The sequence below is a fragment of the Magnolia sinica genome, chromosome 5 (genome assembly GCF_029962835.1).
Source record: "Magnolia sinica isolate HGM2019 chromosome 5, MsV1, whole genome shotgun sequence".
Lineage (NCBI taxonomy): Eukaryota > Viridiplantae > Streptophyta > Magnoliopsida > Magnoliales > Magnoliaceae > Magnolia > Magnolia sinica.
Window position 1 is genome coordinate 48,076,489 of NC_080577.1, and position 72,089 is coordinate 48,148,577.

The following is a 72,089-nucleotide window of genomic DNA, read 5'->3' on the forward strand; positions in this document are numbered from 1 at the left end:
AATAGTTTATATATCTAGTCGGTAAGAGAAAGGGGTTTTACTTATGCAACCAGGGTTCAAATCTCCTCAAGGATGGTACCCACGCGTGGCGTGGGTTGTAGGGCTGCATGGGCACTTTTCGGCACTTTATTAGGCGCACTTTGTTGCAAGGAGCAAAAGGAGCCTTAGTCTTTTTGTTACACGGTTCAAACTTTTTGAGCCATAGTACCTTGATGTTTTATTACCTTTTTTGTTTATTGATAATAATTGTGACATGATTGTACATGTGGCACCTTTGCCATGTGTCGCTTGATACAGTTTTTCCTGTTGGATAACTACGTCTGTCTAAATGGGTACAGAAACAACTGCCATAGGACAGAGTCATGTCCTTTCATGGAAGGCAATTATTTGTTGTGAATGGGTATGGATTTCTTGAAGAGGCACTTTAGTACCTCTTCAAGAAGAAATCCATAACCTTTCAATTAATATAAGTCCTGGATACTATTATCTAGAAGAAGATACTCTTATCATTAAGATTATATCATCTTCTAAATGGGTACAGAAAAAACAACTGCCATAGGATAGAGTCATGTCCTTTCATGGAAGGTAATTATTTATTGTGAATGGGTATGGATTTCTTGAAGAGGCACTTTAGTACCTCTTCAAGAAGAAATCCATAACCTTTCAATTAATATAAGTCCTGGATACTATTATCTAGAAGAAGATACTCTTATCATTAAGATTATATCATCTTCTGTGCAATTACTCTCGATTTGATCTCCTGCTGAGTTTTTTCTGAACGTCTTAAGGCATATCGTGTCAAAACTAGAGATCTGTTCAACACTTAAATGTGCAAATTTTTGTGTTGAAAATTGGATTGAGAGTTCATTGTATCCTGAAGACAATTTGTAGATTTCCTTCGTTTGCACTTGCAGGAACTTCCAGAAAAAGGGCAGCAAATCTTTCTTTAGAAATTGACTATTCAAGTCGATCCTTGAACCCGATAGATCTGAACATTTTGTTATCGTTTTCTTCTATCCTTCGTTGTGTCTTACATTTCTAACATTCAAGACAGATTATATTATCTTTTCACAATTGAGGCAATTCATTCCATTCAAGTTATGAACCAAGACTTTGTACAACTGGATCGTTTCGACGGTCAATTCTTCTCAAGATGGCAACAGAAGATGCTTTTCTTTTTGACTACTCTTAAGTTATCCTACATTCTAGATGATGATCTGTCTTCTCTGCCAGAGCTAAAAGAAGACGACTTAGATTAACTGAAGGCAGAACGGAAGAAAAGGAAGGAGGACGATTTTCTATGCAAAGGTCATATCCTAAATGCCCTCTCTAATTCTATCTATAATTCGTACTGTAAAATATCCTCTGCTAAAGATCTGTGGACGAAATTAAATCAAAAATATAGAATTGAAGTGATCAGTACTAAGAAATTTCTGATCGACAAATATGTCCACTTCAAGTTTAAAAATGATCAGTCAATTCTCTCCCAAGTAACCAAACTACAGAACTTGGTTGATAAATTGAAAATTGGTGGTATAGATCTTCCTAAAGAATTCCCGGTCGGTGTAGTAACTGTAAAATTACCCTCATCATGGTTTGACTATAAAAGGAAACTGAAATATGATGAGAGAAAATACACTCTTGAAGTGCTTCAACGACATTTTCGTATAAAAGAAGAGTCCAGAAACTGAGACAAGAAAGAAAATGCTTCGGAAAATCATTCCAAAGCAAATATAGTAGAAGATGACAAGCCAAAATTTTAGAACTCTAAATTTATTCCCTGAAAGAAAGATACAAAGTTCAAGAAAAATGAAAAGAAAAGGGGCAAGTGTCACTTTTGCAATAAGCTAGGACACTACATAAAGGAATGTCGACACAGGAAGAAGCAACTGAAAGCTCAGGCTAACATGACAGAAGACCAACTTGTAGCAATGGTTATTGAAGCTAATACAGTAATATTTGATGGTGGGTGGTGGCTAGATACTGGTGCAACCATTCACATATCGAAGGACTGAAATATCTTCAAGACCTATGAAGCTATTTCAAATGAACAAGAAGTGATGGGTAATAATGTTCGAGCGAATGTTATTGTGAAAGGAACAGTAGAGCTTCAGTTTACATCAGGTAAAAGACTGATACTAACAAATGTATTGCATGCCTGACATGTCTAAAAATTTAGTGTCAGCCGATCTTCTCAATAAGAGAGGATTCAAAATAGTGATTAAGTCTGATAAGTTGGTTGTCATCAAGAACGATATGTTTATAGCCAAAAGATATTCATATAATGGTATGATTAAATTGAATATTAATAAAAATAATGATGTTTACATTTATATAGTGGATTCTGTATCTTTATGACATGCTAGACTGGATCATGTTAATTATCATTCAACGAAAAGAATGATGATCATAGGACTTATACCAAAATAAGAAATACAACAAGAAGGGATATGTGATGTGTGTGCCCATTTTAAAATAACCAGAAAACCATTTGGGACTGGCATAAGAAAATCACAACCATTGGAGCTAATTCATTCTGATATCTGTGATTTAAATAATACCTTAACTCGTGGAGGAAAAAGGTATTTTGTCACATTTATCGATGGCTTCACTAGATTTTTCTATGTATACTTGATAAAATCTAGAGATGAACCCTTTGAAAAGTTTAAGCTTTATAAGGCCGAAGTGAAAAATCAGTTGAATGTAAAGATTGAAGCCCTCAGAAGTGATAGAGGAGGTGAGTACTCTTTTAATGAATTTAATGAGTTCAGTGAATCAAATGGTATAATCCATGAATTTACGACACCTTAGAAACCTTAACAAAATGTCCTAGCGGAACGCAAAAATAGGACATTAGTTGAGATGATCAACTGTATGATATCAAATTCTAGATTACCACTGAATTTGTGGTGAGAAGCATTATTAATAGCAAACCGTATTTTAAATGTTATCCCACATAAAAAATTTGATATCTCCCCATATGAATTGTGGAAAAAGAAGAAAGCATATCTTCGTTACTACAAAGTATGAGGAAGTATAGCAAAAGTCAGGATTATTGATTCTTAGAGAGTAAAATTAGGTCATAGAGGAATCAGGTGTGCCTTTGTAGGTTATGGGATTAATAGTTCCGTATATAGATTTTTGGTTTTAGAACAATCTACTTTTGTTGACAAAAACATGATTATAGAGTCTAGGGATGCTATATTTTTTGAAAATTCATTATACAATGACCATATGAATAGTCATTCAAAAAGGTAAGTTGATGAAAATATAATAGAACCAATAAATGAAGAACCTATCAACTTTCATAATAAATCTAACACTCATCCAGAAGGAAATAAACCAAGGAGATCGAAAAGGGCAAGAAAAGAAACATCTTTTGACCCAGATTTGTATATGTTCCTTATAGAATGGGATAGAAATGAAATAAAAAAAGAGATTACTCTACCACTAAGTATTGAAAGTTATCCATAAATACTTAGTGAAACTCTCTCATCTCTTAATGTACAGTTTTAGAAGGAAGCTATCGATAATGAAATGGATTCCATAATCTCAAATAATACTTGGTGTTTGGTCGATCTTCCACCAGGTTCAAAGCCTATAAGATGTAAGTAGATTTTTAAAAGAAAGTTTAATCCTGATGGAACCATAAATAAGTTTAAAGCTCGATTGGTAGCCAAAGGATTTAGACAAAAGGAAGGTATTGATTTTTTCGATACATATACTCCTGTTGCTCGTATATCTACCATTAGGACTTTAATTGCTCTTGCAGCAATTCATCACCTAGTAATCCATTAAATGGATGTTAAAATGACATTCTTAAATAGTGATCAAGATGAGGAAGTCTATATGGAACAACCTGAAGGGTTTGTTCAACCTGGGCAAGAGAAGAAAGTGTGTAAACTCGTCAAATCCCTCTGTGGGCTCAAGCAAGCTCTTAAGTAATGGCATGAGAAGTTTGATCAACTAGTACAATTTAATGATTTTAAAGTAAAATAATTAGATAAGTGCATATATATTAAAAGTTAAATCATTATCTGCCTATATGTAGATGATATGCTAATATTTGGACCAAATGAGGACTGTGTGAAAGAAATTAAAAAGTTTCTAAGTACCAACTTTGACATGAAGGATATGGGTAAAGCCGATGTAATATTAGGTATTAAAATTTATAATCTTAATGATGGAATATCTTTAAAACAATCTCATTACCTAGAGAAAGTGTTAAAGAAGTTCAATCACTATGATAATAAACCGGTTTCAACCCCATTTGATCAAAGTATTAAATTGGTTAAAAATACTGGTAGATATAAAGAACAACAAGAAGATGTGAGTGTTATTGAGAGTCTAATGTATACAATGAATTGCACTAGACCATATAGAATTCACAGTAGGAATGCTAAGGTATACTAGTAATCCAGGACAAGTACACTGGAATGCGATTTCTAAAGTTTTAAAGTATCTAAGAGGAACCATAGACTATGGACTGCATAATAAATCATTTTCCGCTATACTTGAAGGGTACAGCGATGCAAGTTGGAATGCAGATAGCATAGAATCTAAATTTACAAGTGGCTGGATATTCGCTCTTGGAGGAGGAGCAATATCATAGGAATCTAAGAAACAAACGTGCTTATCTCACTCTATAATGAAAAGTGAGTTTATTGCACTTGGCACTGCTTGTAAAGAAGGTGAATGGCTACGATACCTACTGATGGAAATCCCGTATTGGCTAAAACCTACTTCCATATTTATCTTTTGTGATAGTCAGGCTACTATTTGTCGTGCTATGAGTAAGACTTATAATGGTAAGTCTAGAAATGAAGGTCTAAGGCATAACTTTGTAAAAGGATTGCTCAGATATGAAGTGATCATAGTGGAATATGTTAAATCCATCATGAACTTAGCAGATCTCTTGACAAAAGTTTTATCAAGAGATCACATAAGGAGAACCACCAAAGGAATGAGACTAATATCAATAAAGATATAACTTCACTCTTGATGGCAACCCTACCTATAGTTTGAAATATAAGCTAGGTTCAAAAGGACAAACAAGTCAAGTATATGACTGAAACATACACTAGAAAAAGAAAATTTGAGTCTTATTCCTAAAAGTCTAGTGTTTGGTTTCTACATATATAAGAGGCTGAGTACTAAATCTTAATAGATGTATAAGCAGACTTTACTGAGATGAAGCAGAATCATCTTTGATAGATCTACCTATATGAGTAGAGAAGTGAGGCCGCTTTTGAAGAGATTGGGATCGTCTCTAGAATACTCATGAAATAAGGACACGCACAAGGCCAGAAATGTGCGAACTTTTAGATCTCCAGTTATATATGAATGGATGTCTATTATGTGTCTAGTGAGTCATATAAGGTCCTTAGTTCAAGACTAATGGGTCACTAAGTACCTGGCATAACTTTGATACGTATACACTAAAGTAAAGGTTTAAATCCAAAAGATACATTTACTTATGCACCTATTTATAGTGATATGCCATTCATTCTAGAATCTGATTTTATTTTTGAAATTATGGGGGATTGTTGTATTTTTTAAAATAAAAATAAATTTTAAAAATAAAAGTTATTTTAAAAAAGTAAATAAATATATTAATTATTTAAACTTTTCATAAATAGTGTGTATAGCCAGTCGGTAAGAGAAAGGGTTTTTGCTTATGCAACAAGGGTTCAAATCTCCTCGAGGATGGTGCGCACGCATGCACGGTTTGGGCTATAGGGCTGCTTGGGAGCTTTTTGGCACTTTATTAAGTGTACTTAGCATTTCATCGTAAGAAGCAAAAAGAGCCTTAATCTTTTTGGTACATGGTTCAAACTTTTTGGGCCATAGTACCCTAATGTTCCATTACCTTTTTTATTGATTGGGAGTAATTGTGACATGATTGTACATGTGGCACCTATGCCATGTGTCGCTTATGTGGATACAGTTTTTTCCTGTTGGATAACTACTTCTGTCTAAATGGGTACATAAATAACTGTCATAGGACAAAGAGTCATGTCCTTTCATGGAAGGCAATTATTTGTTGTGAATGGGTATAGATTTTTTGAAGAGACACTCTAACACCTCTTCAAGAAGAAATCCATAACCTTTCAATTGATATAAATCCTGGATACGATAATCCATAAGTAGATACTCTTATCCTTAAGATTATATCATCCTCTATACAATTACTCTCGATTTAATCTCTTACTGAGTTTTTTCTGAACGTCTTAAGGCATATCGTTGTCAAAACTAGAGATCTATTCAACACTTAAATGTGCAAATTTTTGTGTTAAAAACTGGATTGAGAGTTCATTGCATCCTAAAGACAATTTGCAGATTTCCTTCATTTGCACTTGCTGGAACTTCCAGAAAAAGGGCAGCAAATCTGTCTTGAGAAATTGACTATTCAAGTCGAGCCTTGAACTCGATAGATCTGATCGTTTCATTATCGTTTTCTTTTAGCCTCCATTGTGTCTTACATTTCTAACATTCAAGATAGATTATATTATCTTTTCACAATGGAGGCAATTCATTCCATTCAAGTTATGAATCAAGACTTTGTACGACTGGATCGTTTCGATGGTCAATTCTTCTTAAGATGGTAGAAGAAGATATTTTTCTTTCTCACTACTCTCAAGTTATCCTACATTCTAGATGATGATCTGTCTTCTCTACCGGGGTCAAAAGAAGGCGACTCAGATCAAGTGAAAGCAGAACGGAAATAAAGGAAGGAGGAAGATTTTCTATGCAAAGGTCATATCCTTAACGCCCTCTCGAACAAGGCCCAGTCCTCCTCATAAACCAAGGCCCGATGCACGACATCATTAAATGTCATCAACAGATGTCCCGTGACGCAACTGCGAAGGGCGGGACGCAAGCTGCTCATAAAACGGCAAGCCTTCCGCTTCTCATCGTCAATAAGGTAGGAGGTAAAACAAGACAGTGCAACATATCGGGCCTAATATTGAGATACCGTCATCTCACCCTGCACCAGGGTCTTGAACTCTAGGGCCCTTTACTCACGGGTATGTTCTGGGAAGAACTTATGGTCGAAATGAACCACGAAGTCCTTCCAAGTCCAAACAAAATCTGGCCCGGCCATCCGAGAAACTGAAGTCCACCAATGCCGCGCCTCACCCTGAAGAAGGAAGACGGCCAAAGGAACTCTCTGCTCACTGGTGCACTACATGGTGTCGAATATCTTCTCCACCTTGGTGCGCCATAACTCTGGTGCAGACGGGTTTGGCTCACCCCGAAACCATGGGGGATCATGCTGCATAAAGTCATGGAGCAGTGCGCTCGCTCGCAACTGTTGAGACTGCTCAGGGGCCTCAGGAACGGGCTGATGGGTCTGAAGAACAGCAGTGATGGCTTGCATCATCAGCTGGAAATGCTCGGCCCCAACCAAAACCATCAGATGAATGGGGGCGGCACTAGCCTTAGGTGGAGGCGCTGGAGCCTTAGAAACTGGAATAGTAGGCTCACGTGGGGGAATAGGTGCCACTGGGGGTGGAATCACAACCTCAGGTATAGGATTGGGACTAGGGTCCACAACGGGTGGAGCAGGATGTGCTCGGGTCGATCGGGTCGCTCGGGTATCACAGGTGCCTCTACCTCTCGTGCCTTGACCACAGGTGCCTCGTTTAGGCGGCATCGTCTATAAAATAATAAGGATGATGGATGCATTGAGATCAGAACCTTACACTTGGGACATGACTTGTCCTAAGCTCGCAGCAGATATGTGATATTGTCCTAAGTTATTCCATAAGTTACTTATTATAATCTGATACCAACAACTGTCATGCCCTAGATTCAGTGACCGGAACTCACAAGAATCCCGATAGCCGATTCCGGTACCGACAGCCTCCGTAGTACCCCATTCTCGACTCCTGGCACCCATTCACCAAATTCCAATCCTGGGATCCTATAAGGAGGATTTCTATAACATAAGTTCAATCCATAAGAGCATACCCAAGATCATAACATAATAACCACTGGAAATAACCACAGGAATACATGACAAGATCCATTATGAATTAAAACTTTGATACAAAGTACAGGCTTAGAAAGGAAATACAAGAACTGAAAAAGAGAAATCTCCAAAAGATCCTCGACATGCTCCAACGCTCCTCCTCAGCTACGGCTACTGCCTTTAATCTCCTGCACACATCAATTGTGCATAAGCTTATAAAAAGCTTAGAGGGCGGTGTAAGTGTGTGTAATACCAGTGCTGGAAAAGTAATATCAGAGAATGTGAAATATGGCATGAACCATGAATATCATCAATGCCACCAGCCATATCGAGGTTATGCTATACTAAGCATGAATGCAGTAAGCCATCACAAGGTTATGCGATGCAACATATGAGTACTGGGCGCCATACTAAGGCGATACACAAGAGGCCTACGTAGCCAATGTTGTATGCAAGGTACAATGCAATCATGTCAGTCCTCAGATCAAGTCCACATATCAGTATAGTTCCACTGTAGGGAATCCACCGGGGTCAAATACACTACCAACTGATTACCACTCTCCTAGCCGCATAGTCTAACGAGCGTAAGAGACCTCACTACTATCCTGTGGACAGCCAATCACCAGGAAGGCTCGACAGTAGCGAACCCATTCACGAGCGGGTCAGACTCAGCATAGCTATTGCCCCCTAACTTGGGCGAGTAAGGTCACACCCCATCTCAACCGACCACGCTACAGTGGGAGTCACGGCCTAATGGTATAAGGCACTCGGGCGCTCATGTTTTCCACTCGGTCTCGGCGTTGAGGCGTCTTCTAGTACCATGAAGGTTTAGGGGCTTTCACTCAATGACATCCTAAGTGCCCTAAATGCTCAAGTGATATTTTCTGTGTCCAAACATGGTCATCCATGATAAACTTGTGGAGGTTACGGTCCTGATGAAGCAAGGATGAATATGACAGTGCAATGCAATGTCAGATGCATGAATCACACAAACCAGTCATACATCAGCCCCAAGTATCCAACGTGCTCAAGAGGGGAACTCCATCCCTTGGGGAAGCCATAATATCCTGCTCAATGACACAACCATGACCAACACATTGCCATCCAAGTACACAATGATGCATATGGGTCATGAAGATGAGCAAGATATTTCATATGGCGATGTACGGTGTTGTACTCTCCTCCTATCCAAGAAGAGTCTAGGTCTAAGTACTTAGACAAATCCTACGAGGGGCACAACCTCTAATGGGGGCCCAATAGTTTGGGGTAGCCCACATGGCTAAGGTAGACAATGGCACGGGCCTAAATAATAAAAATGAGCCTAGCAAGGGGGTCTATGGTGGACCTTTAACCACCCATAAAAGTAAGTGGGCCTACCTTGGGGCCACCAATGTGGACATTCAACCACTATTGTCCCAAGATGGTAGCCCATCACTAATCGATCATGGATCAAGGCCCAAGGCCCAAACATCACCATGAATAAGAAATGGACAGCCATAACATTCCAGATACATTCATATTGGGCCTCAAATAAATGGCCCAAGGCCTATTCAATACATAGGTACAAAGGGCAACATACATAGCCCAACCCATATGCAATACTACGGGCCCATAAGGGAGGTTAGGGCCCAGCATAAGGGTCACCAAATTCATATATTGTGGTGGGCCTAGTGGGCAGCCCATTACCCCAACCACGTGGACAATAATCATGTTCTAGCCAAGCAAGTTGGGCCTACATTCTAGCCCAAGGATATAGTTGATTTGGTGGGCAACCAAGGGCCCAACCACTCGTACAATCCAGCCCACTAACCTAACACAATATCATGGGGAATATAGCCCAAGAGTCCACTGGGCCTATCTAGAAAGTTCCAGCCCATTTGGGCCTAAAGAGTCCAAAAATCTTATTACATACATGGACCCAAATAACTCAAAAATGTGGGCCTCAGGAGTGCATTAATTAAGCCTAGAATTTAGGGATTAAAGGCATAAATTTATCCCTCCAAAGTCCTCACAATATGGTGGGCTCCACTCCTTAAAACTTCGGCCTAAAAGCCATGTACATTTATAACATCTTACTGGATTTTTATTCCACCAGCTTTATGGGCCTGCTGGAGCCCAAAAAATGTTCATCTGATTGGGACACGAGTCCAGGTGGTCCAGCAATAAGGTCAGAGGGTCCCACCACATAGGAGTGAACTCAACAACATAAAGAAGTAGGTGGGCCACATTGCTGGACCAAAGTCCAGCAGCAACCCACCATGGGCGTCCCACAGTTGGGCCTGGGTGGTCCAATGGACTGGACGCCCAGCCCTATACCAATGCACACGGTGGGCCCCACCTTGGACGTTTCACACCAAGGTGGGCCATGTCCAAGTGGGTCACAAATTGGATGGACATGTGGATAAAGTACAACATCATGGTGGGCCACAATCAAGGTGGACGGCCAACCTTGCTGGACGTCACTAACATGGACGTCCATCCAAGTGGGCCGGTCTAGCCCTACACATTGAAATCCAATGGCCCAATTAGCCCTAAATCTAGTTAGGTGGGTCCCAGCAAGGGTGGGCCACCTTAGGAATTAATCTCACAATTTTATAGATATGATAAATATCTTTAAGAATTAGGATAGCAAAACATATCCAAAAATCTAGTTAGTGCAGAAATCCTGCTGACCGCATGTTTGGCACCACATGGGGTGGGCCTAAGCTCATCCAAACCCCTGAAAAATTTGTGAGAAGGGTAGTCCCACATGTGGACATCAAGTGGGGTCCACTGGGGTGGCCCACTTACTCCAGAAAATAAGGTAAACATACTAATTTCTATCATACAGTATTGTTGAACTGTCCAAAAATTTCTAGACAGTTAGCCCTTTTGGCCCATCCCATGGGCCTCAAGCATGGGGGAAATGGTGTGGGCCCCATTCCACATCAAGGTGGGGTCCATACACTACAAAATCCTCAAAAAAATTTGGAAGAAAAGGACATGCAAACAGATCTAAATATCGGCTCAAAAGTCATGTTCCAACTAGGCTTGAAATCCAGACAGCAACATGTGTTGTATATAGTTAGGCCCATATAATTAAATCAAAGGGTTTATTGCCCAGATCCATCATGTGGGGTCTACCTTGATGGGTTAGAAAAATTCTAGACCCATGAGTTCACCATATCCTCCATATCCTCCATGCAAAAACTATTTTGGAGGCCACCCAACCCATGCATGCATGGTGGGCCTGGACGTCCAACAATGGTGGGCTTGGACGTCCCATCTTGCTATGGGTCTGAGATGTTGCTGACCTCCTTGGTGGGCCACACATCATTAGAAATATACAGAAGAAAATAAAGAGAAAGGGAGAGAGAAGGAGGTAGGTCGGCCATTGGTGGAAGGTCCCGCCACTAATGGACCTTCCACACCACAATCCACACCTTCCACTATGTTGTATGATACATGCATGCTATGATACATCAAGAAAACTTACTGAATAGTAGGGACACCTTCCCTACATGCATGTAAAGGCCTAGATGGCCTATGAGATGCAACAAACAAAAGGAAAGCATCATGGTGGGTCCATGGAGAATGACCCACCATGAAATGGATTGTGTATGATCTAGGCCCTTAGCCTTTATCCTAGGAGCCATGTAGGACCTCCACCATGGATTCGTGGGTCCAACATGCTTCCATGCATGCTAGGAAAAGAAAAGAAGAAGAAGGAGAAGAGATGATCTTCTAGGTTTCACCCACCTCTAAAGATGCCTTCAAAACTTCAATGGTGTTCTAGGCTCCAAGGGAAGAAGATTCAAGGGTGTAGATGGGATTCTAAGGGCTAGATGGAGGGGAAAATGGGGAAGAAGGGGCTAGAGTAGAGAGGGGAGCTTGGACGTTTTGGCTATGGAGGAAAGGAGGAATGGAAGAATGAGAAGGGGAGAGAGAGAGAGAGAGAGAGAGAGAGAGAGAGAGGAGGGTGTATATCTAGGTAATCATTTCTCTATACGCTAGGGAAGAACAACCAAATGATGGTGCATTGGGGGTGAACCCCAAGGCACATGATTGCCTCTCTAGGAAAGGTAGCCTAGGCTAGGCTACGATGGGTTAGTAGCTAGGTAGAGTAGGCTAGGCATAGGCTTTCTAGGAAAATGTTGCTAGGAGGGGCCCACCTTGAAAAAAAGTGCAAGCTAGTAAGTGGGTCCCACCACATGATGCATGGCCAAGAAATGCTCAGACTGATAAGTCAAGATGCACATGCTGGATTTATGCATGAGATGCGGCGTTGGAATTGTGACACCGATGCGATCGCAATGGCATAGGTTTCAAGTCGATCCAAGTCGAGTCTACATAACACGACTTAAAGATGACTGTAAACACTATCCACAGGTCGAGGGTCACCGAAAATGGACTGGTAGGACCGCGGGACCTAGGGAAATGAAATAGATATTCGGGGTAGGGTCTTACATGAATTACAGAACTTGGTTGATGAATTGAAGATTGGTAGTATAGATCTTCCTGAAGAATTCCTGGTCGGTGTAGTAATTGTAAAATTACCCTCATCATGGTTTGATTATAAAAAGAAACTGAAACATGATGAGAGGAAGTACACTCTTGAAGGGCTTTAACAACATCTTCGTATAGAACAAGAGTCCAGAAACTGAGACAAGAAAGAAAATGCTTCAGAAAATCATTCCAAAGCAAATATAGTAGAAGATGACAAGCCAAAATTTTAGAACTCCAAATCTATTCCCCCAAAGAAAGAGATAGAGTTCAAGAAAAATGTAAAGACAAATGGCAAGTGTCACTTTTGCAATTAGCCAGGACACTACATAAACGAATGTCGACATAGGAAGAAGCAACTGAAAGCTCAGGCTAACATGGCAGAAGACCAACTTGTAGCATTGGTTACTGAAGCCAACACAGTAATATCCGATGGTGGGTGGTGGCTAGATACTGGTGCAACCATTCACATATCGAAAGACCGAAACATCTTCAAGACCTATGAAGTTATTTCAAATGAACAAAAAGTGAAGATGGGTAATAATGTTTGAATGAATGTTGTTGGGAAAGGAACAGTAGAGCTTCAGTTTACATCAGGCAAAAGAATGACACTAACAAATGTATTGCATATACCTGACATGTTTAAAATTCTAGTGTCAGGCGATCTTTTCAATAAGAGAGGATTCAAAATAGTGATTGAGTTTGATAAGTTGGTTATTACCAAGAGCGGTATGTTTATAGGCAAAGGATATTCATGTAATGGTATGATTAAATCGAATATTAATAAAAATAATGATGTTTCCGTTTATATAGTGGATTTTGTATCTTTATGGCATGTTAGACTAGATCATGTTAATTATCATTCAATGTAAAGAATGATGATCCTAGGACTTATACCAAAATATGAAATACAACAAGAAGAGAAATGTGATGTGTGTGCCCATTCTAAAATAACCAAAAAACCATTTGGGACTAGCATAAGAAAATCACAACAATTGGAATTAATTCATTTCGATATTTGTGATTTAAAAAATACCTTAACTCGTAGAGGAAAAAGGTATTTTATCACATTTATCGATGTCTTCATTAGATTTTTCTATGTAACTTGATAAAGTCTAAAGATGAAGCCTTTGAAAAGTTTAAGCTTTATAAGGCTGAAGTGAAAATCAGTTGAATGTAAAGATTAAAGCCCTCAAAAGTGATAGAGGAGGTGAGTACTCTTCTAATGAATTCAATGAATTCAATGAATCAAATGGTATAATCCATGAATTTACGGCACCTTACACACCTCAACAAAATGGCCTAGCGGAACGCAAAAATAGGACATTAGTTGAGATGATCAACTGTATGATATCAAATTCTGGATTACCACTGAATTTATGATGGGTAGCATTATTAACAGCAAATCATATTTTAAATACTATCCCACATAAAAAATTGAATATCTCCCCATATGAATTGTGAAAAAAGAAGAAACCATATCTTCATTACGAAGGATAGCAGAAGTCGGGATTATTGATTCTTAGAGAATAAAATTAGGTCTTAAAGGAATCAGGCGTGCCTTTGTGGGTTATAGGATTAATAGTCCCATATATAGATTTTTTGTTTTGGAATAATCTACTTTTGCTGACAAAAATATGATTACAGAGTCTAGGGATGCTATATTTTTTTAAAATATAGTATACAAAGACTATATGAATAATCATTCAAAAAGGCAAGTTGATGAAAATATAATAGAACCAATGAATGAAGAACCTATCAACTTTCGTGGTAAATCTAACACTCATCCAGAAGGAAATGAACCAAAGAGATTGAAAAGGGCAAGAAAAGAAACATCTTTTGACCCAGATTTGTATATGTTCCTTACAAAAGGGGATAGAAATGAAATAAGAAAGGATATTACTCTACCACTAAGTATTGAAAGTGATCCATCAATACTTAGTGAAACTCTCTCATCTCTTGATGTACAGTTTTGGAGGGAAGCCATCAACGATGAAATGGATTCTATAGTCTCAAATAACATTTGGTGTTTGGTCGATCTTCCACCAGGTTCAAAGCCTATAGGATGTAAGTGAATTTTTTAACGAAAGTTCAATCCTGATGGAATCATAAATAAGTATAAAGCTCAATTAGTAGCCAAAGGATTTAGACAAAAGGAAAGTATTGATTTTTTCTATACATATGCTCATGTTGCTTATATATCTACCATTATGACTTTAATTGCTCTTGCAACAATTCACCGCCTAGTAATCTATCAAATAGATGTCAAAACGGCATTTTTAAATGATGATCTAGATAAAGAAGTCTATATGGAACAACTTGAAGGGTTTGTTCAACCTGGGCAAGAGAAGAAAGTGTGTAAACTGGTCAAATCCCTCTATGGGCTCAAGCAAGCTCTTAAGTAATGGCATGAGAAGTTTGATCAACTAGTACAATCTAATGGTTTTAGAGTAAAACAAGCAGATAAGTGCATATATATTAAAAGTTAAATCATTATCTGCCTATATGTAGATGATATGCTAATATTTGGACCAAATGAGGACTGTGTGAAAGAAACTAAAAAGTTTCTAAGTACCAACTTCGACATGAAGGATACAGGTAAAGCCGATGTAATATTATGTATTAAGATTTATAATCTTAATGATAAAATATCTTTAACACAATCTCATTACCTAAAGAAAGTCTTAAAGAAGTTCAATCACTATGATAATAAACCAGTTTTAACCCCATTTGATCAAAGTATTAAATTGGTTAAAAATACTGGTAGATGTAAAGCACAACAAGAATATGCGAGTATTATTAGGAGTCTAATGTATGCAATGAATTGCAATAAACCCGATATAGCATTCACAGTAGGAATGCTAAGCAGGTATACCAGTGATCCAGGACAAGTACACTGGAATGCGATTTCTAGAGTTTTAAAGTATCTAAGAGGAACCATAGACTATGGACTGCATTATCAATCATATCGCGCTATACTTGAAGGGTACAGTAATGCAAGCTGGAGTGCAGATAGCATTGAATCTAAATCTACAAGTGGCTGGATATTCACTCTTAGAGGAGGAGCAATATCATGGGCATCTAAGAAACAAACGTGCGTATCTCACTCTACAATGGAAAGTGAGTTTATTGCACTTGGCGCTGCTTGTAAAGAAGGTGAATGGCTAAGATACCTATTGATGGAAATCCTGTATTGGCCAAAACCTACTCCTGCCATATCTATCTTTTGTGATAGTCAGGCTACTCTTTATCGTGCTATGAGTAAAACTTATAATGGTAAGTCTAGAAATATAGGTCTAAGGCATAACTTTATAAAAGGATTGCTCAGAGATGGAGTAATCACAGTAGAATATGTTAAATCCATCCTGAACTTAGCAGATCCCTTGACAAAAGGTTTATCAAGAGATTAAATAAGGAGAATCACTAAAGGAATGAGACTAATATCCATAAAGATATAACTTTTACTCTTGATGGCAACCCTACCTATATTTTTAAATATAAGCTAGGTTCAAATGGACAAACAAGTCAAGTATATGACTGAAACATACACTAGAAAAAGAAAATTTGAGTCTCATTCCTAAAAGTCTAGTGTTTCGTTTTTGCATATCATAAGAGACTGAATACTAACTCTTAATGTATAAGCAGACTTTGGTGAGATGAAGCATAATCATCTTTGATAGATCTACCTATACAAGTACAGAAGTGAGGCCACTTTTGAAGAGATTGGGATCGTATCTAGAATACTCATGAAATAAGGATACGCACAAGGCCAGAAATGTGCGAACTTTTAGATCTTCAGTTATATATGAATAGATGTGTGTTATGTATCCGATGAGTGATATAAGATCCTTAGTTCAAGACTAATGGGTCACTAAGTACCTGACATAACTTTGATACGTATACACTAATGTAAAGGTTCAAATCCAAAAGATACCTTTACTTATGCACCTATTTATACTGCTATGCCATTCATTCTAGAATATGATTTTATTTTTAAAATTGTGGGGGATTATTGTGTTTTATAAAATAAAAATAAATTTTAAAAATAAAAATTATTTTTAGAAAGTAAATAAATATATTAATTATTAAAACTTTTCATAAATAGTGTGTATAGCCAGTCAGTAAGAGAAAGGGTTTTTGCTTATGCAACCAGGGTTCAAATCTTCTTGAGGACGGTATGCACGCATGCCCGGCGTGGGCTGTAGGGTTGCATGGGCACGTTTTTAGCGCTTTATTAGGTGCACTTCGTCACAAGGAGCATAAAGAGCCTTAGTGTAAGACCCGTATCCTAGCCCGTACCGTTCCCTAGGCTTTCGCAGTCCTCCCAGTTGAATTCTGGCAACCCGCAATCCCTAATCAGCAGTTGCGTGTGACCTTGAGTCGTATCCCGTATTCCAAAGTCGACTCAACCCGAGACTTGTACCCTAGTGACCGCGCCGTCGCTGTGGTTCCGATGCCGCATCTTGTTGAGGGTCAAATATTGCTTATCAAACCCTAGTTATTACCTGGATTTACAAATATGGTACTGTTTAACGGCCCGATTTAATCGTGTTTGTGATGCAAGGTGTATTTACAAGCTTAGACTGAAACAGGGTGCTTAAAGTATGAATTTAATGCTCAGAAGTCACCAAGGCAAGGGACGGACCCCAGGGGACCAAGATCGAGGAAGTTACATGACAGAGATCTAAGAAAATCGAGAAACTGCAGTTCAAGTGGCTTAAAAGTCGTTTAGAATTCAAGATCACAGGGTTCCTGCTATCTGATTTGCTTGAAACTGTATACATGGCTTGAGGACCATAAATTAACCGTACATGTCAAATTTCAGCCCTCAGATCCCTGTAGATGAATATCTTATTCGGGGCCCACCCAAGATCTGGATATGCTTTAAAATTGTTCTCATCAGCGTAAATGAGACGAGAACACGGATAGACGGAGCGAATTTCTCAGACCCATCTCAAGGGGTCCCATCTGGAGAGTGCACACCGTGCACGTACTCTTGACATGCGCTGAACCTGAAGGAGTCGGTCAGCATACGCCGCCTGACTCCCATTCAAAATGGAACCTTCCGTTTTCGTCTCTACTGCGGAAGAGCTGCGGACGGAAGTTAGTGGGCCCCCCAGGATCAGTCAAGCATCAGATCCACACCGTCCATAATCTTCAGGATGAAATTTTGGCTATCCAGCGCCATTTTCGCATAAATACGAGATCCGAAGGTGACCTAGGGATCCAGTGAAGCAGGACCTCCTGCGTTTTGATGCAACGAACAACTTCTGATTTCAGAGGATGGTGGTCCACCATCACAGGTATTCAGCTTGATCTGAACCATTCATTGCGTTTGCAGGATAAAACACATCTAAGATGTGTGTTTTTAGTTCCTGATCTGATGAGGAAACTGGATGTAATTCGGTCCAAAACACCCTGCCGCGATCAGTGAAAAAACGGACACAAGCCGGCTTCTGCTCGTAGCATGACCAACACCCGAGAATTTCTTTCATCCAGACCTTCCAAATCAAGAAAGAGGCAGATCTGGTTGCCACCTTGTCGTCTAAAATGAGGAAACTTCCTCACCGAAGTTTGCTCCACGAAATCATCCCACCACCTGCCGTTTTGTATAGCGCAAAAATCCCGGGCGCAGAAGGGTGCTTGCAGAATTATACCGGCCACAGATCCATGGGTTAGGACCATCAGATGATGATCCAAAACCGACTAGAAGTTTAGCTAATGGATGAGGTGGGTTAGACTCAAGTTTCTTGGCCGATCCATCTCTCACGGCTGTCCGATTGGGTGAAACAAAACAGGACCTGCACAATCCTCTGTCGCTGCGTAACTTCTTACGGAATTCTCCACCGACTTCACCAAGCATCAAACCGACTCTCTTCCAGCTTCCCATCCACCGTCCTTTACAGCTATAAAGAGAGAAGAGAGAAGGGAGAAAGGGGATTCAATTCTTTGGGGATGTGAGTACAAGAGGGAGTAGTAGTTAGAGTTTGTTCTTATTTTATTGTTTTATTTTTGTTCAAGTTCTAGCCCATTCATGGCTAGCTAAACCTCTTAGCTAGGGCTAAGAGGTGAAGCTTGTGGCATGATGGGAAGATTCTATGGCTTTGATTCATTACTAAACTGATGCTGATATTGGTTTGATTTTAAGGAATACCTTTAGTTTTTAATGGTTTGTTGTGACTGAAATTACAATAGATCTGTGATGGCTTTGAGTATTTCCTTTTCATTATTGTGATTATGCAATTAGGAAACCTTGTTGTTCACCATCGCCCCTTGGACATGGTTGGATGACGGAACCCTTCCTAACATTCATACCTCACTCAGATTGGCTGTGGATTGGTTTAATTCTGTTGTTTGCTTTGTCTCATGGGCATGGTTTTGTGATGGAATCCATTCTAATTTACATTCATCTTGTCTCTTGAAAACTAGATCAACAACAGTTCAGATTCGATTCTAGTGATATATCTTCCAACTGGATGAAGATGGGACTCGAAGTCCAGTTGAGTTCGTGAATCAAGCATAGACTGCCCTGATCTCTACAAGTGGATACTTTGAATCCCTAGTTCCTTTCCCCGAATTGTTTAAGTTTAATATTAATACTTCACCATTATTCCTCAATTTATAATCAATTTAGATTTCATCTTAGTCTAGTTTTAATTCTACCAAGTTTCAGATAACGTACAGGTTTCAGTCCCTTGGGATTCGACCTCGGTCTCACCGAGTTTATTACTACATCACAACCCTATACATGGGGAGTGAACAAGTTTTTGGCGCCGTTGTCAGGGATTGACGGTTATGTTTTTCTAAAATTAACTAGTTTTAGGATTAGTTTAAAATTAGAATTTTTCTAACTTTAGGTTTAGATTTTTCTGATTTCTAGAAACTAACCTGTTTTCCTGTTTTGTAGGATCCTGACATAAACTTCTAAATTGGTAATCCCTTTCTAATTCCTCTACTTTTTCTATTTTTAAAATTAGGGTTTGAGTTTTAGAAATTTTCTAATTCTAGTATTTTTCTATTTTTAGGAAATAGTTTATTTTTAGAAACTTTCCTCTTTTGTTTTTAGAAACTAGGTTAGTTATTTCCCTTTTTAGAAATTCTTTCTAATTTTAGAAACTAACTCATCTTTCCTTTATTTTATTTTTAGAAACTTTCCTTTTTAAAGAATTAGTTTATTTTTTAGAAACTTTCTAATTCTGGGTCTTCTTTTTAGAAACTAACTTAGCTTCTAGGTTTAAGGAACTTTCCTTTTTAGAAACTTTCTATTTTTATTTTTAGTAACTTTCTAATTCTAACTCTTTTAGAATCTAACTTTGTTTCCTAATTTATTTTTAGAAATTTTCTACTTGTAAACTTTTTGTTTAGAAACTAACCTTCCTATTTTGTAGGCTTTTAAGATAGAAATTTCTAATTTGGTTAGCTCTTTCTCTACTTTCTAATTTTCAGATCTCTTTTAGTAATTTACTTTCTAGTTTAGGACTTTCCTAATTTTTTAAAGAAATTTCCACTTTCTTTTAGGAATTTCTTCTTTTAGAAACTAGTTTACTTTTATCTTTCTTTTTAAAGATTTTCTAAATTTAGTCCTTCTCTTTTTAGAATCTAACTTATTTTGTTTTGTTTTCCAAGTTTTTAACTTAGGGACTCCAATTTGGTATCTTCTTTCCAACCTTCTTTTTCTAGATTTTTATTTCCTTTCTTAGGATTAGGTTTCGAATTTGATTGAGGGCTGCGAGTGTTTCATGCCCAAGTGGGCCCGTGACAACACTCGACGTCTCTTGACTGAATGAGGATTGGTTGAGGAGTTGACTATCCATCGCAGGACTAGACACCACTCGCAATCCCCTGAGTTAATTGAAGTGATGGCTGAGAACCAACCTCTTCTACCCCAACCTAGGGTGGAGGACATTCAGGATGAGAATGAAGTGCATCAAGCACCCCCGCCTCATACTTTACGAGATTATTTACAACCAGTGGGGGTGAGTACGCCCTCATGCATGATTTTTTCTAAAAATACAGGACATATGGACATCAAGCCAGGGGTTATCCAACTCCTTCCTAAGTTCTATGGGCTTGAATATGAAGAACTATATCTTCATTTGAAAGAGTTTGATGAGATCATAGCTACTTTATATTTTCAAAATGTGTCTGAGGACACAGTCAGGCTGAAACTCTTTCCTTTTTCCTTGAAGGAGAAGGCTAAAATATGGTTACATTCAGTGCATCCTAGATTCATTGGCACATGGAATGATATGCAAAGGGAATTTATAAAGAAATTTTTTCCACATCATAAAACGATTACCCTTAGAAAAGCAATCATGAACTTCACCCAAAAGGAGGATGAAACATTTTACTAATGTTGGGAAAGGTTCAAGGATTTGGTCAGTTCATGCCCACAACACGGCTTTGAAACGTGGCGCATTACAAATTTTTTCTACGATGGACTGACATCTTCCATGTGCCAAATGGTCGAGACAATGTGTAATGGAGAATTCATTAATAAAAATGTCGACGAGGTATGGGATTACCTCGATAGTCTTGCTGAAAAAATACAATCATGGGACTATTACCCAAAATCGAACACCACGTCTAGGCCGACTCAATCTAAGGAGAAAGGTGGATTGTATCTCTTAAAAGAAGAGGATGCTCTCAAGTATAAAGTGACTACGCTCATGAGAAAATTTGAGGCCATGGAAGGAAAGAAGGATAAGGTTAATGAAAGTGTTTGCGGCATCTGTGATTGCAACATTCATACAACTAAAAATTGTCCTACAATACCTGCCTTTCAAGAAGTGTTGAATGAACAATCCAATGCCATAAATACTTATCAAAGACCTTTCAATGGACCGACCTCTAATGCATACAATCCTGGTTGGAAAAATCATCCAAACTTTAGTTGGAGAAATGGACAAACTGCTACCCCTCAAGGTTTCTTCAATCAAATTCCAAATCAAGGGAAACCTTAAGAGGATCCAGTTCAAAAACATATTCGAGAACAAGAGCTACTTAATCAAAATTCAGCACAAGTGTTTCATGATGTCCACACAGCATTAGGAATGCTTGCGTTGTCTATTCAAAGGATAGAGTCACAATTAACAAGTGGAGGGAAGGGGATGCTTCATGCTCAACCTCTCCCCAATCCGAAATTGCAATATGAAATAAGTGACCCTGGCTCTTCAAATCAAATGGAGCATGCTAAATCCATCACCACTCTTAGGAGTGGGAAGATCATTGATAAAACCCTTCCGGTTAGGCCCGAAAAGCCTCAAGAACCAGAAGAGGACAACAATGATGGATCTAGTAAGGCCCCACAAAAATTAGAACCGGAACTTATAGAAAAGTCAGTTGTTCCATTTCCCCAACGGTTGGTCACACTAAAACCTCTCTCTAACTCTCAAGATATCCTAGAGGTGTTGAAACAAGTGAAAGTCAACATTTCTCTACTTGATGTCGTAAAACAGATACCTTCATATGCTAAATTCTTGAAAGACTTATGTATGACCAAATGACGGCAGAGTATTCAAAAGAAGATCTTCTTGACCGAGAAAGTCAGTGCCATCCTAAAGCAAGACGTGCCACAGAAATTCAAAGATCCCGGTAGCCCAACCATATCATGTATAATCGGGGACCATCGAATTGATCATGCACTTCTTGACTTAGGAGCGAGCGTCAATCTGATTCCCTACTCGGTATACAAACAGTTAGGTTTGGGTGAATTAAAACCCACCCTAACCACACTACAACTTGTTGATCGCTCTGTTCGTGTACTAAGAGGGATAATTGAGGATGTGTTGGTCCAAGTTGATAGATTTTACTACCTTGTAGATTTTATCATCCTAGACACCGAACCCATCAAGAATATGAGCACTCAGATTCCCGTCATTCTTGATCGCCCATTCCTTGCCACTTCAAACGTAATTATTAATTACAGGAATGGTATCATGACTATGTCTTTTGGGAATATGACATTGGAGTCAAACATCTTTTTCAATAACGGCAGAAACTTAGAGGATGATGATGATTTCCACGACATTAACATGATTGACTCTTTAGTGGAAGATACGACACCTCTGACCTTATCCTCTGACCCTCTAGAGACGTGTCTGGCCCACTCCCATGATTTTGATGATGACATGATTAGGGAGACATGTGCCTTGCTTGATACTGCACCGGTACTTGAAGTTAACCGGTGGATGTCACAATTTGAAGAGTTGCCTCAAACTGATATATTGCCTCTACCGTCTAACCTCAAGCCGCCGAAGCTTGACCTAAAACATTTGCCCTCTGATTTGAAATATGTCTATTTAGGTCAAGATGAGACATATCCGGTGGTGATCTCTGCCCACCTAGAGAAAGAACAGGAGAGTATGCTCATATCTACTCTCATTGAGCATAAGGGAGCCTTTGGATGGACGATAGCGGACTCCAAGGGAATCGACCCCTCGATTTGTACTCACCGCATATATCTTGAGGATAATGCGAAGACCGCTCGACAATCCCAACGTAGAATAAATCCAAACATGAGGGAAGTGGTTAAGGCCGAGGTTCTTAAACTATTGGATGTGGGTATCATATACCCCATATCCGATAGTCAATGGGTGAGTCCAACTCAGGTAGTTCCTAAGAAGTCCGGGATCACCATCGTAGCCAATGCTAATAATGAACTCGTGCCAACAAGAGTTACTACTCATTGGAGAATGTGCATTGACTACAGGAAGCTGAATACCATCACGAGAAAGGACCACTTTCCTTTGCCCTTCATTGATCAAATCTTGGAAAGGCTAGCTGGTCATTCCTATTACTATTTCCTTGATGGGTATTCGGGCTATAATCAGATTGAAATCGCCCCTAAGGACAAGGAAAAGACCAATTTACATGTCCCTACGACACCTTTGCCTACAGAAGGATGTCATTCGGATTATGTAATGCCCCTGCCACCTTTCAGCGATGTATGATGAGTATCTTTTCTGACATGGTGGGGAAATATCTAGAGGTCTTCGTGGACAATTTCTCTGTTTTCGGTTCATCTTTCAGCGAGTGCTTAGAGAGTCTTAAATGTGTGCTGAAAAGCTGTGAAGAGAAGAACTTGGTACTTAATTGGGAGAAGTGTCATTTCATGGTTCATAAGGGAAGTGTCCTTGGACATATTATCTCGTCCAAAGGAATCGAAGTGGATAAGGAAAAAATTCTTCTTATCTCTAACCTACCTCCACCCAAGAACATACGGGACGTGCGATCCTTCTTAGGACACACTAGGTTTTATAGAAGATTCATAAAGGACTTTAGTCTTATCTCTCGTCCTTTATATAATCTACTTCAAAAGGATGCACCATACGAGTGGACTGAGCTATGTCAGGAAGCTTTCACTAAGCTTAAGGGCATGTTGACTAGTACACCCATCATACAACCACTCGACTGGAGCCTTCCTTTTGAGCTTATGTGCGACGCTTCTGATTATGCTCTTGGAGCAGTTCTAGGTCAGAGAAAATATAAGAGGCCTTACATCATTCATTATGCAAGTAGGACTCTAAATCCTGCCCAAGTGAACTACTCGACTACGGAAAAGGAACTCTTAGCCGTAGTGTTCGCCTTGGAAAAATTTAGGTCATACCTGATCGGATCCAAGATCATTTATCTACATAGATCATGCAGCACTTGAGTATCTTCTTTCTAAGAATGATTCTAAGCCCCGCCTAATAAGATGGATCCTTCTACTCCAAGAATTTGATTTGGAAATTAAAGATAAAATGGGAGTAGAAAACGTAGTGGCCGATCACCTTTCTTGCCTTAATACCTCTGATTCCCTTGAGGCGACCCATATCAATGATATGTTCCCTGATGAACAAATGTTCAGAGTCTAACTTATGTATAAGCTGGATCTCAGATACATCACGGTGGGCCACACCGTGATGTGTCCAGCCATTGATCAGGTGGACCACATCGCAAAAACAGTGGGGAATGAGCGCCTACCATTGAAACCCCTTTTAGGAGTACAGAAGTTTTGGATAAGTATGAAATTTGTTTTCCTCTTTATCCAAGTCTTTGTGACCTTGTGAAAAGATTGGATGAAAAATAAATGTTATGGTGGGGTCCACCTTGATGTATGTACTGTACATCCATGTTGTTCATCTAGTGGGCCCATTTGGGAGGTGCAAGGCCACCTGCTAGTTGTGCAGGGCCCACCTATTGTGTGGCTCAGTGTGATGTATGTGAGGCCCAGATGGAGAGGCCCTTTGTGATGTATTTGAGGCCCACAGGATAGGGCCTAATATGATGGAATTACGGCCCAGTTGAAGAGGCCCATTGCGATGTATATTAGGCCCATGAGTGAGGCCCGATGTGATGTATACAAGGCCCACCTGCTTGAATCTAAAGCCCATGGGCAAGGCCCATTGTGTTGTATTCGTGGCCTATAGGCAAGGCCCATTGTGATATGTATTAGGCCCATTAGTGCGGCCCATTGATGCAGCCCAATTGATGTATATAAACCCCATTGGTGCGGTCCGCGGATGTGGCCCACTTGATATATGAGGCCTAGTATTGAGGCCCATGGGCGAGGCCCAATATGGTGTATTCAAGGCTCATGGGCGAGGCCCATTGTGATATATTCGAGGCCCATGGGCGTGGCCCATTGTGAAACATTTGTGGCCCATGAGTGAGGCCCATTGCAATGAATGTGAGGCCCTTGAGTGAGGCCCATGGCGTTGTATATTAGGCCCTTGTGTGAGACCATGGGCCCACTGTACGTTTGGCCCTATGTGGGCCACTCCTTAGGAGCACTGTTCATTGAATGTCCACATTGATGGGCAGTGATGGTTAAATGTCCACATTATGACCTTCCCTTAGGCCTGGTTAGGCCCATTCTCATCATTCTCTAGTGGGTTAACCCAAATTATTGGGCCACATTGATATTGCTTGATTCATCATCGGTCGTCCATCTATGGACCCTGTCTTGCGTCGAAGTCGATTCCGATTGTCGAGGACGATTTTGATTGTCGAGGTCGATTCCAATTATCGAGGTTGATTATTGAGGTTGATTATGATTATTAAGGCCGATTCCAATTGTCGAGGCCGATTCCGATTACTAAGGCCGATTTTGATTGTCGAGGCCGATTCCGTTTATCGAGGCCGATTCTGATTGTCGAAGTCGATTCCAATTGTTAAGGCTGATTTCTTTTATCGAGGCTGATTTTGATTGTCGAGGTTGAGTGTTGAGGTCGATTTTGATTATTGAGGCTAATTCCGATTGTCGAGGCTGATTCTGATTATCGAGGCCAATTCCGATTGTCGAGGTCGATTCCGTTTATCGAGGCCAATTCCGATTGTCGAGGCCGATTGTTGAGGTCGATTCTGATTGTTGAGGCCAACTTTGTTTATCAAGGTTGATTCTGATTATCGAGGTCAATTGTTGAGGTCAATTCCGATTGTTGAGGTCGATTCCAATTGTTGAGTCCAATTCTGATTGTCGAGGCCAATTATTGAGGCCGATTTCGATTGTTGAGACCGATTATTGGGGCCGATTCTGATTCCAATTGCCGAGGCCGATTGTTGAGGTAGATTCTGATTCTGAATGTCAAGGTCGATTCCGATTCCGATTGTCGAGGCCGATTTTGATTGTCGAGGCCGATACCAAGGCTGATTCTGATTGTCGAGGCCGATTGGGTGTCGAGGCCGATTGGGTATCGAGGCTGATTGTCGAGGCCCAATGTGATGTATATGCGACCAATATTTGAGGCCCATTGTGATGTGCATTCGACTCGTGTTTAAGGCCCAATGTGATGTATATGAGGCCTATGTGATGAGGCTCAATGTGATGCATTTAAGGGCTAGGCGATGGAGCCCATTGTGATGTATGTTAGGCCCATCGAGATATGTATTAAGCTCTTGAGTGAGGCCCATGGTGTTATATTTGGCCCTTGTATGAGGCCATGGATCCACTATATATTAGGCTCTATGTGGGCCACTCCTTGGAGGCAATATTGGTTAAATGTCCACATTGTTGAGGCCGATTATCGATGATGATTATTAGTGTCGGTTATTGATACCGATTATGAGTATATGACATCATAGCATTATGATACATGCCTATACGCATCATCTGCATGTTTATTATGAGATATGATTGACCATTACATATGTCATAGTCCCGGTGGTTTATGGGACTCCCTGATAGGCAGAGTTATCCCACATGAGTGCACGGTATGCGCAGGATTGATGCATGACTAGATTGTATGACTCATGCACCTTGCATTGTGTGTTGTGATTACTGTACGCTCTAGCGACATCAGGGCCGTAGCCTTCACAGGCATATCATGGGTGGCCAGATAGGACATTAAAAATCTGTTACTAGCATTGGGCTGCCATAGATGGTCCTGGGTGAAAATCTCTAAACCCTCTCGGTACCAGAGGGCGCCCCAACGTCGACACCGAGTGGATATATATGAGCGCATGAGGGCCATATACCAGTAGGCCGCGTCACCCACTGTGTCGTGGTCGGTTGGGAGGAGGTGTGGCCTTACCCGCCTAAGGGAGTGGGCATAACTAGGCTGAGTTTGATCAGCTCGTGAATGGGTCCGCTATCGACATGTTGGGTAAATATTGGCATACTACTAGCCAGGCGGATAGTGAGGTCTCTTCCACTTTTCCAGTTGTGTGCTTGATGGGGTGGCAAGCTGGTGTAAAGTGTACTAGACCCCGGTGATGATCCTGGAGATGAACAGTACTGATATGTGGACTTATTGGGCAGGAGTTGCATACTTATTCATTCACTATCCACTCGGGCTGGTGGTGCATAACTATTTGTTACGTGTACCTTCGCAATAACCAAGATTTTGGTTGGGCGCGCGACTAACCTAAGATCAGGGGTCTGCCACAATGAGTCTAACTATCCAAATTTAGGTATGGGACTGGTTTGGAGAAAAGTCCTTTGTGATAGACCCCGTAGCTTGCGATACTACGTACTATCATCCCGACTTCACTCTAGCTTGGTCATTTCACTCACACTGCATATTGCATAGCATCCTCAACATCTAATATTTGGCTCACTATAGCTGATCTACATTGCTTCCTCAGTATATGATATTGGCTTATGATTTTTTTACATCGCATACCCTTGATATGGTCGTTAGCATTCATGCCTTGCATCGCATAGCCTTGGTATGACTGATAGTATTCATGGACTTACCAGTATATTTCCACTTACTCTGATATCGTATGATTCATGATCTTGCCAGTATTTCTGACATTCTATGATTATGGCATTGTATTACATACTTAGCACTTATCTTGTGCACACACTTACACCACCCTCTAAGCTTTCTATAAGCTTATGTACGATAGATGCGTGCAGGTGGCATTAGGTTGTAGCAGCGTTGAGCTTGGAGCGTATAGCAGTTTTCTGGAGCTTTGATTTTCGATATATGTATTTCCCTTTCAACATTATATTCAAATGTTTATATTAGTGGATATGTGATGATGATGTTGCCTTTGTGATTTGGATATACTTGTGGTTATGCTGCTTACGAGATAAATGTATGTTGGAAAATCCTCATTTAGGATCCCAGGATCGGAATCTGGCGTATGGGCGCTGGGAGCCGAGAATGGGGTACTACGGAGGCTGTCAGCACCAGATTCGGCAATCGGGAATTTTGTGAGCCCGATTTCCGGGTTTGAAGAGTGATACTTAGTCTTTTTAGCACACGGTTTAAACTTTTTGGGTCATAGTACCCTGATGTTTTATTACCTTTTTTGTTGATTGAGAGTAATTGTGACATGATTGTACATGTGGCACCTATGCCATGTGTCGCTTATGTGGATACAGTTTTTCCTATTGGATAACTGCTTTTGTCTGAATGGGTACAGAAATAACTGCCATAGAACAAAGAGTCATGTCCTTTCATGCAAGATAATTATTTGCTGTGAATGGGTATGAATTTCTTGAAGAGGCACTTTAGCACCTCTTCAGGAAGAAATCCATAACCTTTCAATTGATATAAATCCTGGATACTATTATCCAAAAGTAGATACTCTTATCCTTAAGATTATATTATCTTCTGTGCAATTACTCTCGATTTGATCTCTTGCTGAGTTTTTTCTTAACGTCTTAAGGCATATCGGTGTCAAAACTAGAGATCTGTTTAACACTTAAATGTGCAAATTTTCGTGTTGAAAATTGGATTGAGAGTTCATTGTATACTGAAGACAATTTATAGATTTTCTTCGTTTGCACTTACTAGAACTTCCAGAAAAATGGCAGCAAATCTGTCTTGAGAAATTGCTATTCAAGTCGAGCCTTAAACCCGATAGATTTGATCGTTTCGTTATCGTTTTCTTCTATCCTTCGTTGTGTCTTACATTTCTAACAAAAACAAAGGACCTTCTTTGGAAGCAAAGGTTTTAAACAATCTATGTTGATTAATGTCTTAAATATGTAAATCAACAGGTCTGTCAATAACAGCTCGATGCCATCGAAAATTTTTAAAAAATTCGTGTTTAGTCAGTGGAATGTTTTGGTGTTTAGTTTGATGAAATCGAAGATATTTGATGACATCGAAGGCTGCTCGATGCCATCGAAGTGACATCGAAGTGTCATCGAATGATCGCGTAGAATTACGCAGAGTTGCGTAAGTGTGGGATTTATTTCCTATTTCGATTGTGATTCTCATTGAGGTTGTATGTGTGTGTCTGGGTGTAATCGGAAATAGGGAGTATCTCAGGGCTTTCCAATTCATTCCAAAGGATTTCAAGGACTTGTAAGGGATATTCGAGGCTCATTTGAATCGGGTAATCTCTATCTCTTATAATTTTTACTTTCATAGTGCATTATTATCGCTTTGTGTCTTGGTTTTTCCCGCATGAGCTATTTCACATTAAATTCGAAATGTTTGTGATTGGACTTAATTGTGCAATTGGAATACTTTGCTTGATTCGTATATGTGCACCTTCGTGGTCTCCCAACAAGTGGTATCAGAGCTTAACATTGGGGTGCAGATTGAATCTAAAAGCATAGTATCAATGGCTTTTAATCCTTAGTTCAATGTTGAGAAATATTCTAGGAAAAATAATTTTGAACTTTAGAAGGTCAAGATGACCAGTCTCCTAGTTCCGCAAGGATTGGATGATGCACTCATTGAGAAAGCGCCAAAGTCTATGACAGATGAATAATGGAACAAAATTGATAAGAAAGCGAGAACTTCCATCCAATTCTGCCTAACGGATGATGTCCTATATAATGTCATGAGAGAGAAAACTGCGGCAAGTATATGGGTGAAATTAGATAACATCTACGTGAAGAAATCCCTTGAAAATCGCCTGTACTTAAAGCTTCAGTTGTTCAATCTGAAGATGGCAGATGGGACTGATGTTGAGGCCCACATCAATAACTTTAACAAGATTATTTACAAATTGATGGATGTGGAAGAAACGATTAAAGATGAGGGTCGGACATGTATCATATCAAACTCTCTCCCGACTTCATATGAGTCATTCAAGGACTTATTATGAACCGATAGATCGACCGTTAACGTCGATACCGTTATCTCAATCCTTCAGGGAGAGGCGATGAGAAAGAAAAGCAGTGAAGTGGCACCTCTACTAATGTATTGGTTATGAGGGGATGAAAGTTTGAGCTAGACTGTGGATCTTCTCGATCGAGGTCCAAATCCAAGGGCAAGGGCAAAGAGAAGTTGAAGTGCTGGAATTGTTGGATATCTAGGCACATGAAAAAGGATTGTACAAATCCTAATGTTAAGTAATAGAACTCGGAGGGTTCTTCCAAGGAGGCCAACACTGCAGAATCTGATGAAGGTATGAGTGGTTATGATGTGTTGTCAATGTCTATGGTCGGACACTTATAAGATGAACGTAAGGACGAGTAGATTTTGGATACTGGGGCATCATATTACATGACTCCTTATCAGAGTTGGTTATAAGATAAACGTAAGGACACTTATAAGATGGTATGAAGCATACCTTAATCGAGGTGAGAGTACAATGGTGGCCAGGTATTTATGGGCAATGATAATGCCTATAATGTGGTGGGTGTTGGATCAATGCGCATCAATATGTTTGATCATATGGAGCATACCTTAACCAAGGTGAGACACGTTCCTGATAGGAGGAAAAGCTTGATATATCTTGGAGTACTTGAGGTGCTTAGGTGCAAATTCATTAGTTTTAATAGTGTCTTTAAAGTTTCAAAGGAGGCACTTGTAGTCATGAGGCACAGTGGAACGGAAATCTTTACAGGTGTATAGGAAGCACTTCTTCGGGTGGAGCTGCAACATCTGTAGTGGATTTCATGTCTGCATGTATGTGACATGCATGCCTGGGCCACATGAGTGAGCGGGGCATGAAGGTACTTTTTGACCGTTGTTTAATTCCAGCTTTTAAAAGTTTTGATTTAAATATATGCGAGTAATGTATATATGGTAAACATTCAAGATTTTCTTTCAAATTTGAAAAACAAGTATGTAAGGATTTTCTTAGTTATATGCATTCTGATGTATGGGGGTCATCACCCGTGGTTTCTGGTGGAGGGTTATCATAGTTCGTTACATTTATTGACAACTATTCCAGGAAAATATGGGTTTATTTTATAAAAAAATTAATCCAATGTTTTCACCAACTTCAAGCAGTGGAAGGCAATGGTGAAAAAAAAGACAAGGTAAAAAGTGAAGATACAAAGGACAGATAATGGTGGGGAATTCACTTATAGGGAATTTAATCAATACTGAAAGGATGAAGGGATCATGAAGCACAACACAGTGTGCCACATACCTAAGCAGAATGGTGTAGCTGAGTGAAGAAATCAGACTCTCTTGAAGAGGGCCTGATACATGATCAGTAATGTTGGCTTGGGTAAGGACCTATTGACTGAGGCCGTTAACACAACTTGTTACTTAGTAAATCAGTCCCCTTCTAAGCCCATTGATTGCATCATTTCAGAAAAAGTGTGTAGTGGTCAACAAGTTTACTACTTGAGATTGCGTGCATTTGGTTGCAATGCTTACTCTCATATACCATCAATTGAGAGAGATAAGCTGGACCAAAGGGCTAAGAAATACAACTTTATCAGCTATGGTAGTGGTATGAAGGGATATAGGCGCTATGACCGAGTCACATGGAAAATCATGATTAATCGTGGCGTCAAATTAGTCGAAGGATCCTTGTTTCGTAAGGATGAGCACAAGGAACCGAAAAAGTTGGTAGTGGATGTTCAGTTAGACAAAGATGAGACTTAAGCTAAGACAAATACGTAGACAGAGGTACATGAGCAAGTGGAGCAGCCACCTGTAAGAAGTAATCCACCGAGGGATCGTAGGTTACCGGCGAGATACAGGGATGACTCTAATGTCGCATATGCCCTCATTACAGATGATTGTGATCCATCTACTCTTTAGGAGGCACTTGATGAGCTGGAAGCCAAAAAGTGAAAAGCTATGATGGATGATGAGATATACTCCTTATACAAGAACAAGACGTGGGATCTAGTGGAGCTTCCCATCTGCCGTAAAGCGATCAGGTGCAAGTGGATCTTCAAGAAGAAACGAGATATGTATAAGGGAATGTTGGTAGCGAATGGATATGCTCAAAGAGAAGGTGTCGACTTCTCTGAGATATTCACACTTGTGGTGAAGCAAGTATCTATCAAATTTGTGTTGGCACTGGTTGCCCAATACGATCTCTAGCTGGAGCAAATGGGTGTGAAAACTACCTTCCTGCATGGGGAATTGGAGAGCAGATCTACATAAAGCAACCAGAAGGCTTCGAAATAAAAGGAGAAGATAACAAGGTTTGCTGGTTGAAGAGGTCATTGTACGACCCGAAACAATCGTGTAACATCTCGAAAAAATCCGTACAAAGACCCGAGTACCACCTTAGGCAGAGATCACTAAGGACCAAATCCTTTAGAAATTAGGCGGGAATTAACGAAGTGTTAAACGAGATTACCTATGAAATTAGCACTAACACTACCAAAAAATCGAGCAAAGGCTATGGAGAGTGGAAGCTTTTAGCTACGGATTTAATCCGTAGTAATATAGCTACGGATTTAAGCCATAGCTATAGCCTAAGTTTTCTATCGCTAAAGCTACTCCCCACCTAAAATATATTAAATATATATTAAATATAAATGGTGCTCTAGGGGATCCATGAGGTCCACTTGAATATATGAGTTTGATCTAAGCCGTCCAAAAATTCTGATATATAATTTTAGTGTATGAGCCCAAAAATTATGTAGTTTAAATCTCTAAGTGGACCACACCATAAGAAATAATAGAAATTAAATTTATACTGTTAATATATTGTGTGGTCTCCTTATAGATTCGATCTAACTCATTTTTTTATCAACACTTATAATAATAATTTAAAATTAATGGACGGAGTGGATATATGAAATACATCACAGTGGGCCCCACGGTCCTAAAAACATAAAACGTCCAGGAGCCGTCCGTCACGCGCCCCTCCGAAACCTCAAAATCCCTTCAAAACCCAAAACGCCCGTCCGTCATTTTCTCCCGCTCGCCCGACGAACCCATCTCTCTATCTCTCTCTCGCACTCAATCTCTCTCTCTTTCCTTTGCCCTCTCTCGATCTCCCGATCTCCCTCACCCTCTCTCCCTGTCTCAAGGCCGCATTCTCCTCTCTGTTTTCAAAAACCCATTTTGCTGTAAGAAGGAGAAGAAGAAGGAGAAGGAGAAGAAGACGGAGCACGGTTAGTTTCTTTCTTTCTCCCTCTTTATCTCTTTCTCAAAACTTTCAATCCTTCAATCCGCATTCCCCTCTCCCTGTTTCTAAAATCTAAGGGCCCAATTGGCCGGTCGAATTGGAAGGGATTGGATGTTGTTGGAAGGGATTGGAAGTTAAATCCTGGGATTGGCCGGGCGTGCCAAACAGAGTCAACCACCCATATTGGCCATTTTGGGCATTTCAGATACAGGCCAACCTCGCATGGAACGCCCACCATTAGGGCCTGTTTGGCCAGGCAGATTGGATGGAATTGGATGGTATTAGAGTGGATTGCACAGATTTCTAGGTAATGATAGTTGCGTCAATGGATTGGTGCAAGATCTATGGGATTGCTATATCCTGGGATTGCTATTTCCGGTCTATTTGGGATGCCCGGCCAATACCAGGATTAAACCTTCAAATCCCTTTTAATCCCTTGAACCAAACACGTCCCAAGCAATTTTGAAGGGATTAGGGGTGGATTGGATGGGATTTAAAGGTAATGATGGTGATGTCAGTGGATTGTCTTAAGATCCTGAAATGAATTCCAGAATTATTTTTTTTTTGGGGTTTGTCAGATTGTGACGTCAATTTGAATTTCTATGTTTTTTTTTTCAATGTCTTTTATGTTACTGGCACAGGCATTCATATACATTGAAAAATATGATTGAAGTGCTAGACTAGCATGTGCATTTACACCATTTTTTAAATGTTGGTGACTCATCCACCACACGTGTCATAAAACATGTTAATCCACTGCATTGCATTCATCAGGAATCAAGCAGTGGTATGGAGCTACTGAGATGCATCTGACTTTATTGCACACTACTGCAATGGTTGGTCATAGTGTTTGCAAACATCAACTAACTTTCATTCAGCACATATATATATATATATATATATATATATATATATATATATATATATATAAAATCTTGAAGGGAATTTCAGAAAATTTGTTGGTTTGTCAGTTTGCGAGATCAATTTGAATGTCTTTTAATTTGGTATAATGTCTGTTATGTTACTGGAACGAGCATTCATATACATTCAGAAATGTGATTGAAGGGCTAGACTAAGTCACTAAGATGTGCATTTCCACCATTTCTTAAATGGTGGTGTTTCATCCACCAAACATGTGCCATAACACATGTTAATTCACCTCACTGCATTTTTCAGGTATCAAGTAGTGGCATGAAGCTACTAAGATGTGCATTGCCATAACACATGTTAATTCCATAACCTTTGCTCGATTTTTTGGTAGTGTAAATTTTCATGAAGTTCTCAAGACCATTCCTTGATAACAATATTGCATTGTGATATATGTGGCTTTATTATCAGCTTATGATTCGGAATATTTCAGGTGCCCGGATTGTAATGTGAGGTATTTTTTTTTTAAGTCATTGGATTTAGGCCTCACAAACTGTAAATAAATATAGAATTTTGGCTCTCAAGTTTACAGTCCCTGTATACGGTGTTTTTATGTGAGATGGAAATGAGAAATGGGTCCTGGGAGTTCCATGAAATTTGCGAAGTGTTTGAATCAAATTAATTGTGGGTACAAAACAAAAACTTTGGCTGCAACTATACTTTCTAGCTCATTTAACAGGTTTAGGGCCTGTTGGATGTCCCATGTAACCATTTTGGGATTGAAGGATATCTAAAAAAGTAATGGCCGAAGATTTGTTTCCCCACTTCTATCAGTTTGGAGCAAAGAACTATTGAAAATGTTGCTTATTTAGATTCAGAATTTGGCAAATTCTTGTATGACAGATGAGCATCTGTTCTGCCTCAGATAGTCAGTTTGGAAGATGACCAAATGTGCCCTTAATTTCTTAAGTTTAGGATATGATAGTATGAGAACTCATGTACTTTCCTCAGCATTTGGCCGATATTATTGGAGGAAATTCTCGAAATCTGCTGCGCACTGCAGTTCCTGGCTGATTGATGTATTTACTACTGTTCATGTTGCATTGCCATCTTTCATTTTTGTGCTTCTTTTCCTTTTTAATAAATTGTGGGGTATCCATAAACAAGGAACTTTCACACTGTCATCCATACTTTAGTTACTTGGTTTGTTGTCTGCATGGAAGTTTTTTTTTTTTTTTTTAACCATTTAATTTCTAGCAAGAGGTGCTTGACTTTCAGGTCCATGTATATAAACCTCTTTGTATTCCTACTCCTTTTTAACTCTAATAAATGTGGTTGGTGTCATGTATTTGTATTTTTATTTTGACTATTGTTAGAAAATGCTTAATAAATGTTTGATCATTTTCTGCATTTTCAAGTTTAATTTCTGCTTGAATTTCTTGGTTATGAGAATCCCATCTTGCAGGCTTTATGGTCTTGATGTACATCTTTGAGACATATCTGGATATACGGCAACATGCATCTCTAAAGCTGCCAATTCTTCCTAAACCTTTGGTTGGAGTGGTCAGTCAAGAAAAAGTTGAGAATTCTCAAGCATTTAGTCTTGATAAAAGGTCTATTTTTATCCATTGAGGATCATTCTGCATCCCATGTGTATGCGCTTGTGATTCAAAAATCTGCTTTAAACATGTTGTCGATCCATTTCAGCGGTTGAATTAGTTTACAGCTTCATCGGTCTTCTTATTACATGAAATTAAATTGGTCATATAGATTGGAATCTCTGGCTGGCTGAGACTAACTTCTTTGAGGTTTATATATTTTAGCAACTTCCACTTTATTCATGGGGCTGTAACCATACTAATGGATACCACAATTTTGTTCTTTGGTGTGCTGCCATGGTTTTGGAAGGTGAGTCAAGAGAATTGTGTCACTGTTATTCTTTTGGCAGAAATTCATTTGATGTGCTTTTTGGGCTGCAGAGATCTGGAGACTTTCTGGTGCACATGGGCCTTAATTCAGAGAATGAAATACTTCAAACCCTTGCATTCTTAGGAGGTGTTATGATTTGGTCACAGGTGTGATATAAAATCTTCCAATGGTTCTCAAATATTTAAATTGTACTTCATTTTCAAAAAATTGACTACAGTTTTCATGTCTCGTAGTACCCTTTTTCTTGTATTTGGTGTGGAAACTTGAATTTCATTCACATAACCATCATGTGATGAGATATCTCATTTTTTTTTCCTCACTGAGTTTGTGAAGTTGAGAAATCTTCTCCTGTAATTTTTTTCCTTTTTCTAATGTGGATATATAAAACAGTACATGGATATCCATATCCAACTTCACTAGTTAAATAGATTGATTGTATGTCCAACACAATACATATTGTTATTTATTGTCATTAATATATGCGGGATTGCATGTACATGCTAAAGTCAGCAAGGAAGTTCATGCAAGGTCGAAGTCGTTTAGCGGGTGGCCCATTGCCCCAGCTTGTATGTGTCTTGGCCAAAAAATTAGGATAGTTATGATGTTGCCTATATTGTGTAGTGCAGTGTGTGTGTGTGTGTGTGTGTGTGTGTGTGTGTGTGTGTGTGTGTGTGTGTGTATTGACCACCAAAAATATTTATTCGACTTGCATCCAAGAAGTTAATTAAGAGGGGAGAAGAACTAGTCAACTATTAAATTAAAAAGATCCTCCATTCCTTGAACTGCCAATCTTCAAAGAGTATTCATCATCATCATAATAGCCTGGTCCCAACTATTTGGTCTGGCTTTATGAATCCTGTTATGCCAATCATTTGAAATTGGAATTCCCATGCTTGCTTGGAAACTGTATGAAAACTGGCATCCATCTAACTTCAGCTTTCTTTTATCTGGGCTGGGGTCCAGAAAATTAGATACATGCTTATAAATAAGCGAGCCCATTCTTTCTGGTCGCTTGGCAAGGGCATGACTACTGGCTGTCTGCCTGAAATTAGACCTCTTTTATCTGGTCTGGGAACAGTGAAAATAGATACATGTGCAGAAATATGCAATTTTTTTTGAAGGGTAATAAATATGCAATTCTTCTGGAGAATTTGGAGATTCTCATGATTAGGGGAGATCCATATTTCTTGAGAAGCATCAGTTTCTAATGAGCAGACAACCTAAACCAAAACCTATGACCTAAAACCTTAACCTATAACCTAAACCTCAACCTTAACCTAAACCTAAACCTTAACCTAAACATATAACCTTAACCTAAAACCTAAAACCTAAACCTAAACCTTAACCTATTCTCAATTCCCTAAACCTATATCTTATAACCTAAACGTAAACCTAAACCTTAACCTATACCTATAACCTTAACCTAAACCAAAACCTATGACTTAAAACCTTAACCTATAACCTAAACCTCAACATTAACTTAAACCTAAACCTCAACCTAAACATATAACCTTAACCTAAAACCTAAAACCTAAACCTAAACCTGAACCTATAACCTAAATGTATTCTCAATTCTCTAAACTTAAACCTACACCTAATCCTAATCTTAACTCCCTAACCTAAACCTATACCTAAACTTGAAAACCCAAACATAAACCCGATCCCGAACCCAAACCCGATATCCTAAACCTAAACCTTAACCTATTCTCAATTCCCTAAACCTATATCTTATAATCTAAACTTAATCAAATCCCAAAACCTAAACCTTAACTTATACCTATAACCTATAACCTAAACCAAAACCCATGACCTAAAACCTTAACCTATAACCTAAACCTCAACCTTAACTTAAACCTAAACCTTAACCTAAACATATAACCTTAACCTAAAACCTAAAACCTAAACCTAAACCTATAACCTAAATGTATTCTCAATTCTCTAAACTTAAACCTACACCTAATCCTAATCTTAACTCCCTAACCTAAACCTATACCTAAACTTGAAAACCCAAACATAAACCCGATCCCGAACCCAAACCCAATATCCTAAACCTAAACCTTAACCTATACTCAATTCCCTAAAACTATATCTTATAACCTAAACTTAATCAAATCCCAAAACCTAAACCTTAACTTATACCTATAACCTATAACCTAAACCAAAACCCATGACCTAAAACCTTAACCTATAACCTAAACCTCAACCTTAACTTAAACCTAAACCTTATCCTAAACATATAACCTTAACCTAAAACCTAAACTCAATTCCTTAAACCTTAACCTATAACCTAACCTAAACCTATACTTATAACCTAAAACTATTCCCAAATCCCAAAACCTATTACCTAAACCTAAACCTAAACCTAAACCTCAACCTAAACTCAATTCCCTAAACCTCAACCTAAACCTATCCCTAAACCTATATCCTAAACTCAATTCCCTAAACCCAAACCTAGACCTAATCCAAATCCTATAGCCTAAACTCTAATCCCTAAACCTTAACCTAGTCCTAGACCTAAACCTAAACCTATAGCCTTAACTCAAATCCCTAAACCTTAACCTAGAACCAGACCTAATCCTATACCTATACCTACAACTAATCCTAATCTAAACCTCAACCTAGACCTAAACCTAAACCTATAGCCTAAACTCAATTCCCTAAACCTCAACCTAAACCTAAACCTAAACCTATAACCTAAACTCAATTCCCTAAACCTTAACCTAGACCTAGACCTAAACCTAAACCTATAGCCTAAACTCAATTCCCTAAACCTTAACCTAGACCTAAACCTAAACCTAAACCTATAACCTAAACTCAATTCCCTAAACCTTAACCTAGACCTAGACCTAAACCTAAACCTATAGCCTAAACTCAATTCCCTAAACCTCAACCTAGACCTAAACCTAAACCTATAGCCTAAACTCAATTCCCTAAACCTAACCTAACCTAACCTAAAACCACTAACCTAACCTAACCTAAGCTAACCTAACCTAAACTCAAATCCCTAAACCTTAACCTAGACCTAGACCTAAACCTAAACCTATAGCCTAAACTCAAATCCCTAAACCTTAACCTAGACCTAGACCTAAACCTAAACCTATAGCCTAAACTCAATTCCCTAAACCTCAACCTAAACCTAAACCTAAACCTATAACCTAAACTCAATTCCCTAAACCTCAACCTAAACCTATAACCTAAACTCAATTCCCTAAACCTCAACCTAGACCTAATCCTAAACCTAACCCTAAACTCAAATCCCTAAACCTTAACCTAGACCTAGACCTAAACCTAAACCTATTGCCTAAACTCAATTCCCTAAACCTCCACCTAAACCTAAGCCTAAACCTATAACCTAAACTCAATTCCCTAAACCTTAACCTAGACCTAGACCTAGACCTAAACCTAAACCTATAGCCTAAACTCAAATCCCTAAACCTAAACCTAGACCTAGACCTAAACCTAAACCTATAGCCTAAACTCAATTCCCTAAACCTCAACCTAAACCTAAACCTAAACCTATAACCTAAACTCAATTCCCTAAACCTTAACCTAGACCTAGACCTAAACCTAAACCTATAGCCTAAACTCAATTCCCTAAACCTCAACCTAGACCTAGACCTAAACCTAAACCTATAACCTAAACTCAATTCCCTAAACCTCAACCTAGACCTAATCCTAAACCTATAACCAAAACCCAAACCGACACCTAAACCTAAACCTAAACCTAAACCTATAACCTAACCTCAACCTAGACCTAAACCTAAACCTATAGCCTAAACTCAAATCCCTAAACCTTAACCTAGACCTAGACCTAAACCTAAACCTATAGCCTAAACTCAATTCCCTAAACCTCAACCTAAACCTAAACCTAAACCTATAACCTAAACTCAATTCCCTAAACCTCAACCTAGACCTAATCCTAAACCTAAACCTAAACTCAAATCCCTAAACCTTAACCTAGACCTAGACCTAAACCTAAACCTATAGCCTAAACTCAATTCCCTAAACCTCAACCTAAACCTAAACCTAAACCTATAACCTAAACTCAATTCCCTAAACCTTAACCTAGACCTAGACCTAAACCTAAACCTATAGCCTAAACTCAATTCCCTAAACCTCAACCTAGACCTAGACCTAAACCTAAACCTATAGCCTAAACTCAATTCCCTAAACCTCAACCTAGACCTAATCCTAAACCTATAACCAAAACCCAAACCGACACCTAAACCTAAACCTAAACCTAAACCTATAACCTAACCTCAACCTAGACCTAAACTTAAACCTATAGCCTAAACTCAAATCACTAAACCTTAACCTAGACCTAGACCTAAACCTAAACCTATAGCCTAAACTCAATTCCCTAAACCTCAACCTAAACCTAAACCTAAACCTATAACCTAAACTCAATTCCCTAAACCTTAACCTAAACCTAATCCTAAACCTAAACCTAAACTCAATTCCCTAAACCTTAACCTAGACCTAGACCTAAACCTAAACCTATAGCCTAAACTCAATTCCCTAAACCTCAACCTAAACCTAAACCTAAACCTATAGCCTAAACTCAATTCCCTAAACCTTAACCTAGACCTAGACTTAAACCTAAACCTATAGCCTAAACTCAATTCCCTAAACCTCAACCTAGACCTAATCCTAAACCTAAACCTAAACTCAAATCCCTAAACCTTAACCTATAACCTAACCTAAACCTATAACCAAAACCCAAACCGACACCTAAACCTAAACCTAAACCTAAACCTATAACCTAACCTCAACCTACACCTAAACTTAAACCTATAGCCTAAACTCAAATCCCTAAACCTTAACCGCTGACCTAGACCTAAACCTAAACCTATAGCCTAAACTCAATTCCCTAAACCTCAACCTAGACCTAATCCTAAACCTATAACCAAAACCCAAACCGACACCTAAACCTAAACCTAAACCTAAACCTATAACCTAACCTCAACCTAGACCTAAACTTAAACCGACACCTAAACCTAAACCTAAACCTAAACCTATAACCTGACCTCAACTTAGACCTAAACCTAAACCTAAACTTATAACCTAAACCAAAACCATAACCTATAACCTAAACTCGAACCCATTCTCAAATTCAAAAACCTATAACCTAAACCCAAACCTATAACCAAAATCAAAATCAAAACCAAAACCAAAACCTATAACCTAAACCCGAACCCATTCTCAAATCCCAAAACCTATAACCTAAACCGAAACCGTAACCTAATCCTATAACCTAAACTCAAATCCCTAAACCTTAACCTATAACCTAACCTAAACCTATACTTATAACCTAAAACTATTCCCAAATCCCAAAACCTATTACCTAAACCTAACCTCTCACTTAAACCTATAGCCTAAACCTCAATTCCCTAAACCTACACCTAATCCTAATCTCAACTCCCTAACCTAAACCTAAGCCTAAACTTGAAAACCTAAACTTAAACCCAATCCCGAACCTGAACCCGATTTCCTAAACCTAAACCATAATCCATTCTCAAATCCAAAAACCTATAACATAAACCTAAACCAAAACCAAAACTTATAACCTAAACCCGAACCCATTCTCAAATTCCAAAACCTATAACCTAAACCCGAACCCATTCTCAAATCCCAAAACCCAAACATAAACCTAAACCTAAACATAAAACCTAAACCTAAACCTATAACCTAAACTCAAATCCCTAAACCTAAACCTAAACCTAAACCTAATCCTAATCCTATAACCTAAACTGAAATCCCTAAACCTTAACCTATAACCTAACATAAACCTATACTTATAACCTAAAACTATTCCCAAATCCCAAAACCTGTTACCTAAACCTATAACCTAAACTCAATTCCATAAACCTCAACCTAGACCTAAACCTAAACCTAAACCTAAACCTAAACCTATAGGCTAAACTCAAATCCCTAAACCTTAACCTATACTTATAACCTAAAACTATTCCCAAATCCCAAAACATATTACCTAAACCTAACCTTTCCCTAAACCATAACCCATTCTCAATTCCCTAAAGCTATAACCTATAACCTAAACCTAAACCTAAACATAAACCTAACCTAAACTTATAACCTTTCCTAAAACCTTTAACTTAAACCTAAACTTAAAACCTAAATGTATTCTCAAATTCTTAAACCCAAACCTACACCTAATCCTAATCTCAACTCCCTAACCTAAACCTAAACTTGAAAGCCCAAACCTAAACCCGATCCCGAACCCGAACCCGATTTCCTAAACCTAAACCTTAACCTGTAATCAAGTTCCCAAAAGCTATAACCTATAATCTAAACCTTAACCTAAACCTAAACCAAAATCTATAACCTAAACCTTAACCTATAACCTAAACTTAATTATAACCTATAGCCTAACCTTAACCTAAACCTATAACCTAAACTTAAACCAAACTTAAACCTATAATCATATGGTGAGACCATTTCTTTTGTGTCAATTTCATTCCTCTTTGAGTTTTTTTTTTTTAAATTCATTAAGAAAAAAAAAGTGGTTATACGTGATGCACTTATTTAACTGTCTTTATTTCTCTAATGGGCATTCTAATTTATGAATGACATGACTGTTTGTAGGATGATGGAATATACGAAGCTGCTGAAATTCGGTGAAGTCGAACACATTTCTCTAATGAAGCCAAAGATTTGTATTTTCAGCATTATTGTATTTGTAACTATAATTGATTGTAATTGTAATTAATTGAATGAAGGATTGTAATTGTAATTGAATGAATGAAGGATTGTAATTGTAATTGAATGAATGAATGATTGTAATTGAATGAATGAATGATTGTACAAGTGGTATTTGAATGAACAGGTGGTAATTGAATGAACAGGTGATGAATGAATGAATGATTGTACAGGTGGTATTTGAATGAACAGGTGGTAATTGAATGAACAGGTGATGAATGAATGAATGATTGTACAGGTGGTATTTGAATGAACAGGTGGTAATTGAATGAACAGGTGATTTAATTTTTCAATGTACAAAATAGCTACGGATATTGACCGTAGCCACTAGTCAAACAGGTGTAGCCTTTTTAATTTTGGCATATTGCTACGGACTTTCAGCTACAAATAATATCCGTAGCTGTTTGAAGTTTTTGCTACAGATATAATTGCTATGGATTATATCTGTAGCTATTTACAATATAGCTACGGATTAAATCCGTAGCCAATAATCAGATTGGTATAGCCTTTTAAATTTTGGCCTATTGCTATGGACTTTCAGCTACAAATAATATCTGTAGCTGTTTATTTTTTTTGCTACAGGGGCAAAGGCTACGGATTTAATCCGTAGCCATAGGTTCCAGACCTATCGTTATGGCACCTACGACGACGGTCGTGTTACGGACTAGCTACGGACTTAATCTGTAGCCTTAGGTCTATGGCTACGGATTAAATCCGTAGCCTTTACCCGTTTTTTTGGTAGTGTAATCACTTTAAATATGATCTGTAAGACCCAAAACGAGTAGAACTGTGAGCGTTACATTACCTTAAAACTTAGGATCCAACTCAAAACCCAGTTGCTCTTGGGAGCACATTGAAACTTTATATCGGATCTAGACCGCAAGTCGAAAGTTTAATTACTACGAAATCATATGGTTAAGACCGCCTTACTGGACTTGACATCTACCTCAGAAATCAAGTCCTAATAGTATCTAGAAACGCACAACTTGAGCCCGGAGCAAAGTGTGTAAGAAACGCGAATATCTTTAGGAAATGAACTAAAACTTAAGTAAATTGAGTCGTTTACTTATAGGCCAAATCTAAGGATTTAGACCATCATATTTAGAGCCAATTACACCCTCGGATCAGCAAAAATTTCCAACACATGTCAGTGCACTCGTGGCCCTGATCGAGTACCGGTGACCGTTGAACTGAAACTGATCCACCACGGTCGATCTGTAAATCCAATCAGACTGAAAACTTAGCCTGGCCTAGATCTAATGTCAGGGAGCTTAAGTCCGACCGCACGCAGAAAAGGGGCCTCTAGATGTACTCTGTTGGACTGAAACGGTTAGCCTTTGGCTATAACCTAAGTATACCATGGCCCTGGGGCCATTCCCATCAGTTTTGTACCTATGTAAGGGCCTAAACCCACCCCTCTCTCATTCCATACGAATTCCTAACCCTAAGAGAGAGAAGAGAGAGAAAAGAGAAGGAAAGAAAGAGAAAGTGAGAGAGAGAGTTGGCGGTTCTTCCTGGGATTCAATCCCGCCGCTCTAGGTGCTTAACCACCCTTCCCGTGTCGCCATTCCAGAGATTCCGATTCCATTCTTAGGTAAGAAAACCTAAACCTAATCTATTTTAGGATTTTTCAATAGTGTAAATGGTGGAATAGCTAACTTATTCCCTTTTGTAGGTTGTTGTGGTGCCGTAGACAAACAGTTAGCTTTTAAACTGAGTTCGTTACGAGTCTACCGGTGAAAAGTGCGGACTATGAATGTTTAGGTTATAGTTTTTAAGGCTTTCAATGTCATTTAATGATTTATGACTGACTTGAATGTTGTCATATGCTTAGATACGATGTTTCCTGCACTTTACACATATATATGAACTATGTTGAATATAGTGAAATCCATGTGTTTGTTGATATGTTTGAATGAATATGGAATTATGATTCGTGCTTGCCATGATTATTGATTGTAATGCATGATCGTTGTATATGAGACATCTCCTTTGTGAAAGGATTTGCTATAATATGTGTTTTAACTAAGTTATTACATGTATGTAATATGTGTAGTCTTAGTGTTTGATAAAATGCCTCAATGAGGAAATACTTGTTGAAATGCATGTAATGAGGGTATTGAGATAGGATTCTCAATTCCCTTGACTATGACTATAGTTTCCTTTATGTGACCTATATCGCTACTACGTGCTTTATGGTTGAAATGCATATGTATGCTAACATGTACCCTATGTGTTTGTTGAAATGCCCATATGAGATCTGTATTTAATTTCAGTTGCCATATGTTGTTTTGGCTTACTATATGTGAATTTTATTGTTTGGAATGTGATTGGGGCTACGAGGTAGTCCAGGCAATCGGTAATGTTTTACGATAGGTGGCCGTACTACTTAGCCATGACAGACACGCCCGATGAATCCGAGTTGTACGCTACTTGTCGACAATGGTTAGGCCACATGGAGTGCTTATGCACTCCATGTCGATCGGATCGATTTATGCTCGTACCAGTCGAGCTTGTCAAGTAACCCGGTTGACCCGATGTATGTTCATCATGTATTGACGTTACTGTTTGAATCTAAGGTACTAACTTACCAGTGCCAAACCCATTTGGTACCTCGATCCACTAAGACTCATGAGCCGGGCATGGTGGTATGGGACACCGTGGTAGAGCTGTCGGCCTATGCTGGGGTGACGAGCCTCCCCGTAGTGATCAATGAGCAACCTAGACTCGTGAGCCGAATACAGTGGTATGAGACACTATATTTGAGTTATCGGCCTACGATCAGGTGACGAGCTCGTAGTGACCTCGAGCAAACACTAGAAACTACGCTAAGGCGACGAGCCTTTCCGTAGTAAACTAGAGTATAAACCAGGCCTATACTGATGGTGACGAGCCTCTCCGTAGTGACCTGGAAACCATCTATCGTATGTGACTACTAGGATTGACGAACCTAGATGAATCAATGTTTGGGTTATGATATAAAGGGAGGTGCCTTAGCTTCCCAATTTTGCTGTATGAAAAGGCCTAATAAGAACTTGGTAATCACGCTCATGCATCGGTTTGCATGGTGCTTTGGTGAGGAAGGGTTGCATGTCGCGACCGTAAGAGGAAGATCGCAGAGGGAGTGCAGGCGAGGGCATGCATCATTAATACATATCATTTTTGCATTAACCATAGTACTTAGGGATGCTTGATCGTATTGCTTATCATTACTGCTTGATTGAATTGATAACATGTTAACCTTGCCTTATAACTCGACTGAGTTGATAACTCACTCCCACGTTCTGGGACGGTGTGTACACACCAACCAGACTCTATCTTAGCTGCAGGTGATGGCGAAGCTTATGAGGCAGAGCCAGACTATTACGATGACGAGGAGGAGTTCTCCTATATGTAACTCTTTGGTGGGTCTATGTAGACCTGGAGTTACGCTGGTGGGGCTGCAGGGTTTTGGATAGAGAACATTACACTTTCTCATTTTGCATATTTTGGAACTAAACTTGTAATTATTTAACCTAGTGACAATCATACTCTGAGGGCTTTCTATTACTCTTATACAGTTTATATACATATCAGAATCTTCTGCTTGCGTAATTTAATTTGTCCCTGGAGTATGATTTGCTATTTTGGTACAATCCCATTTATGTTTAAGGCACTAATATAGACAACATTTAATCATCATTATCTATGTTGCATAAGTGATGCGTTGGAACTCGAGAGTTGAGTCTATGCTCGACCTCCGATTTTTAGGGCGTTACAAGTTGGTATCAGAGCATGATTTAGATTAAACTTGACCTGGGTTATGGTCACACGATGCACACTGACGTACTTTAACTTAGGAGGGAGCGATAAACATAGGAATAGGCATAGGATTCTCAGTTTTGAAAATCGGTGAAATTTACTTAAATCGACCACAGGAATTGGACCCGTAGGCCTCAATGATCACGTTAAATGACCCTGAAAATCAGAAAGTGTAATGTTCTCTATCCAAAACCCTGTAGCCCCGTCAGCGCAACTCCAGGTCTACATAGACCCGCCAGAGAGTTGCGTATAGGAGAACTCCTCCTCGTCATCGTAATAGTCTGGCTCTGCCTCATAAGCATCACCATCACCTGCAACTAAGACAGAGTCTAGTTAGTGTGTACAATACCATCCCAGAACGTGAGAGTGAGTGATCAACTCAGTGGAGTTATAAGGCAAAGGTTAACATGTTATCAATTCAATCAAGCAGTAATGATAAAGCAATACAATCAAGCATCACTAAGTACTCTAGTTAATGTAAAAATGATATGTATTAATGATGCATGCCCTCACCTGCACTCCCTCTGCGATCTTCCTCTTACGGTCGTGGCATGCACCCCTTCCCCGTGTACTGCCTCGCCAAAGCATCGTGCAATGCGATGCATGAGTGTGATTATCGAGTTCTTATTAGACCTTTTCATATATTAGGATTGGGAAGCTAAGGCACCTCCCTTTATATCGTAACCTAAACATTGATCCATCCAGGGTCGTCAATCCTAGTAGTCACATACGATAGATGATTGTCAGGTTGCTACGGAGAGGCTCGTCACCGTCAGCATAGGCCTGGTTTATACTCTAATTTACTACGAAAAGGCTCATCACCTCAGTGTAGTTTCTAGTGTATGCTCGAGGTCACTACGGGCTCGTCACCTGATCGTAGGCCGACAGCTCAAATATAGTGTCTCATACCACTGTATTCGGCTCATGAGTCTAGGTTGCTCATTGGTCACTACGGGGAGGCTCGTCACCCCAGCATAGGCCGACAGCTCGACCACGGTGTCCCATACTACCATGCCCGGCTCATGAGTCTTAGTGGATCGAGGTACCAAGGTTAAACGGGTTTGGCACTGGTAAGTTAGTACCTTAGATTCAAACAGTAGCGTCAATACATGATGAACATACATCGGGTCAACTGGGTTACTTGACAAGCTCGACTGGTATGACCATACATTGAGCCGATCGACATGGAGCGTGTAAGCACTCCGTGTGGCCTAACAACTGTCGAGAGGCAGCATATGACTCGGATTCATCAGGCATGTCTGTTGTAGCTAAGTAGTACGGCCACCTATCATAAACCATTACCAATTGCCTGGACTAACTCGTAGCCCCAATCACATTCTAAATAATAACATTCACATATAGTAAGCCAAAACAACATGTGAGAATTGAAATCAAATACAGATCTCACATGGGCGTTTCAACAAACACATAGGGTACATGTTAGCATACATAGGCATTTCAACCATAAAGCACGTAGTAACAATATAGGTCACATAAAGGAAACTATAGTCATAGTCAAGGGAATTGAGAATCCTATCTCAACACCCTCATTACATGCATTTCAACAAGTATTTCCATATTGAGGCATTTTATCAAACACTTAGACTACACATATTACATACATGTAATAACTTAGTTAAAACACATATTATAGCAAATCCTTTCACAAAGGAGATGCCCTGTATACAACGATCATGTATTTACAATCAATAATCATGGCAAGCACGAATCATAATTCTATATTCATTCAAACATATTAACAAATACATGGATTTCACTATATTCAACATAGTTCATATATGTGTAAAGTGCGGGAAACATCGTATCTAAGCCTATTACAGCATTCAAGTTAGTCATAAATCATTAACTGAAATTGAAAGCCTTGAAAACCATAACCTAAATATTCATAATCCGCACGTTTCACTGGTAGACTCATAACGAACTCAGTTTAAAAGCTAAGTGTTTGTCTACGGCACCACAACAACCTACAACAGGGAATAGATTAGATATTCCACCATTTACACTATTGGAAAACCCTAAAACAGATTAAGGTTAGGTTTTCTTACCTAAGAATGGAATCGGAATCGTTGGAATGGCGACATGGGAAGGGTGGTTAAGCACGTGGAGCGGCGGGATTGAATCCCAGGAACAACCGCCAACTCTCTCTCTCACTTTCTCTCTCTTTCCTTCTCTTTTCTCTCTCTTCTCTCTCTAGGGTTTGCAAATTCGTATGTGGAGGGAGAGAGAGGGTTTAAGGCCCTTATATATGCCCAAAAGTGATGAGAATGGCCTCAGGGCCATGGTATACTTAGGTTATAACCAAATACGGACTGTTCTGATCCAACAGAGCACATCTGGGGGCCCCTTTTCTGCATGCAGTCGGACATAAGCTCCCTGACATTGGATCTAGGTCGAGTTAAGTTTTCGGTCCGATCGAATTTACAAATCACCGTGGTGGACCAGTTTCAGTTTAACGATCACCGGTACTCGATTAGGGCCACAAGTACACTGGCATGTGTTGGAAATTTTTCCTGATCCAATGGTGTAATTGGGTCAGATTCTGATGGTCTGAGTCCTTAGATTTGGCCTGCAAGTGAACAACTCAATTCACTTAAGTTTCAGTTCGTTTTCTAAAGATATTCATGTTTCTTACTCACTGCATTCCGGGCTCAAGTTGTGTATTTTTGGATGCTATTAGGACTTGATTTCGGTGGATGCCAAGTCTAGTAAGGCGGTCCTAACTGTATGGTTTCGCAGTAATCGGACTTTCGATGCTCGGTCTAGGTCCGATACGGAGTTTCAATGTACTCTCGAGAGCAACTGGGTTTTGAGTTGGATCATAAGTTTTAAGATAATGTAGCGTTCACGGTTCTACTCATTTTGGGTCTTACAGATCATATTTAAAGTGATTAGTGCTAATTCCACAGGTAATCTCGTTTAGCACTTAGTTAATTCCCGCCTAATTTCTAAAGGATTTGGTCCTTAGTGATTTCTGCCTGAGGTGGTGCTCGGGTCTTTGTACGGATTTTTCTGAGATGTTACAATCTACCCCCCTTAAAGAAAAATTTCATCCTTGAAAATAGTACCTTTTCGTACTTCTCAAGAATCTGAGGGTAGTTCTTTTGAACCTTGGCTTCTGTTTCCCAAGTAGCCTCTCCCTCAGTGTGGTGCGTCCATAGAACCTTCACAAGTGGAATCACCTTACCACGCAACACCTGCTCCTTCCTATCCAGAATACGTGTTGGTCGCAGTATATAAGTGTCATCTTCACTCAACTATACCTGCTCCCTTCTGATAATGTGGGAAGGATCGGGAACGTATTTCTTCAGCATAGATATATGAAATACATTGTGCACACCCACAAGTGGTGTGGGCAGAGCAAGACAGTATGCCACCACACCCACTCAATCAAGTATCTGAAATGGGCTGATGAATCTCAGCGTAAGCTTCCCCTTCTTCCCAAACCAAAGGACTTCCTTCGTCGGGAAAACTTACAGAAACACATGGTCCCCGACCTCGAACTCTAGCTGCCTCCGCCTCGTATCGGTGTAGCTTTTCTGTCTGCTCTGTGCTGTCAGAAGTCGGCGCCTAATGACGATCTTCTCTGAGGTCGCCTGAATTAACTCTGGGCCAATCAAGCTCTTCTCACCAACCTCTGCCCAGCAATGTAGTGCTCAACAGGGGCGCCCATACAAGGCCTCATAGGGAGCCATGTCAATACTCGCCTGGAAACTATTGTTATAAGCAAACTCTGCATACGGGAGACAGTCATCCGAACTGTCCTTGAAATCAAGTACGCAGGCTCGCAACATGTCCTCCAACACTTGGTTTACCCATTCTGTATGCCCGTCAGTCTGTGGGTAGAATGTGGTACTGAACTTCAACTTCACACCCATTGCTTCCTGGATACGAGTCCAAAAGATAGATGTGCTTCACGTGTCTCGGTCTAACACGATCTCTAGAAGAACTCCATTTAGACACACAATCTCCTTGATGTAAACCTGACCAACTCGTCTGCGGAGTTTGAAACTCTGATAGGGAGAAAATGAGCCGATTTCGTTAACTGGTCTACAATTACCCAAATGAAATCATGTCCTTTCCTTGTCTTCGGTAGCCCTGAGATGAAATCCATAGAGATGAAGTCTCATTTCCATTCTGCTATAGGCATGGGCTGAAGTAATCCAGGAGGTTGGCGATGTTCGGCCTTGACCTGCTGGCACGTGAGACAACGTGATACATACTCTATTATGTGGGCCTTTATGTTGTCACACCAATATGAACGCTTCATGTCGCGGTACATCTTCGTACTGCTAGGATGCATCGCCAATTTCGAACTATGTGCAGTGTCACGCCCCGAACTCGGAAACCGGGCTCGCAAAATTCTCGATCGCCGAATCCGGCGCCGACAGCCTCCGTAGAACCCCATTTTCGGATCCCGGCACCCATTCACCAGGTTCCGATCCTGGGATACTACAAGGAGGATTTCAAATCATCAGTCTGATTCATAATGAGCATAACAAAAGCATAAACCACAATAATAACCACAAGAACACCACCACAAAATCCACTATGATCAAAAACTTTTGAGTACAATGCGACTGAAAGGGGAAATACAATGTAACAAAAGAAACAAAACTCCAGAAGCTCGGCTGCACGCTCCAACTACAGCGAGACTATGGCTGCGACTGCGTCCTGGCGTCACCTGCACGCATCAATCGTGCATAAGCTTATAGAAAGCTTAGAGGGTGGTGTAAGTATGTGCGCAATATAAGCGTGCTTAAAATGCAAAGGTCAGAGTAATGCGGAATCATGGTGATGAGTACATGAATGCAATCAGCCGTACTAAGGCTATGCGGTGCAAGATATGAATGTCATCGGCCATAACACGGCCATGCGATGCGAAATGCAACTCAAGCATGCCAATCCTCAACATGTATCAGTACAGTTCTCATTCTGGATAATCACTGGGGTTCAATACACTCCAAATGGCACTGTCGCTCTGCTAGCCGCACAGTTCAAGTAAGCGTAAGAAACCTCACTATCCGCCTGGCCAATAGTCTGCCAATACCTATCCGGCACGTCGATAGCGGACCCATTCGCGAGCTGGTCAAACTCAGCCTAGTATTGCCCCCTACCCTCGGGCGAGTAAGGCCACACTCCTTTCCAACCGACCACGACACAGTGGGAGACGCGGCCTCCTGGTATTCGGCCCTCGTGTGCTCATATATCCACTCGGTCTCGACGTTGGAGTCATCCTCTGGTACCATCAGGTTTAGGGATTTTCACCCAAGGACATCTATGGTGCCCGTATGCTAGAACCAAACATCCAACCCAGCCATCCACGATGTGTCTATGGAGGCTATGGCCCTGATGTCGCTAGGGCATACAGTAACTACAATCACACAAATGCAAGTGCATGAGTCACACTATCAGTCATGCAACAGTCCTGTATATACCATGCACTTATATGAGGCAACTCTGCCTATCAGGGAGCCCATAAATAGTCTATCCAAAGGTATATGCTATGATCGGTCACCCTCACATCAGGCATACATATGGTGCGAATGATCATGAATCATGGATCTATACTAAACATGTATAAAGAGATGGGCTCTAGGTATAATGGAGATGGCCCTAGACGGCCTACTTACCACAATTATGGGCCTATCAGTGGGCCTTAGGGAGAGTTATAATGCGGACATTTAACCAACATTATCTATTCAATGTGGACATCAAACCAACATTTGCTCCCAAGGGATGGCCTTCCATGAATCACACATTGTAATGAGCCTTTTGTACATCTAATTGGGCCTTGACCCAAAGACCCAAATACATCAAATGGGCTACATAACATGAGCCCCATATCTATATCAAGGTGGGCCTCAATGGGCCTCATGATATGGGCCTAATACAAATCAAGGTGGGCCTCAACAAGGACCACCAATGCATGAAGATGGGCCTCCATAATGGGCCTTAAATTATCTCCAAAATAGTTGGACAGTTGGATGAAACACATACATTATGATGGAGCCCACACTAATAGAGGGTGTGGTTTACAATACTTACATAAGTGGGGCCCACCAAAATGCTCATTTTCCACCCAGCTTAAGGCCCAATATAATGTTTATTTTCTACCCAACTTAAGGCCCAATATAATGTTTATTTTCTACCCAACTTAAGGCCCAATATAATGTTTATTTTCTACCCAACCTGGGCCCATTGTAATGTTTATTTGCCATCTAATTGCTCATAAGGTCACTTGGGCCAGGTAAGGCCCACTGTAATATTTATTTTCTACCCGACCTTTTGATAAGGTCACACGTGACCTGGGGTAGGGCCCACTGGAATGGGGCCCACTGTAATATTTATTTTTCATCTAACCTGATGACGAGGTCACGTGGGCAGGGAGCCCACCGTGACGCCCTTCTGACGTCCAACCTGTTGATAAGGTCACTGGACCTTGGGAAACTGGGGCCCACCGAAATGTAGTTCACAAATCCAGCCCATTCATTGTGTGTGTCCCACAATTTTAAGGGTCCAAATCAAGTTTCATTTGCATCCAAAACTCAGGTAGGCCCCACCAACGATTTTATATGTTTTAGGCATGTCTTCACATGATTTTAGATGGTATGGCCCGCCTGAGTTCCGTTTTCGGCTGAGTTTTTGGATGGACGGCTGGTCCGAGGGGACCCATCAAATGCATGGTGCTGATGGCCGAAAAGCATCGAGGTGGGGCCCATAGTTGGGCCGTGAGGGCCTGCTCGGTCCGTCCGCCCGCCCTCTGTCAGCGGCAGCAGCAGATGCTGCTGCCTTGATTCATTTTATTTATTTTTTTGAAAAAAATAGAGATCGGATGGTTTTTGATAGATGGGGCCCACCACAGACGAATCCATTCCAGCCATTGGTCCCTGTGGCTCGATATAATCCCATCGAGTCCAATGTTGGGTAGTTTTTGATATTCAGGAGCATCAGGGAGGTATTTTAATGGCAATACCGCTATCTCCTTTGGTATGGCCCGTTTGATTATCAGGTTAGTCCAAATTTCTGGTTCAACGGCTGAAATAAACTGGGTAACGGAATAGACGGTGTGGATCAGTCTCGTACATCAAGGTGGGGCCTGCATGGGTAGCCTACTCCAAAAAGGCCCTTTTTCTTGGAGTTTTGCTGGCTTGTGAATACACACCACGGTCAGTATACACACTCCATAATGGCCACGCCCGTCCAGCATCCACTGACGCTGGACGGTGTGGGTAAACACATGCATTATGGTGGGTCCCACATGGACGTGGCCCACCAGATATATACATATAATACATATATTATATTATATATGTAATACATATTATATTATATATATTATATATATTATATAAGATATGACATATATATATATATAAAGCATTTGGCCCACCTAAACAGTGGATGGTGTGGATCATCACCTACAATAGGATGGGCTACACCGTCTGAAGTTGATGGACGGGTAGATATAACATATATTGGTGGGATCCACACCATTACAAAGGAAGAGAGAGAGAGATGGAGAGAGAGATATGCGGTGAGATAGAGGAACCCCGCCACTATGGGCCCTCTTGATTAAATCACATACATCCAAATGGGTCCCACCAACAAGTGGGCCCTAAAATTTTAAAATAATGACAAATCACCCACCTTATCTTCCTTCTTCTTGGTCCCTTAGACTCCAATGCTCCTTAGCTTCAACTTTGATGGAGGTTGATGGGGTTTAGATGGTTGAGATGGAAGATGAGAAGGTGTAGATGGAAGATGGAAGGTGGGCCACACTTGAGAGGGAGAGGAAGCTTGAACGTTTGAGGCTTGGGGTTGCTTGGAGATTTTGAGAAATGAGGGAGAGAAAGAAGATATGGATGGGTGAGGTGAGGTGATGGAGTGATGGGTTGGGTTGAAAAATTGTAAAAGGTGTATGGTTGTTGTTGAAATTTGGAAAAGAGGAGTGGTGAGGTGGAAAGAATGTGGACTTTTGAAAAAAGAGGGAATGGGTTGTAGTACTTGATGTATGGGATGCATTTATGGTTGATTGATGGGACTAATTGTGTAGGGATTCCCTCAAAATCCGCAACGCGCGGTGTTTCTTCGGAATAAACGCAGATCGGCATCTTCTTGCCTGGGTATAGGTTCGGTGCGCAAGTCACGGCGTTGGAACAGCACCGACGACGCGGTCACTAAGATACAACTTTCGGATTAAGCCGACGTCGGTGCGCGGGACCCGGCTTAGGATCGTGCGCAAACACCGGATATGGTGCGAAGGTTGCCGAAATTTGACCGGAAGGACCGCGGAAGCCAAAGGAACAGTACGAACTAGGACACGGGTCTTACATGTAGCCTTAAGAACCTCCTGTCTCAAGTCATGGAGATTTGGGATGCATAGGCGGCCACGGTAACGTAAGCCCCCATCCGTACCAACTCTCCACTCGGCGTCCTCATCGTCGCAAGCCTACTCTCGAAGCTCAGACAATCGTCCATCGTCCTTCTAGGCCTCAATGATCCTATCATCAATAAGTGGCCGCACACGAACGTGCACGACGCTCTCGAACGGCTCTTCCACAGTGAGTTTCTGCTCGAAGTCTCGCACGAACTCTACCATATCCCATTCTGCCCCCATCAGTGGAGCCGCAAACTCTATGGTCTTCTTACGGCTCAACACGTCAGCCACATGGTTAGCCTTGTCCAGATGGTAGGAAACCTCAAACTTGAAGTCCTTCAAGGTTTCCATCCATCGTCACTGCCTCATATTCAGGCCCCGTTAAGTGAATATGTATCTGAGGCTATTGTGGTTGTAAAAGAGCTCGAACTCCTCTCCGTAGAGGTAATGTCTCCAGAGCTTCAGTGCAAAGATGACGGATGTTAACTCTATGTCGTGTGTAGGGTAGTTCTCCTCCTATTTCCTCAACTGTCTCGAGGTGTAAGCAATCACCCTGTCCTTCTCCATAAGGACACAACCTAGATCAATGCGAGACGCGTGTGTATATAGTATACTTAACCCCTTGCTCTGACAATACTAGCACAGGGGCAGACGTTAGCTTGTCCTTCAGCTCCTGAAAAGCTGCTTCCGCATTCTCATTCCAGACGAACTTTAGATCCTTCCGTGTCAACTGAGACAAAGGTCTGACTATCTTGGAGAAGTCCCGAATGAATCGTCAATATTAACCTACCAGACTAAGAAAACTCCTCACTTCAGTAACCGAACTGGGCTGCTCCTAGTCCTAAACTGCAGCTACCTTAGCAAGGTCCATAGCTATCCCTTCCTTGGACACCACGTGTCCTAGGAACTTGACTTCTTCTTTCCAGAAGTCACACTTCTTGTACTGTGCGAACAACTGATTCTCCCTGAGAGTAGTAAAGATTGCTCGCAGGTGCTCCTTGTGCTCTTCCTGACTCTTGGAGTATATTAGAATGTCATCTATAAAGACGATGATAAATTGGTACAAGTACGATTGAAATACCCGATTCATCAGGTCCATAAACATGGCCTGTGTGTTCGTGAGTCCAAATGACATCACAAGGAACTTGTAATGCCCAAAGCTAGTCCTGAATGCTGTCTTCTGCACATCCTCATCTCTGACGCGCAACTGATGATACCTTGACTGCAAATCGATCTTTAAAAAATACAGTGCCCCTTTCAACTAATCGAATAGATCATCTATTCTGGGCAAAGGATACTTGTTCTTCACCATCGCTTGGTTAAACCTGCGATAATCAGTACACAATCGCAGAGATCCATCCTTCTTCTTCACAAACAACACAGGTGCTCCCCATGAAGACACGCTAGGTCGTATGAAGCATGCATCCAACAGATAATCGATTTGTTCCTCAGTTCCTCCATCTCACATGGAGGCATGTGATACGTCGACAACGAAATGGGTGTCACACCAGGCACTAAATCGATAATAAAATCGATCTTGCGTTGAGGAGACAACCCAGCTATCTTTCTGAACACATCCTCAAAGTCCTGAACTACAGGCGTGTTCCCAAGTGTCGGACCGTCAATACTCTCCAATAGAGAAGCGTAACAATTCAACGGGAAGGGTGACTGACCTGAACAGAGAAAGTAAAAGCCGTGCCCTCAGGTCCATGGGCTGTCACCACCCTAGCTTCACAATCGATCTCTGCCCTTATCTCAGTGAGTCAATCCATACCGAGGATAACGTCATAATGATACAAGGGAGCAACAATCAGATCGACTAGTACCACCCTGCTTCCTAAATCTATTGTGCAACCCTTGTCCTACACACAACACAGGATAGCCCTTAAAGCACGAGACACCTTGCTAAATTTTCACTTCACAAAGGTCTGAGTCTCTTCAACCTTGGCTTGGGTCTGTGTGATCTCCTGTTTCAAGGCAACTTGGCCCTCTTCATGTTGAGCCAAGTATGCTTGTATAGCAGCCCGATCATCATCGCAGCCTTGTGTAGCAGGAGGAGAGCCTTCATCAGTGTCTTGGGTCTCCTCCTCTTCTTCATGCTCTCCTTCTTCTCTTATATCATCTCCTTCTTCATCACTCTCCTCTTCTTCACTCTTCGTCTCATCCTCACTCTCATCGAGTCGAGCTTGAAGCTGTCGTGGCCCAATCTCCATGTTGTTGAGAGTGGTGTCGTTGATGAAATGGATTAGCACAGGGAGTCCTGCGCCAAGTCGTAGGCGAATTCACGTGCAAGCTTGCATATAAGTCGGCCGAAGGGGAGCGAAATGGACGTCTTGGAAGAGCACGCAGTCTGCACTATCTGTAGCAGCACATACGTAGGCACGCACAGCTTCTCTCCCTGCCCAGCTTGGTATAGAAAATCTACCATCAGGCGTGTGCACTCACTGTGATTGCTCCACCTGGGATACACGTTGTACGTGAAGATGTGATGGAGCAGGCGAAAGTCGTCAGTCATATTGGTCGCTAGGAGGCTATTGTTTGGATTTCAGTGGGCCAGTTGGCCATAAAGGAATCGCATGCGGTGATCTCTTTCACGTGTACTCCGAAGATTCTTCTCACTAGGATGGACCTCGCCCAACTACATTCCCATAACTCAGGCTATAAAGCCAGCATTGACTGTGAGGTCTCGCCTTCCCACAGGAAATTTGAACTGCAAAGGCTCCAGCGTTGGCTCCCGTATATGCGAGGGATGCTAGGAGGCTATTGTGATTCCAGTGGGCCAGTTGGCCATAAAGGAATCGCGTGCGACGATCTTCTGAGGGCTTGCGGCCTAAGATACACTCGAAGATGTGTTGCGCTAGCATTTTCACCTATGCTGAGCTAGTGGGCATGTCTTTGTGAGCAGAGCAGGATGGAGACAGGCTGTCCCGTACACGTGGTCCTATGGCCCCTAGGCCATGTCCAGAGTTATCGAGTCGGCCATTCCTCAGCAAGAGGCCCCGCGCAGACTCGCCTCCTAGGATCGCGGCACCATTAGCCCCTATGAAGCGACTAGACTTGTGGTGCATATACTACAAGCATACGGGCCACGCAAATACCTACTGTTTCTCCAAGATGAGGGACAATGGCTTCTTGCCCCCTCAGAGGATCAACTGCCCACTTCCTCAGATGATTGCAGCTCCACCTCTATGGTCAGCACCACCTCATCCATCTTTTCGGCTGCCTGTACCCCAATTTAGGCTGCCTCAATGGCCCATGGTACTGCAATTGAACCGTTCACAGCAGGCTCGGGTGCACTTACTTTCAACTAAGGCATTTAAGACGACAGTTACAGCACCACCGACTTTCAAAGTCATAGCACATATGCAAGGTATGCCAGTCTTCTTATTGATGGACACTGGGTCCACTACCTCTATAGTATCATGCGCAGTAGTCAAGCGACTGGGGTTGAAAACTAGTCCTATGAAAGGAGTGAGACTTCTTGCCACTATAGGGACTTTTTCAGACATTACCAAGATATGTAAAGATTGCTCGATAGACTTAGGGGGCAGGATAGTTCTTGTCGACCTGATCGTTGCCCCACTATAGCATTATGACGTTATCCTCGGTATGGATTAGCTCATCGAGATGAAGGCTGAGATCGATTGTGATACCAGAGTGGTGACAGCCCATGCACCTGAGGGCATGTCCTGTACTTCTACAGTTCAGGTCAGTTTGCCCTGCCGCTTACGTTGTTATGCTTCTTTGTTGAAGAATGCTGATGGCCCAACACTTGAAACCACACCAGTAGTTCAAGATTTTGAGGATGTGTTCAGAAAGACACCTGGTTTGCCTCCTCAATGTGAGATCGATTTTACTATCGATTTAGTGCCTGGTGCGACACCCATTTCGCTGTAGACATATCACATGCCTCCATGTGAGATGGAGGAACTGAGGAAACAGATCGATGATCTGTTGGATGCGGGCTTCATACGACCGAGCGTATCTCCTTAGGGAGCGTCCGTGTTGTTCGTGAAGAAGAAAGACGGTTCACTGCAATTGTGTATTGATTATCACAGGTTAAACCAAGTGACAGTGAAGAACAAGTATCCTTTGCCTAGGATAGATGATTTGTTTGATCAGTTAAAGGGGGCACAATATTTTTCAAAGATCGACTTGCAGTCGAGGTATCACCAGTTGCGTGTCAGGGATGAGGACGTGCAAAAGACGGTTTTCAAGATTAGTTTGGGCACTATGAGTTCCTCGTTATGTCGTTCGGCCTTACGAACGCATCGGCCGTGTTCATGGACTTGATGAACAAGTCGTTTCAGCCGTTTTTATTCTGATTCATTATCATATTTATAGATGACATTCTGATATACTCCAAGAGTCGGGAAGATCACGAAGAGCACCTGCAAGCAGTCTTTGATACTCTTCGGAAGAACCAGTTGTTTACACAGTACAAGAAGTGTGACTTCTGGAAAGAAGAAGTCAAGTTCTTGGGACACGTGGTGTCCAAGGAAAGGATAGTTGTGGACCTTGCTAAGGTAGCCGTAGTTCAAGACTGGGAGCAGCCCGGTTCGGTTACTGAAGTGAGGAGTTTTCTTGGTCTGGCAGGTTATTATTGACGATTCATTTAGGACTTCTCCAAGATAGTCAAACCTTTGTCTCAGTTAACACGAACGGATCTTAAGTTCACCTGGAACAAGAAGGCAGAAACAGCTTTTCAGGAGTTGAAGGACAGGTTGACATCCGCCCCTATGCTAGTATTGCCAGAGCAAGGGGTCAAGTATACAATATACACCAACGCCTCACGTGTCAGTTTGGGTTGTGTCCTTATGCAGAAGGACAGGGTGATTGCCTACGCCTCGAGGCAGTTGAGGAAACATAAGGAGAATTACCCTACACACGATCTAGAGTTAGTGGCTGTCATCTTTGCACTGAAGCTCTGAAGACATTACCTCTACGGAGAGGAGTTCGAGCTCTTTTGCGATCACAAGAGCCTTCGCTACATATTCACTTAGCAGGACCTGAATATGAGGCAGCGACAATGGATGGAAACCTTAAAGGACTTCAAGTTCGAGGTTTCCTATCATCCGGGCAAGGCTAACCTTGTGGCTGACGCGTTAAGCCGCAAGAAGACCATAGAGTTTGTGGCTCCGCTGATGGTCGCAGAATGGGGTATGGTAGAGTTCGTGCGAGACTTCGAGCAGAAGCTCACTGTGGGGGAATCGTTTGAGAGTATCACACATATTCGGGTACAACCACTCATTAATGACAGGATTATTACGGCTCAGGCAAACGATGAGCTATTGGCGAAGATGAAGGAGTAGGTTAGTGCAGATGAGGACTCAGAATGACGAGTTAGCACAGATGGGGGTTTACGTTATCGTGGCCGCCTATGCGTCCCAAGTCTTCCTGACTTGAGGAAGGAAGTTCTTGAGGCTACTCACGATTCGAGGATGGTAATGCATCCTGGCAGTACGAAGATGTACCGTGACATGAAGCGTTCGTATTGGTGGGACAACATGAAGGCCCACATAGCAAAGTATGTATTACGTTGTCTTATGTGCTAGCAGGTCAAGGCCGAACATCGCCGACCTCCTGGATTACTTAAGCCCATGCCCATAGCAGAATGGAAATGGGACTTCATCTCAGGGCTACCGAAGATGAGGTAAGGACATGATTCCATTTGGGTGATTGTGGACGGTTGACGAAATCGGCTCATTTTCTCCTTATCAGAGTTTCGAACTCCGCAGACGAGTTGGTCAGGTTGTACATCAAGGAGAATGTGCGTCTACCTGGAGTTCCTCTAGAGATCGTGTCAGACCGAGACACATGATTCACATCTATCTTCTGGACTCGTATCCAGGAAGCAGTGGGTATAAAGTTGAAGTTCAGTACCGCGTTCCACCCACAGACTGACGGGCATATGGAACGGGTAAATCAAGTGTTGGAGGACATGTTGCGAGCCTGCGTACTTGATTTCAAGGACAGTTGGGATGACTGTCTCCCGTATACAGAGTTTGCTTATGACAACAGTTTCTAGGTGAGTATTGGCATGGCTCCCTATGAGGCCTTGTATGGGCGCCCCTGTCGAGCACCGCATTGCTGGGCAGAGGTTGGTGAGAAGAGTCTGATTGGCCCAGAGTTAGTACGGGCGACCTCAGAAAAGATCGCTATTATCAAACGTCGACTTCAGGAAGCACAGAGCAGACAAAAGAGCTACGCCGATATGAGGCGGCGACCGCTTGAGTTTGAGGTTGGAGACCATGTGTTCCTCAGAGTTTCTCCTATGAAGGGAGTCCTTCAGTTTGGCTTATGCTAAGATTCATTGGCCCATTTCAGATACTTCATCGAGTGGGTGTGGTGGCATATCATTTTGCTCTGCCCACACCACTTGTGGGCATGCACAACATATTTCATGTATCTATGCTGAAGAAATACGTTCCCAATCCTTCCCACATTATCAAGTGGGAGCAGGTGCAGTTGAGCGAGGACGCTACTTATGTACTGCGACCGACGCGTATTCTAGATAGGAAGGAGCATGTGTTACATAGTAAGGTGATTCCACTTGTGAAGGTTCTATGGACACACCACACTGAAGAAGAGGCTACTTGGGAAACAGAAGCCGAAGTTCGTAGGAACTACCTTCAGATTCTCGAGGAGTACGAAAAGGTACTAATTTCGAGGATGAAATTTTTCTTTAAGGGGGATAGATTGTAATGTTTCAAAAAAATTCATATAAAGACCCGAGTACCACCTCAGGCAGAGATCACTAAAGACCAAATCCTTTAGAAATTAAGTGAGAATTAACTAAGTGCTAAATGAGATTACCTGTGGAATTAGCACTAATCACTTTAAATACGATCTGTAAGACCCAAAACGAGTAGAACCATGAACGCTACATTACCTTAAAACTTAGGATTCAACTCAAAATCCAGTAGCTCTCGGGAGCACATTAAAACTCCATATCGGACCTGGACCGCGCGTCGAAAGTCTAATTACTGCGAAACCATACATTTAGGACCGCCTTATTGGACTTGACATCCACCTCAGAAATCAAGTCCTAATAGTATCCACAAACGTATAACTTGAGCCCGGAGCGAAGTGTGTAAGAAATGCAAATATCTTTAGGAAATGAACTAAAACTTAAGTGAATTGAGTCGTTCACTTATAGGCCAAATCTAAGGATTCAGACCATCAGATTCAGACCCAATTACACCTTTGGATCAGGAAAAATTTCCAACATAGTCAGTGCACTCGTGGCCCTGATCGAGTTCCGGTGACCGTTGAACTGAAACTGATCCACCACGGTCGATCTGTAAATCCGATCGGATCGAAAACTTAGCTTGGCCTAGATCCAATGTCAGGGAGCTTAAGTCCGACCACACGCAAAAAAGGGGCCTCCAGATGTGCTCTGTTGGATCGAAACGGTCAGTCTTTAGCTATAACCTAAGTTACCATGGCCCTAGGGCCATTCCCATCAGTTCTGGGCCTATGTAAGGGCCTAAACCCACCCCTCTCTCATTCCATACGAATTCTTAACCCTAGGAGAGAGAAGAGAGAGAAAAGAGAAGGAAAGAGAGAAAGTGAGAGAGAGAGTTGGTGGTTGTTCCTGGGATTCAATCCCGCCGCTACACGTGCTTAACCACCCTTCCCGTGTCGCCATTCCGGCGATTCTGATTCCGTTCTTAAGTAAGAAAACCTAACCCTAATCTGTTTTAGGATTTTCCAATAGTGTAAATGGTGCAATAGCTAACCTATTCCTTGTTGTAAGTTGTTATGGTGTCGTAGACAAACATTTAGCTTTTAAACTGAGTTCATTACAAGTCTACCGGCGAAAGGTGCGGACTATGAATGTTTAGGTTATGGTTTTCAAGGCTTTCAATGTCAGTTAATGATTTATGACTGACTTAAATGCTATCATATGCTTAGATACGATGTTTCCCGCACTTTACACATATATATGAACTATGTTGAATATAGTGAAATCCATTTGTTTGTTGATATGTTTGAATGAATATGGAATTATGATTCATGCTTGCCATGATTATTGATTGTAAATGCATGATCGTTGTATACGGGGCATCTCCTTTGTGAAAGGATTTGCTATAATATGTGTTTTAACTAAGTTATTACATGTATGTAATATGTGTAGTCTAAGTGTTTGATAAAATGCCTCAATGAGGAAATACTTGTTAAAATACATGTAATGAGGGTGTTGAGATAGGATTCTCAATTCCCTTGACTATGACTATAGTTTCCTTTATGTAACCTATATCACTACTACGTGCTTTATGGTTGAAATGCCTATGTATGCTAACATGTACCCTATGTGTTTGTTGAAATGCCCATGTGAGATCTGTATTTGATTTCAGTTGCCACATGCTGTTTTGGCTTACTATATATGATTACTATTGTTTGGAATGTGATTGGGGCTACAAGGTAGTCCAGGCAATCGGTAATGGTTTACGATAGGTGGTCGTATTACTTGGCCACGACAAACACGCCAGATGAATCCGAGTCGTACACTGCTTGTCGACAGTGGTTAGGCCACACGGAGTGCTTACGCGCTTCATGTCGATCGGCTCGATGTATGCTCGTACCAATCGAGCTTGTCAAGTAACCCGGTTGACCTGATATATGTTCACCATATATGAACGTTACTGTTAGAATCTAAGGTACCAACTTACCAGTGCAAAACCCATTTAACCTTGGTACCTCGATTTGCTATGACTCATGAGCCGGGCATGGTGGTATGGGACACCGTGGTCGTGCTGTCGGCCTACGCTAGGGTGACGAGCCTCCCCGTAGTGACTAGTGAGCAACCCAAACTCGTTAGCCGAATACGGTGGTATGGGATACTATATTCGAGCTATCAGCCTACGATCAGGTGACGAGCCCGTAGTGACCTCGAGCATACACTAGAAACTATGTTGAGGTGACGAGCCTTTCCGTAGTAAACTAGAGTATAAACCAGGCCTACGCTGACGGTGACGAGCCTCTCCGTAGCGGCCTGGAAACCATCTATCGTATGTGACTACTAGGATTGACGACCCTAAATGGATCAATGTTTGGGTTATGATATAAAGGGAGGTGTCTTAGCTTCCCAATCTTGTTGTATGAAAAGGTCTAATAAGAACTCAATAATCACGTTCATGTATCGCATTGCATGGTGCTTTGGCGAGGAAGTGCACAGAGGAAGGGGTGCATACCGCGACCGTAAGAGGAACATCGCAGAGGGAGTGTAGGCGAGGGCATGCATCATTAATGCATATCATTTTTGCATTAACCAGATTACTTAGGGATGCTTGATTGTATTGCTTTATCATTACTGCTTGATTGAATTGATAACATGTTAACCTTGCCTTATAGCTCCACTGAGTTGATCACTCACTCCCACGTTCTGGGACGGTGTTGTACACACCAACCAGACTCTGTCTTAGCTGCAGGTGATGGCGATGCTTATGAGGCAGAGCCGGACTATTACGATGACGAGGAGGAGTTCTCCTATATGCAACTCTCTGGTGGGTCTATGTAGACCTAGAGTTGGCTGGCAAGCTGCAGGGTTTTGGATAGAGAACATTACACTTTCTCATTTTATACATTTTGGAACTAAACTTGTAATTATTTAACCTAGTGACAATCATACTCTGAGGGCTTGCTATTACTCTTATACAGTTTATATACATATCACAGTCTTCCGCTTACGTAATTTAATTTGTCCCTGGAGTATGATATGTTGTTTTGGTATAATCTCATTTATGTTTAAGGCACTAATACGGACAACATTTAATCATCATTATCTATATTGCATAAGTGATATGTTGGAACTCGAGAGTTGAGTCTATGCTCGACCCCTGATTTTCAGGGCATTACAAGTCACCTAAGCAAAGGTATAAAAAGTTTAATTCTTTCACGATGAGTTAGAGGTTTACTATGAGTGAATATGATCATTATGTCTATTACAAGACACTGAATGGTGTGAAGTTTATTATCTTGGTATTGTACGTCAATGACATCTTATTGCCAGTCACAACATGTCTGAGATCGATTTACTGAAGACTCAGTTATCAAGAACATTTGAGATAAAAGATATAAGGGCTGCAAGGAGGGTTCTCGGCATTGATATACACAAAGATAGAAAAAGAAGCAGGATTTGGTTATCTTAAAAGGAATATCTTAAGAGGTATTGGTAAAGTATGGGATGAACAGGGCAAAGCCGGTTATCATTCTCATGCGGCTTAATTTGAGATTTCTTCTAAATAGTGTCTTAAAACCAATGAAGAAAAGCAGGAAATGTCTTGTGTGCTTTATTCGAGTGCGGTTAACAGTTTGATGTATGTCATGGTATGTATGAGACCAGATATTTCACATGCGGTTGGTGTTGTTAGCAGATACATGTCTAACTCTAGCAAGCAACACTGGAAAGCAGTGAAATGACTACTTCAATACATTCGAAGTACGTAGGATTACATCTTGACATTTAAGAAATCAGGGGCCAAGTTAGTAGGTTATGTGGATTCTGATTACATATGCAGTGTAGATATTAAACAGTTGACTTTCGGTTACTCATTTGTGCTAGTGGGTGGAGCGATCAATTGGATGTCGAAGCTTCAGTATGTAGTGGCTCTTTCCATGATCGAAGTAAAGTATATGGCAGTGACAGTGGCATTCAATGAAGGTGTTTGGTTGAAGGGGATGCCAAATCAGTTGGGGCTTCAGCAGAAGGCCATATTGGTTAATTGTGACAACGAAAGCACGATCAATTTGACTAAACATTCTGTTTATCACTCACGTACTAAACACATTGATGTTCGTCACTATTTTATTAGACATGTGATTGAGGAATGAGGTGTGACTTTGGAGAAGATTCACACGAGCGTGAATCTGGCGAACATGCTCACTAAGGTGGTTCCCATAGAGAAGTTCAAGTTATGTGAAACTTCTCTAGGCTTGTCGAAGGCATAAAAGGAAGAGGGAGTGTGCATAGGGGTGTACATCGAGTCAAACTGGCCTCAGCTCGACTCGGCTCGGCCACTGGCTGACTCACCTCGAACTCGACTCGGCTCGGTCCTAGAGCCTGACTGGCCAACTCGGCTCGGTTCGGTCAGCAGCTCGGGTAAGCCCGAGCGGAGTTCGAGCCAAGATTGAGCCGAGTTCGAGCCAAAATCAAGTCGAGTTTGTTATTGAGGCATTTCCACAAACAACTGGACTGCACCTTCAAAATCCCTCTGTATGTGAAATAAAAGTAATGGTTTTACAGGTATTTTATCAAACACCTTCTAAGCAACATAAAAACCAAGAAAAACCAAGAAAAAAGGGTATTTGTTTCATGTACATACCTTCCTTACCACCAGCCACACTTCGTTGAGTCATTTTATCAAACACTTGGTGAGCAACATAAATGGCAAAGTAACCGAGTCACTGAATTGGTTTGATCCGAATTTAATTCGAGCTAGATTCGATCTGAGTCGAGTCGAGCTGGGGCCTGCTCTAACTCGGCTCGAACTCATTTTCGAGCTCAAAAAATCAGCTCGACTCGACTCGAACTCAACTTCAAACCGAGTCGAATCGAGCTTTTTCGAGTCGAGTCGAGTGAGCTAACCGAGCTAGCTCGATTCATGTACACCCCTAAGTGTGCACGAGAAACGATGGTGGAGTTATGATGCAAGGAGGAATTAAAGATGAGAAAATGAGTTATAAATATTGGTGATTGAATATATGATGGAGATTATTGATTAATGTCTTAAATTTGTAAATCAACAGGTCTGTTGATGATAGCTTGATGCCATCGAGCAGACTTCGATGCATGCCATCGAGCAGACTTCGATGTTATCGGAAAAATTTGAAAAATCCATGTTTAGTCACTAGATCGTTTTGATGTTTAGTTCGATGACATCAAAGATGTTCGATGCCATTGAAGGCTGCTCGATACCATTGAAGTGACATCGAATGATTACACAGAGTTACGCATAGTTGCGTGTGGGATTTGTTTCCTATTTCGATTGCGATTCTCATATAGGCTATATATATGAGTGTAATCAGGAATATGGAGTATTTAAGGGCTTTTTAATTTGTTTCTAAGGGTTTCAAGAGCTTGTAAGGGAGATTTAAGACTTGTTTGAATCGGGTAATCTCCATCTCTTGTAATTTTTTACTTTCATAGTGCATTATCGCTTTGTGCAATGGTTTTTTCCCGCAAGGGTTTTTCCACATTAAATTCGGAGTGTTTGTGATTGGACTTGATTATGCGATTGGAATACTTTGCTTGATTCATCTTTATGTGCTTTTACGGTCCCCCAACAATCTCATCATCAGTTGAGATAAGAAACAATTAAAAAGATGGTCCTTTTTAAAAAATAAATTAAGTGGAGACTGATACTAATTCTATCTTAACCATTTATTTGCAGGCTGCAACTCATCAAGGATAAGGAGACCTTTTGGTCATTGTTCATCCATGACAAAACTCATTAGCTCAATGACATCGATGACCAAGGATCACATGTACATTGTTTGTGTGCATCCCATCGTAGGCCTAAAACGCCTGCAAGCTATAAGCGAGGACTGCATACTGAGTAATTCAGTGCGCTACAATGTAGTGAGTAAATTCTGTGGGGCCTATTGTGATGTGTCTTACAACGTCGGTCCATTTCACTAGCTCATTTTGGGATATGGGTCTAAAATTGAAGCTCATAACCAAAGATCGAGTGGAACACACCAAAGGAAAGAATAGTGGAACACGTCATACCACAATGATAGTTATTTGTCATCTAACCTATCGAGTAGGTCACAAAAACATGGATGAAAGGAAAACATAAATACCATCTCGATCCAAAACTTCTGTGGTTGTTAAGAAGTTTTCAACACTAGGCATTTAATTCTCACTATTTCCTGTAGTGTAGTCAATTTGAGCTTTAGGCATGCTTTAATTTTGGGCCCATACAGTAAAATGAGTTAGTAAAATGGATGGATGGCATGGATAAGACACATACATCATAGTGGCCTACATCATACTGAGTTACTCAATACCCAATTTACGCCCCTGTTTTACACAACCTATAAGGCACTCAATGAAATTGCGTGGATTGTCTATCACAGCATGCGAAAGTTTGATGGAGTAATAAAATGAATAGTTATGTCTTGGGGGGGGGGGGGGGGGGGGGTTTAATATGACCACTTAAAATTTATGCCAATTAAAACATAAATTGCCTAATTAAACTAATATGCCAATTAAGCTAATTAAGACAATTAACACTGAGACTTCCAAGACAATAATGAGTCCAATTAACATTGAGGCTTCCAAGCCAACCATGAGTCTAATCACATAGAATATAATAAATATGCCAACTCAAGCGAGTAGGATATAATCGATAATGTGCTTGTGTGTGCTTCAAAAGTTAAGTGTCTATCATACAATTTAATTCAAGCATTCATATGATTTAACTAGTCAAACATATAACCATTAATAAGAATGTATGCAATTCACAATTGTAAATCTAAACATATATAGTGATTCAGTTTCCCTACTCTACTCCTGGTGAATACACTCTCCTTGAGTGTACCGGTATTTACTATCGGAGGTTTTAAATCAGGTTTACCTCTAACCTAAACAAGCGTACAATCCCATCGGAGGCCTACACAAAGACTTTCAAACGTACACTCCTGTCGAAGGTGTACATAAGGACTTATTAAGTGGACACTCTCGCCAAAGGCTTACACAATGACTTAAACATACTCACATGTGTTGGTGGCAATGCGGTCCCATACAAAAACCTACGTGAGTTTGAGTTACAAACTCTATACTTAATCCTACACAAAGAAAGAGTATGTGGACTCTTACAATTGATAGCTTACTTGCCGGATTGAGCTCATTTTGTAGCATTGTTTTTAAGTTGCTTCTTCAAAGATCTCCCACACTTGAATCCGCTCCTCAATTACTTCCATGTCTATTGATGTTGATGGTTCAACTCCAGGAACAAACACCTTACATGTAATGCTCCATTTGAGATGACCAAGGTGATGGGAGGATGGTAGAATCTCCTACAACACTTGAGAATGTTGTAATTATGGGATATTCGCATAAATGGGTATTCTAGAGGGTTTATAAAAAAAATTGACTACTGATTCAAGTTTAATCTCTAAAACATGGAGGAAGTTTAATTTCATCTTCTCATTGAATGTTAGAATCCACATTAGAGTATTAAAGCTTGTGAAGATGACTTGAAACTTCTGTCATGCCCCAAACTCGGAACCCGGGCTCACAAAATTTCTGATTGCCGAATCCGGCGCCGACAACCTCTGTAGTATCCCATTTTCAGCTCCCGGCACCCATATACCAGGTTCCGATCCTGGGATCCTACAAGGAGGATTTTTTTAACATGAATTTGATTCGTGATAAGCATAACCATAAGCATAACTCACGAACAATAACCATGATGCCATCATAAAATCCACTATGATAAAAAACTTTAAGGTACAATGCGCATAAAGGGAAATACAATGATAATAATGATGGAAAACTCCTAAAGCTCGACTTCACGCTCCTGCTCCTTCTACGATATGGTTGCATCCTGGCGTCACTTGCACGCATCAATCGTGCATAAGCTTAGAGAAAACTTAGATGGTGGTGAGAGTGTGTGCATAATATAAGCATTTTCAAAATGCAATATCAGAGTAATGCGGAATATGCTAGCGAATCCACGAATACTATCAGTTGTACCAAGGCTATGCAATGCAAGGCATGAATGCTATCGGCCAAATCAAGGTCATGCAATGCAAGGCGTGAATGATGTCGGCCATATCAAGACCATGCGATGTGAGATGCAACTCAAGTATACCAATCCCCATCCGAGTCCACATATCAATGTAGCTCATCACTATAGCATCAAATATTAGTACAGATATCACTCTGGACAATCACCGGGGTCTAGTACACTTTACACCAGCTTACTGCCCCTATTCGAGCGCACAACTAAGTAAGTGGAAGAGATCGCACTATCCGTCTGCCAATATTGGGCCCGGCTCGTCGATAGCGGACCCATTCCTCAAGCTGGTCAAACTCAATCTAGATATTGCTCCCTCACTCAGGCGGGTAAGGTCACACCCCTTTCCAACCAATCACGACACAGTGGGAGACGCGACCTACTGGTATACGGCCCTCGTGTGCTCATGTATCCACTCGGTCTTGATGTTAGAGTCATCATCTGGTACCATCGGGTTTAGGAATTTTCATCCAGGGACATTTATGATGCCCTAATGCTAGTAACAGTATTTCCGGTGTCCAATCCTACCATCCACATTATGCTTGTGGAGGCAATGACCCTGATATCGCAAGGGCGTATAGTAATCATGTCATACAAATGCGAGATGCATGAATCACACTATCAATCATGCAGCAATCCTGTGCATACCGCCCGCTCATGTGGGTAACTCTCCCTATCAGGGAGTCGCATAATAATCCGCCCAATGACATGTACTATGATCAATCACTCCTCATATCAAGCATACATATGATGTGCATGAATCGTGAAACTATACTAAGCATGTTATATAATGATGATGATATACTTTCCTCATTTTAAGGATGGGCCTAGATGGCTGACTCATATCAAGAATGGGCCTAACAATTATGGGGGCCCAACGGTTTGGGTTAGCTCACTAAGGGGAGGTGAGAATGAGCCTAACAATGGGCCTTAGGGAGAGTTACAATGTGGACATTTAACCATCATTGCTCTTACAATGTGGACATCAAATCATCATTACTCCCAAGGCATGACCCATCAAAAACATTATTACATACATCATGTTGAAATCACACATCACATCGGTCCTCATATACATCGCTTTGGGCTTCACGCAAGGGCCTCACATACTTCACATTGAGCCTCACTCATGGTCCTCATATACATCACATTGGGCCTCACCCCATGGGCCTTATATACATCACATTGGGCCTCAACCCATGGGCCTCAAATACGTGACAATGGGCCTCATCATATGGGCCTCATATACATCAAGATGGGCCGCAACAATGGGCCTCATATACATCAAGTGGGCCCATCGCCCTAACGGGACTATCTACACCATTCATCTAATTTTTTTTTTTTAAAGATTATCATAGAGCATATCCCGAAAATGAATCATATCGAGAGATCATCTGGACCATACCATGAATAACAATGGAGATAATGATTTTCACTGCTTAAAATTTGCAGGGCCCACCATCACGTTTATTTTCCATCCAATCTGTTCATACGGTCACAAAGACCTGAATTAAGAGGAAAAACAAATTCATATTGATCCAAAACTTCTGTGCTCTCAAAAGGATTTCAATGGTGGATGTTCAATCCCTCACTGGTCTTTGCAATGTGGTCCACCTGAGATTTGAATCTGCTCCATTGGGCCTGGGAGTTAGGATGGATGGTGTAGATGAAACACACATCACAGTGGTCCCCACCGTCCAGATGGACGGTGGGATGAAACACATACCATGGTGGGACCCTTAGAGCTTGTTGACGTCATTACAACAAATATGCTGCTGGCTGGGTGGCTGGCCCACTGTCCAGATGATGGACGGTTTGGATAGAACAACATATACATCAAGGTGGGTCCCACATGATCTGACCCTCAGAACTTGCTGTTGTCAATACATCAGCTATATAGCTGGTGCGGGGTACTCCAGCCAATCTGATCCACCGTCCAGGGAGTGGACGGTGTGGATACAACACATCCATCGTGATGGGTCCCATTGTCCGAGGTCTGAACGGTGTGGATAGACCCATACATCACGGTGAGGTCCATACGGACAGTATGGATATAATACATACATCAACGTGGGACCCACAGGACTTGCTTACTTCAATACAATAACTATATTGCTGTGAGTGGTAGACCAACCAATCTAATTCCAGGTAGGTGGGTCTCACATGGGGCCCTCCACATATGCATGCATACATATTAATTTATTTATTATTTTTATTATATATATATATATTAAAACCTGCTCCAGCGTCCAGGCCGTTCAGCGTACCTCATCGGGGGGGGGGGTCCATGATGGGGTGATCCCACCACATGGACGGTTGAGATAAAACCCGTACATCACAGTGGGGTCCACAATAAGAAAAAGGAGAGAGAGAGAGAGAGAGAGAGAGAGAGAGAGAGGGACCCTGACACTATGGGCCCTCCCTTCCATGCATTACAAAACATACATCA

At 40.9% G+C, this 72,089-nt stretch overlaps 1 protein-coding gene and 1 non-coding gene across 2 annotated transcripts; one reads left to right on the plus strand and one right to left on the minus strand.

The window, feature by feature from the left end:
* Window positions 1-20,754: 20,754 nt before the first annotated feature.
* Window positions 20,755-20,861, minus strand: LOC131247515 (small nucleolar RNA R71). The gene has a single exon (XR_009171801.1). It is a non-coding gene; the product is annotated as a small nucleolar RNA R71 (small nucleolar RNA).
* A 14,631-nt stretch (window positions 20,862-35,492) lies between these two features.
* LOC131247035 (CAAX prenyl protease 1 homolog) lies at window positions 35,493-36,129 on the plus strand. Its single transcript, XM_058247479.1, has 3 exons — window positions 35,493-35,661; window positions 35,872-35,956; window positions 36,028-36,129. Exons 1-3 carry the CDS (start codon window positions 35,519-35,521, stop codon window positions 36,127-36,129), a joined length of 330 nt encoding a protein of 109 aa, XP_058103462.1. The 5' UTR covers window positions 35,493-35,518.
* Window positions 36,130-72,089: the final 35,960 nt, after the last annotated feature.

Excerpts from the sequence above, each read along its gene's own strand:
- LOC131247035 (XM_058247479.1), top strand. The coding sequence starts at position 35,519 with ATGGTCTTGATGTACATCTTTGAGACATATCTGGATATACGGCAACAT. Across the intron at positions 35,662-35,871 it reads GCATTTAGTCTTGATAAAAG|CAACTTCCACTTTATTCATG; the intron begins GTCTATTTTTAT and ends TATATATTTTAG. Across the intron at positions 35,957-36,027 it reads TGCTGCCATGGTTTTGGAAG|AGATCTGGAGACTTTCTGGT; the intron begins GTGAGTCAAGAG and ends TTTGGGCTGCAG.